Source organism: Salarias fasciatus, chromosome 13 (assembly GCF_902148845.1).
Source record: "Salarias fasciatus chromosome 13, fSalaFa1.1, whole genome shotgun sequence".
NCBI lineage: Eukaryota > Metazoa > Chordata > Actinopteri > Blenniiformes > Blenniidae > Salarias > Salarias fasciatus.
Window position 1 is genome coordinate 8,006,965 of NC_043757.1, and position 72,089 is coordinate 8,079,053.

Sequence of the window (72,089 nt, forward strand, 5' to 3'; positions counted from 1 at the left end):
TGAAAGTTTAAGGATTACATTTACTTATTTAATAATGTATAAAAAGTAGAGGAAAGTACAACTGTAAATACAGTAAATTACAATATTGTAATGTAATGTTTAAAAATGAACAGACAAATAAGACAAAAAAGCAACAAAGAGAAAGGACAACTAGCATTTTTGTTAAGAACACACATTTCAAGGCAGAAATACAAATGAGGGTCAATTGAATAAAATAATTTAAAAATGTTATATAATCAAATGCCTTTAGCCACATGCTTAACATAAGTTTCACTCACTAAATAGAGGAGTTTAAAGTTATGAGGCTCATCTTGCACATTTTTAAAAAGTTGCTTCAGTCAATTCATTTTTGTTTAAATGAATGCTTATTTTTGCTCCATTTATAAAACTAAATTGTCTTTTACAAACAAACACCCCATCACAGCCAGCAGAACGACATGCTGTATGTGGCTTGTGCCACTTAAGTGGAACTAATCGTTTGATTGTCGAAGGTGAAACTTGAAAGGATCAAAGATAACAAGTCACTCAAACAGCACAGCCTGCAGGTGAGAAGGGGAAAAAAAAAGAGGAAAAAAGACAAGAATTTGATTTGAATTTCACACTTCAGATCAGAGCGAAGCTATCTGAAGCCAAGCGGCTGCAGACGCAGCGGAGCCAGGACATGCTGACACCCTGAGCTCAACACTCACACACTTAATCAGGACTAATAGTCCAGCATGATCTGCTCGTTAGCTCTTGTTTGAAATGCAGATGTGGGGAAAACAAAGCAGGCGTGTGGTCGCTCCTTTACTTGTCCTGCTGGCTGAAGGCTGGGTTGCTATTTTGGGTAATAATTCTCAGTGATTTGTCTTTGAAAAGCTTCATTTTGATTGGTCTGTCTGGGCTTTGGACTCAGCTCTCATTGATTTTTTTTTTAAGTAGTCATGCAAGAAACTTTAACCTCTATTGGTTTTTTAGTTTGCAGTGTCCTGAAAATCAAAGGCAGGATGACCCATTCAATTGGAAATAATCCTGCAATAAAGATTATATCATCAGCCTTATCTGTACAGATAGGCTTCTATGCAGTCATTGTATGGCACTATTTAATAAAGCAGGGGGCAGAATGGTTTTTGAAACGAAGACTTTATTCAATAAATAGATTCTTCTGCTCTGCGATTATATACAATCATATGAAATAGATTTATATTACTTAAAACATTTAGACAAGTCTTTTTGTATTAAACATGACAGTCAAACAGACAAACGAGGAGAAGCTGAATCATCTCAGACAGTTCGGAGCCGGTCTGTAGTAGGGATGCGGGAGCTGGAGGAGCTGCGACCACACCGACATCTGCGGCATCTGCATCTGGCACAACATCTGGTCCATGGGGCCGTACGGCCTTCGGCTCAGAAACTGGACCGGAACCAGTCTCTGGATGGGTCTGAGAGAGATCTCGGTATCCAGGGTTTCCTGCAGAGACCGTTTCATCCTCATCCTCCTGTTCTGGAACCACGTCCGCACCTGGAAGGACGCAGCAACACGTTTACGCGCCGCTCTGAGCCGCAAAATGACCAAATTCACAGCGACTTCTCCTCTTACCTGAGTCTCTTTAAGGCCCAGCTTCTTGGCAGTTTTGACTCTCCTCACGATGTCCACGTATTTGTACTTGTGGAAGATCTTCTCCAGCTTGGCGACCTGCTCGGTGGTGAACTTTGTGCGTCCGCGGCGCACTTGGGCCCGGGACGAAGTGCTCGGAGACGCTGATTTATTCTCATCTCCAGATGAATAATCGCTTGTCTTTGAGTCTGTAAAAAGAATGTGGAAGAAAAAAAAAACCCGGCGTGATCAGAGAGTGAAGAAGCTGTGGTTTCATCTGAACCAATCTGAGCACGCGGGAGGTCTTACCTGGGGACGAGCAGCTTGGAGAAGACGGACACGAGCCCTGCTCCTGTCTGGCCTCCTGCGGCTGCTCCTCGGCGGGTTTTGGAGGCTTCGTCTGCAGGTGGCTCTTCCCCAGTGTCGGCGGCGCTGGCTGCACCATGCAGGGGACGTGAGGCCTGCGCGCCGCGCCGGAGTCTCCCTCTGGAACCCGCTGCGCGCCCACGGCGCGGCTGCTGCTGCTGCTGCTCTGGGCCAGCCACTCCACTGAAGAATAGTTCACCATGCTGCTGCTTCAACCGCGAAAAAGCCACCAAATGTCAGAGGGGGGGAAAGTGTGTGTGTGTGTGTGTGAGCGCACCTCTCCCGGGAGCGTTTTTATAGCGCGCTGCGCTCCGATTTACATATGTAGGTCCCCTTGTTAACGCCCGATCGATCCGGATGATTAGGGGATAATGGTCTCCTTTTCTCAGGTCTTTACGTGTGAGTGTTTGAAGACCCCGGCGCCGGCGAGTCTGTGAGAAAGAGCTCATACATTTGTTTGTCCCTGCTGAAACAGTTGTATCCCCTGCAGAGGTGGGGAGGAGGAGGGAAATTACCTTTCTATTACTGCTGTATGCATGAATACAGAACCAAAGCTGTGGGTCATCATCATAAACTTTATATTTCAATAAACTAATTTGCTTTATTTGAACTGGACAGTAAAGGCTTATATATGGTGTTTAAATTCACTGCAGAGGATTCAGTCAGGAGCTGCATCAGAGCAGAGTGGGTTTTGTCATCTGAATCCAGGTTGTTGCTTTAAACTTGTTTAAAAGCTTGTTCATCTGCAACTCACACAGGAAACACACTGAAAGAGTTTCTCTTGTTCATGGATCTTCATATGTGCATACAGACCTTCAGACCCCGAGTTTCTGGTTTAAGAACAAGTCAGTTCACTCAGATTCTAACAAGACCTGATTAAATCTGACTGGAGACTGTTTGAAGGTTAAAAAAAAAATCTTTATGAAACTTTGTACTGCATGATCATGGTTTCAAGTGTCACAGTTAGAAGTTTAGAGAGTTTCTGTCCATAGATTTTAAATGGATTGCACTGATGCAGTTGTCAATACATTCAGTACAAAAAGGCTTTGAAATCTAGATGTGAAAAAAATTTTTTTATTTCTCTACAATGAAAGGCTGTTTTGTAACACACTTCTATCAGCTTTAAAATAAGTTTAATATAATTAAAAGAAATGCGTATTGGTTTTGATTGTTCTCTTAAAATGCAAAACCCTTTAAGGTGGAAATAACTATTGTTCAAAACTAATTTGCAGACAGAATGAGATGAAATCACAATGAAGTAATGTGTGCAGCTATTCTTCTTTTTACTACTTTTTAATGCAGCTGGCAATTCAATTTCCTTGAGTATTTGTTCCAAAGGGGATCAATGGAGTTTTATCTAATCCAGTCTGATTTAATCCAGCTCCACTCACTCATCCACGTGCACATAATGGTTAGAAAGTATAGCAGCAGCCACGTGCCAAAAAAATGTGACAAAACAAGAAAAAAACATGTATAAAACTCTCAATGGAAATGTTGAATTGCTTTTCACTTTATTGTTTGCAGACATGCATTAAATAAAAAAAACATTTAAGCCTTTCATTCTTTTTTATTTAATTGACAAGTAGCTGTTAGCCTTCACAGCACATGAGGCATTTATGGAACATCTGTAAATTATAGCTTCTTCCATGTCTAGTGGAGACAAGAAAATCCCCCATAAAACCAATCAGATTATCTTTATTAGAATTCAACAAATGAAACCTCAGCAAAATCATGGTTTTAGTAATTTATGTTGCTATAATCAGGTCTTTGTTTGATTAAACAGTCAACACCATGATCTGAGCATGCTGCAGTAGGATTGTGACCTGGGATTTTTTTGATGAACAAATCACAAAACAGGACAAACTTTTTTTTCAAATAACATTCTATATTTGAACAGTTGTATTTGAAGTTAAAAAGTCACATTGTTTGTTTAAAGTTTCCTTGACAATGTTTCAAGTAAAAATACTTTGAGTTTCAGAAAAACTTCACATTTACCAGTACATTACAACATTTGGAAAATTACACTAAAACTGTTGAAAACGTTTTCCTGTACTGGTTGTGAATCCACACACATTTGGTCAGAGAAGAACATGCTACAAACACTAACAGTGAATTCTGTGGACAGACTGGATTACTATTCCAGGTGACTCAACTAGAAAACTATAAATTTATAGAACTGGACGACAGTCAGACCGGTTCTACTGACTCCAGCACATGCTCAGTAATATTTCTGCCTTCTGGACAGAGACGGAATGTTTTCAAAAAGTTGTATTTTCTCCCAAAACACTACAAAAGCTCTGCATTTTTACTTTGAGACTTTGTTTTATTAACGGGATTAAAAAAGGTGAAGACCTCCCACACAGGGGTTTTCCAGCACATTATAGAACATGACAGACATACAGAACAATTTCATCTGGAGTGTCCTGAACCTGTAAAATATTGTGGAAATAAACCTCTAAATGTCAAAGTTGAATTTTTTCTTTGTTGTTGTACAGAATATACACTAGGAAAATATTGATCTTCGAGCAAAACATAAAAAAACTACAATCTCAACATAAAGCCAATTTTAATGATAAATATAGTGGAATTAAAAAAAAAAAACTTTAGTCCATTATGTGGGTTTTTTCAAAACTCACCCTGACAGTATGACTTTGAGGGACTGGCTTTAGCTCAGGGCCTTATGTTTGACAACCTTGTGCTGAATGAGTTTTTCATTCATATTCAGCAAAAACAATCTCTGTTTAATTTTACTCAACTCCAAATGTACTCAGATTGCACAGAGGGGCTTTCATTTACAACCCATCTCGGTCAACACTGAGAAAAAATGGTTAAATTCTAAGTTAATTTAGTGTGATTTTACCAACGCTTATGGTGCTTGTAATAAACATTTTCTACTCAGCATTGTTACTGTGTTTAGTTGAAAATCTTTATTTCCAAGATGGAGTCTGGACTTCCTGTATTATTCTGCTGTGGTTCCCCCCCCCCCCCTCCCTCCTCCCTATGAGTGTGTGTAATTGTCTGTTTGCCCTGTGATACTGTGATCTTCCCTTGTGTTTTCAGGTGGTGTTGAAGGCTGCAGTATTTTAGAAATATTTATATAAAAATCAATCTCTGAATAGGATAAAATTTCAATTCCAAAGATTTTTTTTTTTTTTTTTTTTTTGCCATACACACATATTTCATTTGTTGACACTAAAATAAACGGAGGTAGTGTAAAACCATTAACCTGTTCAAATTTAATTCTTTATAGCTTACAGATGTGTTTAAATTTGATAAATTACCCACTGTGCCACTCAGTCAAGCTATAGTGAATAAAAGTATTGATGAAGTGATCAGGAGACTTGGCTTACTTTGCACATTTACTGGTAATTGAGTATAATTTGCGGCTGTTGTATTAAAATATAGTTGCTCTTTCTTCAGAGTTGAACAAACTCACAAATGATGGAATGGAAGTGAAACGACGCTCAAAACGCAACTTCACGAAATTTTAAAATGCAATCATTATTCTATCTGTCACCTCGACTTTTCCCTTCAATCCCTGAGTTACATTTGCGTTACTGGAAGAGGAACAATCCTGCGGAGGTTCGGTGTTAAGGGCATTCTCCCCCGGTGCGCCACGGTGCGCCCCGGTGCGCTTCCCGGCGCCGGCGCAGCGTTTGGCTCAGCGGCTTCAAACATCACAGATCAAACGTGGTACAGTAACAACACAATCACCGCTGATTGTCGCTCTTTCAAATGCAAATGACCCCAAAACAAGCCGCGGCCGAGGTGGGAAGCAATCTGCGCGCAAGCGGTGCGCTTTTTTTTTTTTTTTTTACGCACAAGACCCGCAGGTAGAGTCGAGCCTCGTCTGGAAACACTTAAAACTCTGTCTGGAAGACAGACTCACACCGCCCCACGGAGGTGACAAAATAACCCCGGGACAGGAGACGGCGCTTCACGGGAGGCGCGGACGGTCTGCTCCACATCACAGCAGGGCCAGATGAGCGTTTCTGTTCCAAATCAGATGAGGAGGCGGATGTGACTGTGGATCTGACTGAGGAGGAAGGAATCCATTCAACTCCTAAGGAAGATCTTTATCTTGGGAGCTTTGAAGATGTGCTCTGATCCAAGAGATTATACAAATAAGCACCTTTCTATTGTCAATAAAGTGCGATTTCTTGATCATTTGGCCAGAGAACCGATTCACCAAACATCTCAACTGTAAGTAAAGACTCACTCTTCCAACTTCTGAAGGGTCTGAAATTCACACCTACAAGAACTTAAAGGTTAAGAACATAACCACACACCCATGTTGTTGGACTGTGGAAACGAACCAGACGACCTGGAGAACATGCAAACTTCAAACAGGCAGTAAGCTCCTGAGAGCCAGGAGAAACAACAGATCCCTTCAGCCCCAGTCAAAGGAAGCATTTTGAATAAATAAATGTGACGTTTCTTTATTTTCCTAAAATCATCTGTCCTGAAGTTGACCTCAGGTCTTAGACATCATGAAATGTAACAATAAAGTGAATTATAAAGGAAACTGTCTTTAAGGGATTGAAATGATCTCATGAAATTTTAACAGCGTTTCTGAAATTTCAGTGTTCCCTGCTCCTCTTTAGCGCCAGTAAGACCAACTAGGAGTCGTCTTCCTAAACCCGCCCTACATCATCTACCAACCCAGATCTAATCTGAAATGCATGTAATGTGGACAGAGGATTGACATATCAGTTAAAAAGTGTTACATCTGTAGTAAACGGTTCTGACTTTGAAATGCATCACTTCACAAACAGCGACAGTCTTTAAATGTTTGGTAAATGTTCCATTTAAACTTGCTAAATTTTGGTTTTATCAGCCGCACACAGACAGCGCAAGGCCAGTTTTCTTTTCTGTTTTTAATCTAATTAACACGAATAAAGAAATAACACTGAGTAAAAATACTTCACACTTCTAAACGTATCATGTAAGCACACATCTTTTAAGGTACAATTACACTGTAAATTGCAATATAACATTATCAGTGTGTGCTAAAAATCAGAGATGGTTATTTACATGGTGAAGCACAGAAGAAGTCGTGCGAGGAGCAGTGGTTTCCGTTTGTGCTCCATCGCGGTCTGAAGTCTCCTGGGGCGATGGTGCACGGTGTGGGCTGGCCACGCTGCTGCTGGGCGGTGGACGTCCTCTGTCCTGGTGGAGTGTTGGGATTGGGGCACATTGCTTTCACAAAAACACTGATCACGATCATGTGTGGAAAATTTGGATGCTGGCCTGCTTGGAACATTTTTCGGGAGCCTCGTCCATCCAGCTGTTCAGCACCACCAAGCTTTTGAGAATAGTCAAAGCGATCAATCCGAGGCCTCCTGAGCTTCAGGGTGAACCTTGATCCCCTGAAGGCACAAAGTGTGTTACTGTAAACATGCTGTTGTGTTAAACTCATGCAAATGTGTTGTTTGTGTCTCTGTAATTAATAACCAATCACTGTATAACATGGTTGAGTGACGTTTCAGACATATCTCTAAATACTTTTAGGACATTCACTGTCGCTCTTTTATGTATGATTAGTGGATATAAATGTGATCCAAAACCCTTGAAATACCTCAGTCGGTGTAACAACAGCGGCATGTCGTCCTCTCCCTGCCATCCAGATGGTAAATTTCCTCAAAATGCATGACAGAAATCAGAGGAACAGACACGTTTATCCTTAAAAAGACACACAAATGCTGTGCTTGGATTTCATATTGTGTGTCAAGCTGCTGCAGGTCATTATAAGCCCCAGCAGTGCGGGCGGACTCATCCATCCCTCATCCCCAACAGCTGCTGAGACTGGACGCTAACCTGCCGTGCAGCCGCGCCATCACGGACACCGTCGCACAATAACACGCTCTGGCACGAGGCAGCTAACAAAATCTCATTTATTTGGCTAAATTAAGCAGATTTTCAAAGCATGTCGCTTTACATCTCCACGCCGAGTTTCATGAAGCACAGAGGAAGGGGAGAACGAGAGAGAGAGAGAGAGAGAGAGGGCAGCAGAATAGAAAAATAGAGTGAACACTGCTCTCCACACTGACACCTCATTATGTCCTATCATCTGCTCGGTAATGGTTCGCCTTGACAGTAAGCTTGTTTTTTGCCCTTCACCAAACACAATTGAAAATAAACGCAATTATCCCACGTCGGATTGGTGTAATGGAATTAATATTGGATCTTAATTTATCAGACTGGTCACACAATTCTCTGGATAGCTAAACTGCGCGCCGTCGATTAGAGCAAAATATGCGATCGATGAACGTTTAATGGAAAACAATGTAGTGAGTCAAAGCCACATGGTGGTTAGTGGGGAGCACTCCCACAGAGACACCGGTTTGATTCCAGGCCTGAGGGTCTTTCTGAGGGGAGGTTTTCTGGCTGGCGACATCTCCAACTACCTACAACCCCAAACGGCCGGATATACGCACGACACCAACTGGAAGATACAGTCACACAAGTGAATACTCGTATTCTCTTTTGATGTTCTCACTGTCGCCACATTTTGACCATGGTGGCACTAAACGAAAGCTACAGATATCAAAGCTATCAATGATCATCGTTTTATTGAGCCGTTTGGACGTTACATTGAAAGCCAGACTCCAGAAAAAGTAAAACGTTCAGACACTTAGCTATTTGCACATATTCAGTGAAGAATTTCATAATCATTGAGGTATTTTAGTAAGAATTAAACGAACTGTCATTTGATTGTAAAGTAAGATTCCTCTTTCAAGTCTCTCATCCAGAAACTCAGCTGTACTGTGTTTCACTTCAATGCTCATATCAAACAAAGCTTTATTCCAAAATGTATTTTCAAAGATTCCTGGTCCTAAAATTCATTTTGCCTTCAAAAAAAATGGTCACACGCCACACTGCCCTGCCAGGTTCAGTCCAGATATATAACTAAGTGGACGTCAGCGGCGAGACGTTCAGGCCAAGTTCATAAACTGTGTCAAGAAAAGTCAGTAAAGGCTGAGAATCGTCCCATCTGTAACATCCACTTGTCATTATGCGATAAAAACTGCATTATGAAAATTAAAGAGATGTAGAATCAGCAGGAGAAGTTTCATAATAATATAATAATACAAGGAAAACCAATATTATGTGTGCATTTTTTTCCCCCTACAAATCGTGACTTTATAAACAGGGTGAAAGTTTCCCGGCATGCCGGGCCTCCTGCCAGCTGTGACATGGCGTGTTGACCTGGTGGCGGCGGCGGCGGCGCTGAACTCTGATCCTGGACGTGCGACCGAGGCCGGTCTCACTGGAAAGTGGCCTTGACCCTCCTCAGCGTGTTCTGGATCCTCCTCGCTTGGCGCTCGCTGGACTGCTGGAAGTTGGCGTCGTTGCCAGCGGCCAAGAGGTGGATGTCGGAGGCGGCGAGCCGCGCCACGCGGCAGCGGAGGTAGGCCTGCAGCCCCCGGTCAGGGGTGTAGGGGTACGCGGCCTCTTGGAAGGCGTGGACTTGACTCACAACCTTTGCTATGCTCCTAGAGGCAATGCCCGACGAGAGAGGAGGGACAGAAAATGGAAAAAGGAGAGAAAATCGGGTAAATGGGTAGAAAATCCATGTTTTATTGCATTTTATCCCTTTTTTTCTGTGACCTGATTTGAAAGAGAGCTGGAATAACCCGGCGTCCACAATAACCAGCTGTGTCTCTGCCTTCCTCTCGAACCCAGCATCTGGCCGCAGCCAGTCACCTCTCAGCATCTGGCCTGGAACCTCTCTTCCAATCAAGCCTCATCCCACAGGCGCCATCTGGAGCAGCGCTGGCACCCCTGTCGCCGACTCAAATTCAACAGCTGCGCCATTACCATCCAACCGCCACTTGTTGTGACCTCGGCATCTGGTCGGCCATATTGGAGTGAAGGAGAAGGACACAGAAAAAGGCGTCCTCTCGGGGAGCCGGCCGACTTTGTCACAGACGAACGCACAAGATGAAGGCAGCGAGCTCGTTTTCGCTTAACGGCACTAACTGCTTGTATTTCATGCTATGCATCGGGATAATTTCACTGCCTTGCACGCATGCTTGACCATCATTACTCCTTTAACAACATGAAATCCCAGCATGCAACAAAATCATGGCTGCAATCATGAAAGAAATGAGATTCATCGCTTTTTTTTGCTGAAGTTTTTGAATCGTAAAGCGTGGGGTAATATATACTTCACAGCTCAGCAGAGATATCGTTAGCATAACGGCGTCAAGTGAAGACTTGCAGATTGCGAATGGCTGCTGTTACTTTAGCAATGATGTTGTTAAACATCACAGTTTATCCCGTGTTGATCACTTTAACTGAAAATAATTTCAAAGTCTAAACATGATAGGTTAAAATCAATCATCCACGATGTTTTCAAGAAATAATATTTAAAGGTTCAGGAATTAAGTTTACCGTTTGTCCACTGGGTGCCGGCAGCGAGCCTGGCTCTGAAAACTCAGCCTGGTTTCTTCCTTCGTCTTTAAGCATAAAATGTAGTATACTTGAGAAACAAAGCTTCAGCTTCAGTCACGTGAAAAAGTGTTTAGCCCAGCTTCATCCTGTCTCGCTTGACAACACACTTTGTTAACATGGCAGTGATTTCAGGTGAAAATGCAAAACCTTTGTTAAGTTTTGGGGGTCCGTTTACAAGACAGCGGTTAAAAAGTAACTTTTTAAAAAAACTGCTCGCAAAGTCGAAATTCTGGAAAACGCTCTGGCTCCACTTCTGAACCTTCTGGAAAACATTCACTTACATTCAGAGAGAAAATTCAGAAATGTTTGAGACCAGCAGTCTCTGGCACTTCAACCTAAATAAATAAAATTGTTTTAATATTTATAGTTTTCATTTTTACAAGGGCAAACAAGCCAAGCAGTTGAAAGCGTATTGCTCTTGGATGGATGGATTACCGCAAGAGCACTTTCAACAAATACTGTAACTTTTATTGATCTTTGCTTTTGAGAACTTGTGAGAGATTTGAGAATAGTTCATTAAATGTGTGAAACAGCAACATTTTAATTAAAATAAAAAAATTAAACTGACTGTTCACCTGCAATAAGGACTCAGCAGTCGGTTTATGTTCTTTCCACGTGCTACAACGGCAGAATTCAGGCTCCACTGGCATTTTATGACAGAAATGTCCAAAGTTTATCAATATGATGAAGTGAAATATCCCTAGAGATTCTGAATTTAATAATTTAAGCAATAGAAAGTTGTATTTCAGAATCTGACGATCAGGTCAGTGCAGCAGGTGAGTAAACAGACTGTGTCTCAGTGCAAAGCAGTTCCGCTCTTTTCTTAATGACTTTCTGTGGTTTTACACGGTTTTTCACTGATAATTTATAATCTTTGAAAGTGATGCACCCCATCACATGAAGAGGCGAGGACACTGGTCCTGCTGACATCGGCGCACCTGAGTTTGGTCCACTTGCACGCCCCGGTGGTGAGCGTGAACGCTCCGATCTCTAGCTGCTGGACGTGCATGGCCAGGATGTGCGCTGCGGGCAGAGTCGGCCTTTTCTTGGTGTTTTCTCCCCCCATCAGGCACAAGTCGTCGCTCTTCAGAAAAACCTGCGAAGGAAGCACGCACAACCCAGTTCCTACAGGCATGAAAGATTAAAAACAACTTCCAATTAATGCGGAGATACTTGACACAGTTATAAGCACGTCTGGTGTGAGGGAAAGCCACCTCTTTACATCTCAAAGTCAGCAGAGCCAGCTCTGCATCTGACGGCTTTTGCAGCTAATGGGAAAGTTGGTAAGCGGTGCATGTTGCTTGATGCGTCTGGTTCTTTTAAGGTTGACTTTCAGGAGGAGAGCCAGCTGTAGGCTCGGAGCAACATGGGCGAGCCGCTCCGAGCTGTTTTTCTATTGATTTGTTTGCCCTGCAGCTGAGTTTCACAATATGTGGCCATCCATGCCTTCAGATACAAACACCGTTCGTGTTCAGATTCCCAAACAGACACACACACACACACACACACACACACACACACACACACACACACACACACACACACCTGCACGGCTCGCAGCTCCTCGAGGATCTCACACACTTTGGAAGGCAGATGTTTCCAAGCCTGTTGGGCAAAAAGAGAGAGGCGGTTTGATTCAGCGCCGCTGAAATGAAAGCAGGAGTCAACCACTACAAACCTGCATTCAGATGAAAATATGGAAATCTCAATTTCCTCAACACTGGCCTCTTTTAATTGTGAGTATTTTTTTTTTTTTAATTAGTCCTTTTGGCGGGCCACATCCTCCTTCGCTGTGTTCACACTCACCACATCTCATCTGAATGCATTAATTTCTCATTTGCGAAACTAATTAAATGCCACCCCGGCTCCGTCACACTCCCAGAAACATTCAGCTCGGGGGGGGGGCGGCAGGAGACTGATTACGCAAACTTCCAAATTTACGTCAGGAGGAATTGATTAGACGTGGGCCTCACCGGTAATTGCCTGACAATCACGTTCTCCAGCCCTCCCAGGACCTGCATGGCAGTGGCGAAGTTCCTCAGCTCGTAGCAGTGTTTTCCGATCCACAGATACTTGGTCAGCAAAGCAACTTGTGTCTGCAAAACAAGTGGGGGAAGAAAAAAAAAAGTGCTGAGAGCAGCAAAATGCTAAACTCAACCACAGTTCTCCACTCTGGCTGCCTGCATAATGAAGCTTGAACAGTGGAAAAACAAATACGAGTTGAAGCCAAAGTCTACCGTAGACATTTTGTTTTACATTCACACTACTCATCCACTTTTTTCCCCCCCAAAAAATCTGTAGTCAGTGGTGCAGGTATGACTTTAATATAGCAGCAGCGTGGCTCGTGCATGCCTGCAGAGCATTTTGTGTTTTTCTACATTTTTGTGTGCATTAGATTTGGAGTTCACTGAGATCTGAGTGTGTCTGCACGGACCTGTAAATGTCACAGTCTCCTCTTTTAACTTGTAATGTGAATTTTGCTGCTCTTCTGCCATTACAGAGAGTCTATAGCAGAGGCCCAGGACGTTTGTGTGTACTGTCAAGTATTTTACAACTTGGGGGCCGATTCATGAAAACAGTGGTGTCAAACACATTTGAGTTTAGATCAACTTCATCTCGATCAATAAAATTGTAACATAATAATCTTTTTGGTATTTTTCCAAAACTGAATAATTAGCACAGATAATTACAAAAATCCCATCATAAAGCCAAACTGAATGATCCCGTCTGCTATAAAGCACAGTGAAAATATGAAAATCCTCCTATATTCAACAAACTTTGCAGCACTGAGCATGTTGGCTAGGAGGATAATGCTGGATCGGGTTTCTTGTTGAGTTGTGTTCAATATTCTATTAAAAAAACAAACAAAAAACTAAAAAGTTGATGTCTTCTGTTTCTGAATCTTTCATTTCATGGGCCGGATTGGAGCCACTTAAGGGGCGGTTTTGACCTGTGGGCCTTACGTTTATCACCCCTGCATGAAAAGTTATGCACGTACAAAAAGTGTTGTGTTGTGGTAAGAAGCATTTCTGGAACTGGCTCGCCACCACTTTTATTTGCAGACTTTAAGACTGTAAGATCTTTCCTGTGTCGTACTTCAAACGTCTGACTTGAAGACAGATCACCAGCAGCTTTCAACAGATTGTTCTCAGATAAACGGTCCAACACAAAAATCCAATATAAGCACTCCTTTTTCCATGTGACGCCACTGATAGGTGTTATTTAGTAGGTCAACTGTAAAAACTTCATCTCTGTGCATGAGTGTTCGTTTTAGCACATTTTGAGAATGAACAGAGTTCAGACATGAAGCTGACTGACACTTACTAGACACTAGATATCGTTCCGTTCTGGAGAAGAAACAGAGCGCACATATGGACGGACCCTGTGACTGACAGGATGAGGAATCGGCGCTCGCGCTGCGACTGCCGTCTCTCATGACTGATGTGTCCTCTCACCTTGACGGAGTCACACATGACGACTTCAGCGGAGATCCAGTTCGCCACATTGTCAGCATAAGTGAGAAGCCTCTGCAGGGAGCCCTCTGATGATAAGCCCTCATTCACCAGCACGCTGCTGCCCTCTGCTGGCGGGAGCTGTTGTGGCACATTCCTGCAAGTCCAGACAGAAATGACAGAAATGCTGGAAATGACAATAAAATCAGTTTAAAAAACAGAAAAGAAAAAAATCAAACAGTAAGAGAATGCAGGTATTTTGAGTTTTTGTTGTTCTATACTGGCATATATTTTCTTATGAGCTTTGTTACTGTTATATGTAACATTTGGCTGCAAAGGTGCATCATAAATATTACAATAATTATTAATATTTATAAGTTGTTATTCGCCCACACACAGACCTTGAGCTCGAGTGGGAAGAACTCTGGGTTAACTGTCTCCCTCAAGACTTTGTCATGTAGACCGGACTAGATGAGGGAACAAACCACTAACACTATGATTTGTAAGACATCCTGCAGATCCACAGTCACACTCCAGACAATAACAATGCAGATTATCTCATCTTGAGTGCATTTTTTGACATTTGGATCTAAACTTAATTGGAAATTACCTTCATTTTTTAGAGGTAACTCCACATGTTGTCTTCAGAAAGTGTCAGTCACTTTTTTTTTTTAACTTCAAACAACTGCAAACTCGATGAGTCTTGAATGAAACTTTAAAATTGTTCCTGGTTTTGTTTAAGAGACTTAAACGTAAATGCAAATTTTAAAGCACCATGTTTACTTTGGTTAAGTCTACAGATGTAAATGTTCTCCACAAATTCCATATTTTAGCTTTATTACAAATGGATTGATGAATTAAAAGCATAAAGCTTTTTCAACTTAAAAGCCATGAAGAAATACCAAATCTAAAAGTATTAGACAATAACTTATAAGGGCAAATTTTTTTCTTTCACTTTAAGCCATAGTTATCGTAGTTCAAACATATTCAAAAATGCTTAAAACATTTGAAATATCGCAAGAAAAAGTCTGAAAAAATTTCACTTTTCAATGATATTTTAATTTTCTGAGAAGCAACTGTGCTGTGAACTGGGATCAGAGCACTTCAGCATGGCAATGCTCCAGAAATACCTTCTATTTTCCTGCATTATGTAGCATTTCGAACTATACAAACGACACCAAAGCTCTGGATTTCAGTAGATTCTGTTGTTTTTTTCTCTCAGACTTTAAAAAAGCTCCCACAAGAGAGAAAAAAATACACTCTGCAGAATTTGTCATTTCTACGGGCTTTCTGGCCGACTCCATTGTTACAAGACAATTAAAATCCACAGTTTTGACCCATTTTCATGTATTCCAGCAGAAATCACAGTTTCAGATGTGAGTGTGGGAGAAAAAGGTTTTGCGGCAGGTGCACAGACGTTTCAGTGCTCCTCCGGGGCCACGTGTTCAATCTGATTCTGGTTAGAAAGCACATTACAATACAAGTCCCACATGTTTTCAGGCCCAGCAGGAGGACGTTTCGACCAGCCGGGTTTGCAATACGCCAGGGGAAGCCCTGAATATAAATCACATTTGAGCCTGTACTTATTTAAAGAAACCATTGCATATGTGTCACTTTTCCACTTCAGCACGTTTTTGCATTTGGATCTCCTTTAATTCAATGTCAATTTAGCTGTTCACACTAATAAATCCAGACATATGTATGATGTTTTCATCCAATGTGATACTTTCACCTCTCTTTTTCTGTGTAAGGGTTGCATGTTCTCCCTGGGCATTCCTGCAGAACAATAAGAGGGATTTGAGAGCAACAGTTGACACTCAGTGTGTCCCCTGCCTTCGCCAATAATCATCTGGGATCAGCTTTAGCACACAACGACACTGAGTCAGATAAAGGATGAAAGACGGATGGAAGCAAACAGAGTTTAAACCTTTTAAATTATTCAAAAGCATGATTAAACTTTGATTTCACTGGCCTCTTGGGACAAACACTGTGCAGTGATTTTACATCTCAAAGTGCTTATTTGCATTGATCTCCTCTTTTCAGAGTAAAACTTGCCTTCAGATCATGTTTATCATGTAAAAGAACTTTCCATGGACACTTCTAATAATTCTAATAATCTCTCCGGTGTATTTGTTCCCCACACTGTGGGACGAAGGTAAGGCTGCAGCATCACACTCACTTGTTTGCCGTCAGGACTTTGTCCCTGACTCCCTGTATCCTGGAGTTGAGGAAATGAACCGGATGACATCCCTGAAATATTTCCTAGATGAACAGAGTCTCAAATTAAAACCACAAGATGACAAACGACAGTCTTTCTCTGCATTTAAAACGAAATGTCGCCCTCTGGTGGTTGAAACAGAGAACAGTGGGTTGGATGCGGAGACGGCGGTACCTGCTGCAGGAGGGTGAGCTGCTGGGCTACATGCTGCGTGCTGTGCTCGTTCTGGCTGAAAGGGACCCGCTCTTCATTCTGCAGGCAGATGCCTGACAAGTCATTCATGAGGGAGCCGTAGCAAGGCTTCGGCAGGGCCGCGGCGATGGAGAAGGCCTTTTCTTTGGGCATGGACGGAGAGGGCTCCACCACGTGAGAGATTCTCCACTGAAACACACGTTTCAACAAGGTATTGTGAATACAATCAGGACTAACAGCAGACAGAATTTACCCCAAACCAGGGAAAACAATGTTTGCCCCACCTCCAAAGACTTGAACTAAACACTGTATTTCACGTATGATGTGTTATGAAGTCCTTTTAACTTGACTTCGTAATTGTACAGACTGTTGTCCTCTAAGTTTGAAATGAGAAAAATTTGAGTTTCCTCCAGGAAAAGGTTGGGAATCATGGATATAAGCAAAAGAAATTCAAATCCTGACTGGCTTTTATATGGCAGTTCGCTCTGTGAGAGACCTGACGTCAAAATCACTTCATGTCAGTTTGTAATATGCCGTAATATATTTAGAAACAAGTGACTGAACGTCTTTGACAAAGACTCTGAAGGACAGGTTCTAAGAGGAAGCAAGTATGTGTTTATTCCAAAAATCCAACTCATCAAGAAAAGAGACCAAACTTCAGTAGAAGAATGTGAACTCACCACGTCGTCATCTTCATCGAAGCTGAGAAGGCTTCCTCTGAACGGCCGTGCAGGAGTCCCACTGGGAGAGCTGTGGAGATGAGCCAGAAGAGCCTCTCCTTGGCCGTCCACAGGAATCACCTGAGACCAGATTCCAGCAACGGGAAAGAAAAAAAAAAAAAAAAAACCATCTAGAGCATGTTAGAGGTTCACTCAAAATGCTCTCAAATGTTTGAAGCTACAAAATCTTTATTGGGTATTCAAACCTTTGACAGTGAGGACACACATTCTCAACCATGTTGCAGTTTATCCATGATGAAAATCTCCATGTTTCCATAAAAAAACAAACTACTAATACTACAAATAATGGCTACAGTCTCAAAACAAGCCAATTTTAATGATACTTTCTGAAGCAAAGTAAAGTGAAATGTCCAAAAAGCTTCTCCTGAAGCTGCTGCATCAAGCATTTTTTTTTTTTTTTTTTTTTTTTTTATAAATTCACCTGGACAGCACGGCATTGAGGTGGTTAGCTTTCAGCTCGAGTCTCAACGTTGTGTAGTGTCTGCTACTCTTGACAAGTTGGTTTGTTTGAAAAGAAACTTGAACTTGAACAGTTTTCAAGGTAGACTGGCTTGGAGCTTTTTGTGGACAGACTTTGGCCCACAGGCCTTATGTTTGACACACCTGCTTTAGACAATGCACTAAAAAAACTGTTTAACATTGTAAAATTAACCCAATTTCTGTAATTTCTCATTTTAGAGTTGAAAAACAAAAAACATGCAATGCGCTTTCTTGCTGGATTTTTACTGAAAACGTGTTGAACAATGAAAAGTCTTATTTGCGAATCGTTTTGTCTTTTATAGTATTCAGTACATGTATAGGTACTCGGCATATACAAGTAGCTAAAGGTCAGTACTTGTACTTGTCCTTTAAAAAAGTGGTATCATGCATCCCGAATTCTTATCAAACTATCAGCTGCTCTGCCTCCCGCCTTTAGTGTGTTTTAGAATAGTGTTGTGTTGTAGTGTGGCTGCAGTTGGCAAAAATAAATAGCCATATGAATTTTATAGATGAAAATGTACTTAAAAAACACTCCTTTCAAATGATTTTATGTGCTGCTGTTTCTCAGTGTGAACTTTGTTTTTTCATTCACCATCTTTTCTTTTTTCCCCACTGTGAGTGTGAAACAATACTGAGCTAACTGCTGCTAAACATAACCAACAACACAACGATAGCCAGTAATGTGAAAAATGTGATTTAGATGTATTAAAGTCAATAATAATAATAATAATAACAAAGTAGGTATGAACTTCATGTGCCTACCTCTGTGTTCAGAAAGTTTTCCAGTGTTTCCACCAAGCTGGACTTCGGTGTGAAATCCACACGTTTACTGTCAGTTATCCAGAAGTGCAGCAGGTCCAAACTCCGACGGAATATCCTTTCGCTGTCTCCAGACATGTCCGGACCGTCCCTGAAGTGGACGACAAATGAAATCAGGGCCGGGACGTTTGGTTTAGATGCAGTAAACTGCTCCTCGGTGTCGCGGTGAGCTCTCAAACTGACTTCATTACCTCGCAGCACTGATGAACTTCTCCATTATGAACTGCAGTAACTGCTCGGGAGTGCAGAAGAAACGATACGTGTAGAGAAACTGCTGGATGTAACCCTCCAAAACAGCATTTCTGTGAGGAAACCAATCAGTAAAATGCACACGTTTACAAAATAAACAGACCTCTGAGAGAAAAATAAGAACATTATTTTATATACGAAAAGATAGGATAGATCTTTTTTTTCTGAATAGCTGTTTTCCTGGGTAATAATAGCAAATCTGTGAACAGCGGCCCTCCAAGCACCACAGTGAGAAGTAGTTTCTTTATATGTCCTACATCCAGATCGTTAGCCTACTTTGGCTGAGAACAGAACAGTTTGAGGATTTGTTTCTGGGGTCATTATGTCAGTGTGAATTTCTCCAAGATGATCTCAAGTCAAACCCTGATATGCAAGGAAACATTAAGATGTCATTTCTTGAAATCTAGATCAGTTCCAGAAAACTGTTCATTGGCTGTTTGCATGTTTACAAGTTTACACTGAAAACGGTTTCCAAGGTGGAACTTCTCAAAAATGCTCCGTCTCCATACGAATAGGGAAAATCCCAACTTTTTGAAAATGACCCGACTCAGTCTCTTGTGGAAAAAGACAACTTTCTGGAAATTATTGGGCTCCATCTCCATTATTCTTATTTTTTGTTTTTGCCCTGAGTCTGCATGTTGGCTCCCTTCTAGCGTTGTTTCAGAGTGACATTTATTAATTTTAATTTAGCGACAACCAGTCACTGATTCACAGCAGGAAAGACAAACTCACCTCAACACCAGGCACAAAACAAACAAGCTCAGGTTAACGCTGTTTGCTTTCCATGAAGCTAAACCCTGATCCATACTGCTTAGGCATCTAATGTGTTTTGCCATGCTGAGTACCTTGTTATGTATAAAACAAACCGAAGGTAACATAAAGCAACTCACTAAAACAAAACAACAAAACAATTCTGTATGTTTTCTGCTCAATAAAGAACACATCCATTTGTGTCTTTTAACTCTAAATGGCACCATAGAGTCTGAATATACGAGAAGCCTGTGGCATCAGACGGCAGCAGGACCTATATGTTAACTCTCATGTCCGTTCATATGCGAGACAGCATCGCTGCCACTTCTTTATTTACTTCTAAATAGCCCCTTACAGGCAAAACAAGAGCTCACAGCTTCTAATATTGCATCTGAGCTGTGAATTTAGGGAAAATGTTGCCTCAATCCTACTGGAATTGGTTGGTTGTGACGCCTGTGAAGCAGGCCGACGTGTCGGTTTCATCCCGGGGGCCTCAATCTGCCTTTTAGATGAAACTGAGATGTTCTCCGTGAACGGTCGATGGTAGATGGATTTGCTCGATTTTCCACTCCAACCATTCCTGTGATTACTGTTAATTAGGCTGGAAACATGCATTTGGGGGATGAGCAGCAGAGCGGAGCATGAGGGCTGCAGAAATGAAAAATGTGCCACTTCCTCTCTGCCAAAGTCAAACAGGTGAAAACACTCCTTTAGCGTTAGAGCAACCACCTGCAGTGTGTAATCAGTCTCCATCAGTAATACCTGGCGTAAAGGTAAGCCATCAGGCCCAGAGGAGACCCCGCCTGCAGAGTGGTCTTCCCTTTGCTGGTACCAAAACTTAACACAGTGGGGTCTTCAGAGGCCTGGAGGTCCAACGAGTCGGGTCCACAGGCCGCCAAAGAGGGCAACAACGAAACATCGAGACCCCACTGGTCCACACTCACAATCTGCAGGGAAAGAAAGACCCTTCTGTCAGGAGTGGACGAGGTTTACTACGAGAAAAAAATAAATTGTCAGTACCTCCAAGTATCTCTTGACTCCGTCCAGGAAGGAAACCTTGGATTTGAGCTCTTCAAGCTGCGTCTTGAGTTTGGACAGCATTGGTTTGTTGCTCTCACCACCTACGGACAACACAAAATGTGCAATGTTTTATGGATCAGGACTTTTCAAGGAGTGAGAGGATGAACCCTCCACCAGGTCAGATATTCTCAGCCCAAGCAGTCATTTTTGGACTTACTGTGTTACAGCCTTGTTCATTTATTCATTACTAATATCAAGAAGGATGGCCACTCACCCAAATTTATTTCACTTCACAATTTCTCATGGTGTATTTGATTTTTTTCTAGTTTAAGGCTCACCACTACATCATTTATCCAAGTGGTTCTTTTTCTTTTGTTCAAATTTTTGAAATTGTAAAAGAAAAGTATCTCTTTTAAACAACGTCCATTTACGGTCGAAGCAGTGAACATGATGTAGCGAGTATGTCAGGCCACTAGTGGGTGCTGTTTTTGTTTCCCTCACAACCCCCCATGAATCTCTGATGACCCCTTGAGGGGGTCGAACCCCCCTGAGTGGGAATCACCGCTTAATCTATTGTGACACAGGCGCTGAAACGGTGCTAAAAGCTTTTTTATTTTTTATTTTTCCACTTCTGCTTCCACTCTTTCAGCCCTCCACACTTTGAAAACCACGGTTAGAGATCACACAAGAAACCAAACATCACTGTTTATATGCTGGCAGTGTTTTGAACAGACTGCTCACCTTTGTTCTTCCTCTCCTGTTGAATCAGCTTCTGGTAGAAATTTCTTGTTTTCTTTAGATTCCTTGTTTCAATCATCAGCTGCTGCTGCAGTTCCTGTTCAAAGGGAATCAGGCAGAATCAAACAAAAGGGCTGAAATTGCACGACATGGCTTTCAGTGAAAGGAGCAGTCGGGTGCTTCTCGCGAGTATGGGGGCAGCGTTTCTTCTCCTCTTTTCACAGCAGAAACAGCAGCTCTTTTGAAGTGAAAAGAGCGAGAAGCTGCAGCAGCGCGGCTCTTAAGGTGTGTTATTAGCTCTTACGCAAAACCCTCTGAAGAAGCAGTGGTACCATCAAAGTGTGCAAATACAAAGACAAATCATTATTATTCTTTTGCGAGTGATAATAGCTTCCCCCAGCCCAGGGCCAAGTTCAACACATTAATATTCAGATCCAGTTTGGAGAGAATAATATGCCAATTATCTTAAAGTCCCCAACACGCTCCCTTCTTATTTACCCCAAAGCCTCGCCGTGTCCCACTTCATTACAAAAAGGAAAATAATTCCTCCACTTAATCAGAAAATCCAGGCAGGTGAAGAGTTGAGAGAAACGAGAGGTAAAACTACGGTACATCAAATAACAACAAGGAATAAACACAGGCTAGAACACTCTTCATTTAGGAAAGAGGAGGCATTATGTAAAAACTAACGAGACACACATTTCCATAACAGGTAAATTATTTGAACCTGAAACTGAATACGAAAAGTACAAAGATGCGATTTTTTTTTTTCTCTTTTTGACGAAATAAAAGCCTTTTGGGAGTTTGACGCCAGCAACACATTTTAAAAAGCTGAGAAAAAAAACAGTAAAACATCCATCCATTTCCAGGGGATTTACAACCACCAACCGTAAAAACATGCAGTCCTTCAGACTGAAGGAGGAAACCGGACATGCATTAGATCAGGGTTTCCCAACCCTGGTCCTCGGGGAACACTATCCTGCATGTTTTGGATGTTTCCCTCTTCCAACACACCTGATCCAAATGATCAGGATTGTTACTAGGCTTCTGCAGAGTTTGATAACGAGCTGGTCATGTGAATCAGGTGTGTTGGAAGAGGGAAACATCCAAAACATGCAGGATAGTGTTCCCTGAGGACCAGGGTTGGGAAACCCTGCATTAGATGAACGTCTCAGAACTAATTCAGCTCACTTGCAACATAAGAGGGTATGAGAAGACCGTTCAAGACAAGGTGAGTGTGGAAAGAAAAGCCAAACTGGGTCATATGGGTAGTTTTTAGTTTATTTTTATCGTATTTCCATGACATGTGCATCATCCCAAGTCAACATCAGCAGCCTCTTTTTATTCTTCGTATTCATGTACAAACAATGGAATAGTGTTAGAACTTGTCCAATGCCTCATCTATGAAAAGTATTGTCACAGAAAATACTATCTGAACATGAAGAGTAAGCAGTAACTGGATGGCCCTGGGTGAAAGACTGCTGCATATCATCTGTGAGCAAAGTTCAGACACGGATCCAGAAATGCAGGTCAAAACTGAATCACACTCAGAGGAAACCAGATATCTGACCTTAAATGAAGTGAAGTTTATTGAAGGTGGTCTGAAAGGGGCCTGGAGTCTGCTGACTTAATATTTCGTATGGTCAAAGGAGAGAGAAAGAACAGAGGATCCCAGTGACGTCTGCATCACTTCCTTAATGCTTAATTTACATGTTACTTTTATCAGCAAGATGATGTCGAACCACGAGTCAGAGTCTGGCTGCTAAACTTAAATCTGATGCAACACTAACTGTTCAACAACTGCAGTCTCAAATCAAGCAAGAATGGGATAACTATTTTTCTTCATTTGGTGATCTGATTAGTTGTTTGCTGCGGTTCCTCCAGAATGTGTGTGTGACACACAGTTGTAACAGGAAATGTGGTTGTTTTTGTAAAATGGAATAATATAGTATTAAACACGTCACTGCAGCTAAAGTTCTCCTATTTAAATTGATTTGCACCGTCTCATGGTTTGTGTCTGCCTCCATTTGAGGGTCCCTTATGTTCAAAGGTCAAAAAAAAAAAAAGAAAAGCTGATGACTTTCTCCAGTTTGTTTGAAAATTGTGGCTGATTTCAGATTTTCGGCTTGTTTTTTCAGAGTAAATCCAATTTCTTCCTTTTGTAATGCTGTCTTTTTTCGCTCTCTTTTAAATGCTTCACGCAACATCCTGTCTTATCTTGCAGTAGAAACAAAACTGCATTATTCTGATGGAGATCTTCCAGGAAGCTGAAATAAATAGATTTTTTTTTCCCCAAAAACATTTGTTCAGTTGCAGGAGATTAGCACTGACCTCCCAGTAAATGAGAATTCATCTGGGCCTGGAGAATAAATAATGCAGCTCCAACACATGAGCTTAAGGTCAGCGATGACTCACGGGCTGCGGCCTTCACTGGGTTACCTACTTGTGTTTTCGCCTCCAGACATGGCGATCCTGCGTGCTGCCCCAGATTCACCGCGTACTGGATCACCTCCGCGCTGAAACAGTCCTGTCCGTACAGGGCCAGGTCCCAGGAGGGGCCCAAGCTGCGGCCCGCGCCCTCCACTCGGGATCCTGGTGAGACGAGGCGGTCCGACGCCAGAGAGTCGCTGTCCTCCATGTCCTCGGAGCAGTCCGGGCTCGTCTGATCGGCCGGCCCTTCCTCTCTCTCCGGCAGAAACTCGGCTTCAGAGGGGCTTTCATCGCTGCCCCCCGCTGAATGATCTCCTCCCTCCATGACCCCCGAGTCCGAACTGTCGCCGCTCACCCCTCCAATATTGAAGAGAAACAGCAGAGAGAGAGAAAGAGAGAGTTGGCAGGGTTGGAGAAAGCAGAAAGAACTAAGAGAGGAAGCAGGAAAACGGTCAGGGTGGGAGGTGTTACAGAAGACTATGAAAGAGGGACTGAATCACATGAAGAGCAAAGGACAAACTGGATTTGTGAAGAAAACACACCAAGAGACACCCGAGGGTCATACGGGGGGGGGGGGGGGGGGGTCTGTTGCTCACCCTGCACACGGCTGCACAATGCACACACTGTTTATCCGAGCAGATTAAAGCTCAAAATCTACTACTATCTGATTATCTGCATCGGGTTGTAAGAGGAAACCATGGCTAATACATGTTAATGCAACAACAAATGCTGATCTAAGTGTGTGTGTGTGTGTGTCTGTGTGTGTGTGTGTCACAGGCTTGGAACGAGTTTCAGTAAAAAAGAGAGAGTCTTTCAGAGTTTGGCTGGCGTGCCTTGGACTCTTTTTAAAGTGCTGCAAACTTAAGAAGAGCGTCCAACAGCCAGTGGCGGCCCTCATGACTTCAGCCGGCGGCCAAACACAGAAAACAACACAGAAAGACGGCGGTGAGCAGGACAGGAAGCAAATAGCCTCCGTCCAACTACATGACTCGGTCCAGGTAGTCTGCTCAAGAATAAAAAAAGGAAATACTGTCTTGCTTGCTGTGCACAGTGGTGTATCGGTGACGCATGGCACTCAGCTACAGATCTGACTTGTATTTGGCTTGATTTATTTTATTTCATAATTCAGAGTGGAAATATTATACATTTCTAGATAAAGTGTATAATATTTTCAGAAGTACAATGGCAGAAATAATGATGTGTGGGGATCTCGGATCTGCTTCTGATTTACTTTTATGACTATTGAATCAGAATTCCCCTCCCAACCTTTCACACTGATTATAGCTAATTCACAAGAGAAAATCTCACTCAATAAATTTATTTAAAACTCCATGTGAAGTTGAACGGGCCAGTTTAGAGCAGGAGCAGCAAACTCATGTCAGTTCAGGGGCCACATACAGCCCAGCGGAGTGGACTTACTTAAAGCCGACCCTTGAGGCTAAAGTTGGTTTTCACAGCAGCATCACTGACAGCTCAGCTCCAGTCTCACCGCTGTCTTTTATCTGCTACTCTCAAGTAAACTGTTAGAAAATCTGTGTTTTCTTTGACATTTTTGCAATTTGCTTGGTGGTTTGGTGGGCCGGATGGGAGCCCGTTGTGGGCTGGTTCTGGCCCACGGGCCTTATGGTTGACATGCTTTTTATTGACTTCATTTTAAATTTCTCAGCCATTGATTCTCCTGTTTTAACTAACTTTTGTTTTCTGATGTGTTATTTTTCTATGATTATAACATAATTGTATGTGCTTCTTTCTCTTTGTGAAGCACTTTGATCTCTGTATGAATGGCTCTACAAACTTGCCTTGCTTTACCTGCTTTAGACAGTCATCATAACAACACCTCCAGTTGAGATTTTGGCTTATGGACATTTACTTGTGGAATTTGCATGTTCTCCCTGTGCAGGCGTAACTTTTCCCCAACAGTCTGAAAACATGCATTTGAAGTTAATTGGTGAATAGAAATATCTAAATGTGAGTGTGTGCTGAGATCGGCTGCAGCCATTCACAACCCAGAGCAGTAGCCTATTGTAGATGGATGATCTGTAAGGAACTCACCACTCAGAGATTTGATTGAAATGAATGCTTGACTTCCTGTAGTTTCACAGAACAATATTTAGCTGTCAACAGATCCCAGTTCAAAGCTTCTACTTTAAGTTAAAGGATGGCTGTGTCCAGAGCTTAGAGAGACTTTGTACAGTCTACAAAGCAAACACCTCTGATTGACACGTAGACCATGCTTATATATAAATATAAATGTATACATATCTGCCTCTGTTATTATGTAGGAACAGAAAAGTCATATGCATGAAGACCTATCGGAACACTGCCATCGAGTGGTCAGAGGGCAAATAACACATTAATGTTTCAAATCAGGATTAACTCACCTAAAATTAGCTTTTAAATGGTATATAACATACATGTAAATATATTTTTTAACCAATACATGACAAACATGCCTTAAATATCACTGAAAGCTTTCTTGTATTAATCATAGTTTGATATTATGAAAAGCAATATATGCAGCTGTAATTATGGATATTAGTGAGGATAAGTGTGGGAAATCATGCACATCGCTTTTAAAGAAATAATATTTTACTTTGCAAAATATAAAGAAAAATAAAATGTATTGAAATGGACCATTTAATATGAAGCATCGAGAAATGCAGTAAAATAACACTGTTCTTAAAAAGGCTGAATATTTAAGCATTAGAAGACTTAAAGTTATGGACTGCTGTAACGTAAAATTGAACGATTTGTGTGTAAAATAACTTTGACTCACATCTGGGCAGTTTTTGCCACATCTATTCATGACAGGATAAATGTCTGAAGTTATCAAGTCTTTCAGATGTTGCACATTAAGCTGACTCAATGTGGCTTTAATTACTTTCTGAACTTTCTTTCTGCAGCGTATCCAAAACCCAACCCTTCCCAGCTATGTCCTCAGGTCCAGCTCAGCCACAGCACAGCCAGAAGTGTCCAAGCCAGTCCGCTTCCTACCTTGAATGCTCCCGAGCTGAATCTGCTCCGATCTTAGTTCCTCATCTTCAGCCGCAGTTTCTGGATCTCCACGCCGGGACTGGACTCCGGCTCTTTCCCAGGGATACGCAGTGACGGGACTGGACGTGTGGATGTTCCCATTCAGATCGAGGCAGCTGTGCACACAGATCTCTCTCTTCCTGCTGCACACGGCAGCTATGGAGGGTGGGGAATGGGCTGCCCTTTGCACAGCCTTTGATGGAGGCTGCTCATTAGAGCCGCTGCATTGGGAGCATTAGGAGACAGAGGACACACGGCGTGTTCAAAGGTGGGAACAATTAGCACTTTCCACAGAGTTAATTGTCGTTAATATGCATTTAAGCAAATTGGAAAAATCACATGTGGAGTAAATAAAATGGTCATGTAATGATCCAACTTAGTCCTTTTTTTTTGTTTTATTTTTTTTTGCAAAGCACAGGTTTGAGCTTTTTCAACACCTACACCAGCTCATCACTCACACCATGCGCTGCTTTTCAGTGGACGGTGCCGGTGCAGGGAATAAATCTCGGGAGGCTGAGCCCCTTTGAACGAGCCCACAGCCGGAGGAGAGGTTTGCCTATCCCCGGGTAAAGCTGTGATATCTGCCTACCGCAGCAGATTAAAGGCTCTCTCAATAACTCGCCGAGAGCGGGCGAGCATGGCAACGCCTGCATGAAAAGATGTCTGAGAGAACTCACGGGCTGGTCTCTCTGCTCATCCACAGCTTTCACACAAATGTGTGCATGTGTTCATTCACATAATTTGAAAAGCGTCCCTTTGCCTCCCCTCCCTCCCTCCCTCGCCCTTCTCAACACCCTCCAGTCCCTCCGGGCTAATTGTCAGCATATCGGGAACAATGCAGAAGGGCCTTTACATGTGTCTCCAGTGTTGCCAGACATTCTGCTCTGCACGAACATACTTCAAAGCCGTTTCCATAGGGACTGTTTAAGCCGCCGGCTGAAGTTTTCACGTGTGAAGTGCATATTGTACCAATGCTCATTTGAATGCTGGGTAAAGGGCGTGCACATGCTTATTTAAGAGCGCAGAGGATGAAAGGTCACGCTCGGTTAGATCTAGGTTCCCCGTTCGTCACTCGTGAGAATAAATTAAGAAAAATCCGGATGCAAGCAGTCAGATCAGATCTGATCACCTCACTGTTTAACACAGACACGCTTTAGCTAGTCAAATTATGCTAATGTGATTAATTGGACTGACAAAGAGGATTAAAAACTTAAGCTCTGAGAGCAAAAAAAAAAAAAAAATCATGATACAATATGAAAGGCGGATCTGATTATTCCGATGTTAAAGCTGAAAGTGTGCAACGTGCCAGATGTTGTAGTACAGCAAGCGATAAAGGAAGTTGTATGTCAGCCAATCTCGGTCTCAATCCAGAATACATGTTTGACTGTGCTGCTACGCTGCGAGCCGAGTTTCTGAAGCTCATTTACAAAAATAAGGCACCAAAGAGCCGTTTCTGATGCCCCAGCTTGATGGAATATCCAATATGAGGGCGGAGTTGCTCGAGCAAGTCGTTTCTCAGTTGGAAGGTTTGCAGGTTCAATCCTCCGCCTGTCCACATGTGCTTGAGCAAGACACCAAACTCTCCAAGTCCAGGGGACAAATTGAGCTCATTTCTCATCTACCTATCAGAGAAAATTTAAAAATCCAAGAAAAATTACTAACATGAAAAATCATAAGTACTTGGAAGCAAATAGGACATCATCCAATTTGAAGGAAATCTGACTGTGTGTCAAATATGAGCTGTGGCTTTTCATACTGTGCGGCAGCTTCTGATCCATTATAATTGTGGTTCTCTTTATGAAATGTACAACATTTGCATGAATGTGAGTGCAACAACATGTTTTCAGGCACATTGCTATCTTCAGTCGGGATGCACTACAGACAGACTGAAAACTAGCTGGCCACATTATTAATACGGACCCAGTCAGGTGCACATATATCACTTTCCTCTGGGCTGCGGCACACGTGTTGGTTTTCTCTGTAAATTAATCGTTTTGACCTCCAGAACTTCCAATGTGTAAAGTGCTCTAAAATAACTTAGACCGTGGTTTTATATCACTGTCCATAAATCCAATTAAGCTGAATACGATTATCCAATAATGAATTCAGCGATTATTTGTCTTGTGGTCTTGGAATGACATAAACATGTGTCATTACCGTAAGTGTATTAATTAATGCAGCAAATCACCAACTGATTAGTTTTTGCAATCTCCAGCATGTTTACCCTGATAGAAAAAAGGGTAGGTGATTTATGTCGGACCTCGTGAGGATGCATATGTTGGAACACTGAACACAAACTGTTCTCTATCCTCAGAGCAGCAAGGCTCCGCCACCAGCTACACTGACTGGTGTTCACTTAGAGAAATCCAGATTTTACAGGAGATATCCGTCTTTTCTGGGCTTTCTGACTTTGAATATTTGAAAAATAAAAACAAAGTTAAAAAAGAAATACTCACAGACTAGATGGGCTGTAGTTTACCAGCCAATGCAGTATTCCCAGCAAGTCGTCGTCCCAGTACAGGTCACTGAAGCGCTCCTTCACAACGCTGGCAAACGCCCGGAACTGGAGGTCCTTCAAAGAGAAGATGTACTCCCCTCGGAAGAGAGAACAAGTTGGTTTTGAAATGAGGCTGTCGAGTAAGCTTAGGACTGCTTCAATAACTGGACTGAAAGGAGGACTCGTCTCTCACACACACATTTTGTTTCTTTTTATACACTGTAGAACAAGGTATTAGGAACACTGATCAGAACAAAACAGATGCAGTTCAGCAGGTTTTTGGGAAGAAATCATGATAAATAAATGGAAGGAATGCATTATGCCTCATTTCTGAATGAGAAAAATCTGAAATTTTTTATTGTTTCCAATCAGTGTGAGTGGAGTGGAACATGTGAACGCTCAACTAGATAACTAAATTAAAAGCACTTCATTAATTCACTTAAATTGAAGTCACAATTTTTTTTTTTATATATAGTTTTGACATGCAAAGAAACCAAGACGGAATCAAGTATGTCAGATTTAGTCTTGTGGAAGAAAAAATAGGAAAAAAGTAAACTTTTGAAAAGAGCTCAAATGATCGCAAAGACAGCAGGAGGGTTAATTTAACAGACAAACACATTTTATTGCTTTCAAGTGTATTTTCAGGCTGAGTTAATGTTTGTACTGATAACTCAAGCTTTAAAATCAGTGTGACATACGGCAATAAAATGTTATCTAAAGACACATACCCATGGCAACATCCTCATGGCCGTTGTCCAAAAAGCCGTGGAGTGAAAACTCTCCCCTGAGCAGGTTGATGACCTCCTGCAGGTTGGGGTGGACTTTGGGGGAGGCGGGCTCTGGAAAGGACCGCCTCTCCTCCTGGGTTGTCCAGCTTGTTTCTCCATCGTATGCTCTGGGTGGAGCATGCTCGTGGGTGTCCCCGGAGAGGATCGAGTTTCCTCCGAATAAAGATGGAGGGAGGTCATATTCTAAGGTCGCGGGCCTCGCCGGCACATTTTGACAGTCAACAAACGGCTCCTCAGCACTCTCATTAGTCGCCATCAGCTCCTGCAAAGGCGGTGGGATGAGTGAGAGATTAATGTCCAACCCGAGGAGAGACTCTGGAGCCCGGACCTGCACTGGCACTAAAGAGAGATGTCCTGTTGTGGGATCTTGCCGAAAGAGGTAATTGTTGTAAACTCCGCAGCCGTTGAGGTTGGGCGATAACGGCAGAGGAAGACTAACTTCAAGATGAGAAATATCAGGGAGGGTGGAAGAAGAGTCCGCCGGCACGCCGTTGCCAGAGGATGTGGATGATGAAGCTTTGGCCGTCTGGGTTGTCGTCAGTTGTGAATGTAAACTCTGCTCAGAATGGGAAGGACACGGATATTTCGAAGGCGCAGAGACATCAAAACCATCTTCCATGTTCTGCTCGTTTGTATTCGCAAATTCGTCCAAAGTCCTGTCAAAGCAAAGAATCCCTCAGTTTTCTGTGTGGGAAGTAGATTCACAGATTTCTCCTCTATTTTATATAAAATTATTCAAAATGACTTTCACTGAGACTTTCAATGAAAACAATTTGAAAATCTAGTTCGAAGGTGGAGAGCTTTGGAAACACCACATCAGAGTAACCATCTCATTTACACTACTTTAAAATACAGCATCAACGCACCTTTCAGTGTCTGCTGCTACATGGGATCCCTCCTCCTCGAACTCTCCCTCATTCGTCAGGATGATGGGGGTGAAGTGAGTGGCACTGGAAGTGAAGGCCTCTGGGAAATGGCGTTCCTGGCTGACTGGGTAGCTGTGGGGAAGAGGGCCAGGCACAGGAGCCAGGCGGCTCTCAGTGGCCGTGGGCACAAAGCCTACACACAGTCACGACAACGCCAGATACAATATCAGTGATATTGTCTCATGCAATGGACACGGTTGAGAGACAGAAAACACGGATAAAGTCACTATGGAACAATGCATGTTATCAACAATCGTATGTCACAGTTAAATCCATCATTTACATGTAAACTGACTTATACTTTTGAGAACAAATCACACAGATCATTGACATTTATACATTTCAAATGGAAACACATTGCATGAGGGTCGTCCATACTGAAGCAAAGCTGTCCTACCACTGTGGTTCTGTGGAGATTCTTCACAGCAGTGCTGATGAGCTGCAGTCAGTTCCTGTGGTTCTCCGGCGTTCGGGGCCGGCTAAAAGAAAGCAAAACTGATTTAGGACAATGGAGAAAAATCCCTTTTCTCAATGGGACAGAACAGAACAGGCACCCGGGAGAAGATGTAGAAGCAAACTGGCTTTGATTTAAACAACAGGGGTGTATCTGGGACGGAAAGACGGCCAGGTTTACCGGGTGAACCCTGCTGATGAGGCTGCTCCAGACGGCCTCGGCGCTGGTCCCCTGACGGAACAAGTAGTCACGACAGCTCTGCAGAACACACACGAGCAGGAGTGTAAGAACAGAGAGGCACTCCATCTGCTGACGCCGATACTCTCAGATCATTTCTGCCCTGAAATAACTGAAGTGTTTGATTAGCAATAAAACACACAGTGCTTCAAAAGAAAACATCCATTCAGGAAGTGACTAGATAATAATCATTGTGAAAGAGTCCTCTGTTGACAGGATGACAAAAGAGGTTTGACAAATTGGATTCTTGATATTTAAATCACAACAGTGCCTCTTTAAAAGAATGTTTTTTTTTTTCCTTTTCTCACGTTGTGAAGTCCACACATTGACATGTAAAATTAAAGAGAGGCTTAATTCATATCAAGGTTTTGTGATCCGAAGTGCTCCTGACACAAAAGACGAAACAAATAATTAGAAAAGCTGTATTGAATAAAACTACAGTCTAAGGTTAAACAAAACTCTATGTTAAAAACTCCAAATAAAAAGCATGGAAATGAAAAGTGGCTGAGAGAGACTAAGGTGCATCGAAAACGAGCAGGAAGTGCTATCTTAGCATCTATCTCAATAAACTGTAATCGTACTCTCTGAGCCATGACGATGGACGGTCTCTCGATGGGCGTTCGTTTAGCCATCTCCAGCAGCAGTCTCTTCAGTTTGCGAGGCATCGCCAGCTTTTGATTGGGCGATAAACTGAACTTGGCTGCGGCCCAGAGAATAGCAGCAACTCCATACACACAAACCTAGAAGAAGACAGAATGGATCAGATAGGAGATGATCCCGCAGCAAGAAACACAGCACAAAGACTCAATTATGCTCTAAGGATGCAGTAAAACTGATATGCATGTTCAACTGGATTAATGCTTTAATGTATCAGGGCACTGGAAAGAGCCTTTGGCATGACTCCACCACTTTAAAAGCAAATACCAAGTAGAAAAGTATTTTTTTTCCAGAGAAACAAAAGTGATGTTTGATACTGTTAAAGTAAAGCCAGAAACATTGACACTGATCCATCTAGACGGCAGTAGTGCTACTACTGCGCACCACGGCCGAAGTAAATATTCGTTCTGCACATGCGCAAGCCGATGGACAATCACAACAACGTTTGCCTCCACAATGTCGTGACTCCCGGTCCATATTCTCCTGAGACTTGGCAGATTTATAGCTGTGAGTCACCAATAATAGCAATTCAGTTCTGTCGTCTTCCCATACCAATGTGTGTGTACTCACCATTGTTATCTATAGCAGGAGTGGGCACTCCAGATCCTTCAAGGCTGCATTTCTGCAGTTTCGATGTTCCCTCACTTCAGCACACCTGATAGCAACGACTGGCTTTCTGTAGCGCTTCATCACGATACCTTCAATAAATTCAGGGGTGTTGGAGCAGGGTAACATTGAAAACATACAGGACCGAAGGCCGCCAGGACCAGGACTGCCCGCCCATCATTCATAGTGTATTGTTCTCTGTGTGCGTGTGATTTCATTACAAAAACAAAACAGTGCCCACTAGTGGCTCAACATGAAAACTAAATTTTCTGAATCATCAATTCAAAAACGTGTTTTCACTTTTGCTGATATCCACATAAGTATCTCACTCAAAGAATAAGTGAGCCTTCAGGTGATAATAAAGACGAATGGAAGCGGCACAGACAAACCTTTTCCGTAACAATTCCATGTTCTTGATATTCAGGCGCAAGATAAAACTCATCTAAGATTCCTACAAAGAAGACATAAGAAGGTTCATCAGTGGAGATTTTAAATGACTAAAACAGAACTGCAGAAGAGAAAAAGTCTCACCTACCAACGTTTTTTGGTTTCAAGAAGAGCACCTCTCCTTCACAGCCCACGTACACTGTGTCCAGGCACAAATAAGCTGACGGAAAAGAAAAAAAAAAAGCAGCACAGAAAAGCTATAAACAAAACAGCTTTCACATGTTTTCAATCGCTTTTCGTTTCCTCTTTATGAGTCATCCACTCCTGTGAGAGCTGGAGCTCAAACAAACACAAAGCTGCAGGGACTGGACTCTCTTATCTGGAGAATGAAGCGTAGGGAAATCACCTGGGAAGTCGATGTAGGTCTGCAGTGAGGACAGGCAGGCGGAGCACAGGGCCCACAGCTCGTTCACCGTCAGCCTCCGCTCACAGCGAGTCAGCAACTCTCTGAGTGAGATCCACTGAACACAAAACAGCCAGTTTAGACGCCACATCAGCGACTGACGGCACAGATTCCCCCGATCACCCTCACTATCATCAATATGAGGTAACAGACTCCAGGTAATCTTTTTTTAATGCTCCTCGAACTGAGGAACCAGGACTCCATCAGTCTGAGTCTTTTGAAGCTCAGACTATAACCGTAGTACACAGAAATCAGATTACTTTGGAGTAACTTTTAGCAGGCTTGCCATGTTTGGACCTGAAAATATTTACTCAGTTGTTACTATGACGATCAACTTAAAAAAAAAAAAAAAAAGATTTCAGTCAGTTGACGTGGAATGGCCCATTTTTCTAAATGAAGCATTTTCATCTCTCTGCAGTCCTGCACAGAGCCTTTTATTCCCCGACTCCAGGGCATTTTTTTTTAACCACAATACCACTCCTTATTTTGTCTCAACGCTTCACTGCATCAACAGCGTACATGAAAAACACACAACATGAAGCCCAAAAGTATAATAAAAATGGTTTCTTATATAAACTCCACAAAATCTGTGCTCATCTCTCCATCCACCATTAATCTAATTACTCAATGTTTCATAACTGAGGTTTTATGGATTTCCTGAAATCCTTTTCAAAGAAGTCATTCCGTGACAATTCATTTCTGTTTCACATCCATGTCTGCAACTGCACTAAGCAACATGTTCGACATTATGGAGCATTTAGACTTGAATTCAAATGATGTTTTTCAGACTGCAATGCATCAAAAGAGGAAGAAAAAGTGCAATACATATACAAAAAGCCCTCACTTCATTGGGATACTCACACCCCAAAACACAACGAAAGTTTTGCATTGTCACTTGAAATCACTGTCTTGTAAACGGGCCCTGGTTGCACTGACGATCCAAATCCAATGAGACCAACTGACATTGTTGCATCATTAGTTGGCCCCAAACAGCATGATTAATTAATACAGTTAGTCAGACACTGTGCCAGCTGCTTGAATAGTTACATCATTTGTCAATTGAAAATCATCTGACTGACCTAATCAATGGTGTAATTACTGGCTGCAGGCCATGTGATTGATATGCTTTATAACTGATTGGCTGAAGGCTGCGTGCGTCATCGCTGCCCCCGACTTAACTCGGTGCTCGACTTTCTGTGTTTGTATAAAATTAAAGTAAATTGTTTCAACTCCAACCTATACTGGAGCTGCTGTAGTTTCATTTCCCGAGGCAGTTAAGTGGTCTCCTCACCATCCAACTGAGCAAACATCATTCCCTACTGAAGAGCGCTGAATACGTCTAAAGGCTCTGAAAGAGAAGTGACCCTTGAGATAAGGCTGTCACACTATTACGCAGCTCTACACATCTTGCTCCCACTCATCTAATTTAAACAGCAGTTCTATAGGAGATCCATACTTCCTGAGGATTTCTGCTCTCTGAACATGGCAGCACGTTTTTCTTTTATCAGTTTAACAATCAAGACATTCAAGGTAGTTTTCTGCAGTTTTTCTGACCTCATCCTGAGATTCTTCATTCAGGCACAGCATGCTTTTGGTCATGTGGTTGTTAGGAGTGTAGAGGATGTGGTTCGAGGAGCCCTGGTCCCCAGCGGGGTCCCGGTCCATTTCCAGCTCGTGACTGGAAGGAGGTGAGACGTCGTAGTGGCCCTCAGGCTGACTTTCCGGGGTTTCTCTCTCTTCGATGCATAAAATCTCTGCAGAGTCCTCATTTCTCTGGAACACCTTCCCACAATCCTCTCTGATGGAGAGTGGGTAAGACTCGCACGACTTTCCCCGGTTGAGTCTCTGAAGCTTGTTACTCCACACAGTCTTGCAGCAGCTCAAATGCTCATCGGTGCCAATTTCCGTGAGGTCTGAAACAGGGATGCTGATATCTCCGTGTGGGGGAGGGGAGAGGCTGGGGGGGTTGTTGGAGTCCGGGACGGAGCAGGAGCGATTGAGGGCCCCCCTCACCCTGTTCAACCTCTGCAGTGCTCTCCTCCTCACCGGGGAGCTGTTGTGGGAGCGGCAGTCCAGCTCGTCGGTGAAGATCATGCGGCGATCCCCTTCACAGCTCTCCATGTCTTCGGCCCAAAGAGAGGAATCCCAGCCCCCGCACAGCTGCGGAGCCAGCACAGTATCATTTGTTTCAGATGTTCTCAAGGCAGAAATAAGCTTAATTACCTCTTTGGAAAAACAGTAATCACAGTGGAGATAGCTGAGCCAACTGAACTGGAAAGAAAGGTCTTTCAAGTAGCATTGGAAAGCATAAATAATCCCCTTATCCCCAGAATACATGCAGCTTAGATCTCTAGCCAGTGTCATTGAGGTATGTGGTAGGATTTTAGTTGAAGTCAAATGACTGCATCTCTTCCAGCATCCTCAGATATTGTTTGGTCTAGACTATATTTATTATAAGAAACAATGCGGACGAAACATTTCCATTAATACAAGTTGGCGTTATCTCAACTTAAAGCGGCTAATATGTTTGTATATCGTCAAACTAAAAACTGAATGTTTGACAACTCATGCAAAAACCAGCTTTGTTTCAAAAGTGGCATAATGAGTAAAAAACTTTAGTTTATGCTAATAATGCACAGTCGATGCAAAAATAAAAACCCAACACTATGTACAGTAATGGAAAATGGATCAGATTGAATTCATCCTTCAATCAATACAGTGTGCAATGATATAAATATGATAACTTCCATGGGGAATTGCTCTGATCTGTTCTTTGTGGTTCAGGGTGTGGCTTACTGGCAGCCGACAGTAGTTGCGGCATTGTCACATTGAGAAAGTTATTGCATCCAGATGTGAAGAGTATCTTCATGATCTCATACTAATTAATTTCAGGCTTCGAGGCACCAGCTGGAGTTATTTAAACTGGGGTTTTATAGGGCAATGGGTTACAAAACTTTAAAAGAGAGAGGATCTGTCACAAAAGGCTGAGCTGATTTGCTCCTTTTCGTATGAAAACCCATCCAAACACTGCAAATTACACTATAAGTCAGCAAAACTACTAATGGTTATTAATGCAATATAAATGTGCTCGTCTGTCGGACGTCCTGTTTGCACAGCAGCTTACGCATGTATGCAACATCAGATTTGCAACTAATTTTAAAGGTGCAAACCTTCAGTGTAGCAGGCCCAACTTGTTTTATAGTTTCAACGGTTTGAAACAAACCAGAAAATCTTAAGGCAGTCCGGTTTGGGACACTCACGAGCATCAGTTAAAGGTGTAATACAACATTTTGATTTCCGGGTGGATCACCTAAATAATTGGTGGGTCTGTTTGTCAATCATTCTGACGAGCTGCTTTCGTAAGGCGGTTCTCCGTGCTTGCGCCCAATCAGCTTCTCCCTTTTGCGCATGCGCATTCAGAGTGTTTATGTAGCCGGTGAGCTTCTGAGCTAGTACTTACCGATGGCGAGTCTGACATAATGAAGCTGTAGCTGTTTCGGAAAAAAAAGCTTTATTTATGAGCGAGGCGGATCGCAGAAACTGTACAGAGCCGTGCACGCCGGAGAAGAGGAGATCGCGCTCGTACACTTCCGCGTTTTCTGGGAGAAGCAGGAGAGCTGGGCGGATGGTCTGGCGCATGCGCGTTGTTCAAAAAGTGAGTAACAGACGTGGGGCTTCGTCTTTTCGAGAAAATGTTGTATTCCACCTTTAATGTAACAAGGAGATTTTGCTGGGGAGTTTTCGTTCAGTCAACATTTTTCTCTTGAACATCAAAGATTTTGTAGTGAAAGGCAAAACAATCAAGTTGGTGTAGCACTATCCTTCCTTTTCATTGTTCAAAAGTGAGAATATTATCACCCAGCAAATGCACGTCCCAAAAATAGAAATAACTAACAAATATAAAAGTGAAATCCGCTCATTATCGAATTCAAACCTACTTTAAATAATGCAAATTATTTCTATATTGACTGATCATACTTACTCTCAACAAACAACCCCTTCAGGATTCATGGCGGATGTTTAATGCACTCATACAGAGAGATAACAGGAGTCTATTCCACTGATATGACTGATTTCTGCTTATAATTGTAGTATTTTATTTATTTCTTTATTTTAAAGTCACCTGTATGTCTTTTAGTCATTAGGTTGTGGAGCCGATGAGGGAACACTTTCAGTCTGTAGTGTGTTCTGCTTGTTAAGAGTGTTTGAACGGAGGGTTGGTCCTGTACCTGCTGCCTTGACAGACCGTTTGTTTTGACAGAGCCATCAGGCAGGTCTTTGGTGTTATCGTCGGAACTCAGTCTTTTAAGAAGGCATCTGGGTTTGGCGTGCTGCCACCTCGCCTCCCAGGAGCCTTCCTGTCCATCTGTGGATGCACAAAGACGGCAATTAATGGCAGGAGAAGGGATGGCGGAGTGCAACAGTGATCTGTTGAAACGGGCGCGATAAACTTGATAACCTTGAAAGTTTGAAACCGACTCGATGGAGAGCACCCGCCGGCCAACAGAGGACAGTTTCCGGCACACGGCTGCAGAGGAGGAGCGAGACAGCCGAGCTTCAGCCTCAGACAGGATGTCCTGCGGAAGCGGTGAACACACAGGTTTGAATCCATATCCAGGCAAGAAATATGCAACATAGGTTCAATCTGATTTTACATGAAGAAATCTGTCAAGAAAAGAGAAGCATTTCCATCAAACTGAATCACTACTTAAAATGTGTGATTTTACTGTGTCGTTAAACATTGTGTACTACTCTGCACCGTGGATGTTGACTGAACTTCTCACATTACCACAAAAAAATGGGAAATTGCTTGATTGCTCGTCATCTCTCAGCTCAACCTTCAATAGAGGGAATTTAATTTCTGCAGCAATATTTACACACAAGGTAATTCAGGAGGAAATAAAGAAAACACATTAGAAGGCGAGTAAACATCTTAGGGCACGTTTACTTGGCAATGATTTCAAGTAAAAACTTTCCCTGTGTTTTGGGTGTCTCTTCTCATGACAGCGATGCTCAGAGCCACTGAAAACACAACCTTTAGAAATCGGCTCCCGAGTTGGAACTCTTTCAAAACATTTGGCCAGAAATAGAAAAAAATGTTTTCATGTTGGTCCATTAGTTTTTGCTGTTATTGCACTGAAAACACACATAAATGCCTGCAGAAAACATACTATAAACATTTAACTTCTTTATATTTTACATATTTACAAATAGCTAAGTTTGGATTCAATTAATGTTAAAAATTCCCTAAGTTTAAGCATTGACGTGTAAAGTGCAATCAGCGGGGGGGAAAAATGACAAAGCGTCAGTCTAAAGAGAAAGAGGAATTGGTAAAAAAAAAAAAAAAAAAAAAAAAAAAAAAGAAAACGAATGTATCAAGAGAATTACAGAGAATATGGCTTCAAAGAAATATTGGACAAAATTAGAGCTGGATGCATCTTTTGCAGTGAAAAACTTGTGAATGAAAGTTTGAAACTAAAAGCTGAAGAAGCATCTGTCCACCAAACACAGAGTTTATCCTCAACTCATCATTACAGACTGGAACAAGGAATCTGCATTTCACATATGATGTGCTATGATGTCCTCACAACTAGTGGTTTAAGAATCTATTTCTATGCATTTGGATTTATATTTCTCCCCAAATATGCATTGCTGGCCTTCATAATTAAACAAAACTAAATATGACTTTGCTGAACTGTTGCTATTGCAACAACACACCATCAGCAGGGTAAAACTAACCTGTCTCACAACAGTCTAAAACTTTTAAAAAATTATTGTTTTTAACTGATTTTCTTTGCTAATCTCTTTAATTGATTGATATACACTTGGATAAACCACACATGTGAATGCATCTTTGTGTTTAATGCATATTTGAATTTTAATATCAAGAGAGAGCCCATTGCAACAAATTAAATGATGTGAGTGGACTAATCTGATGATCATGTGGAATCAAGCTCATTTTTCCCACTTTACAAGAGAAATTGTGGTGCATTTTCTGAAGAAATTGAGCATCCAGAAAAAACAAGTTGAAAGTAAAAAATAGTGCTGTGTTGTCAGCAGATTTCACTTCAGTTTTGTGTTGTTGCAACAACTGTGAAAGTGGACTCCTGAGTGCACATGAAACTACAAGACAGATTCAAAGGATCCTCTTTCAATCTGCAGTAACATATCTACTCCACTTGAGGCTGCTCAAGAGCACTGAGTGACCTGACTAAAAGCACTGCCAATTAATTCATCCAATAGAGAAGAAAATGTGCATCAGTCATGGCTGTATCCATAATTACTGTAAACACAATTACTTCTCCTTGAGTATCTGGGATTTTAGTCATTACTGTACATTAATGATGATGGAGTGGAATACCAGGACGTATTTTATTGCCTATTGTTTAAGAAGCTTATCAGTAATGAAGTCACGCTGTGGCTGTCGGTCGATCATCATCCATCTCCTCCGAGTCATGAAGACTCTGAGATCATCTTTCTCCCCCTCATATGTTTGTCTAAGTATGTGCTACTAACATCTATGTTGCAGATCTCCAAACAATTAACTATTGTGTTAATTATCCAACTGTGGGTCATTTTTATTGATAAATGTTTAAAAATGCAAACATCAATCGCCACTAATTAAAATTACTTCGGAGGGATGGCATCGCTGTGTGATTGTACAAGTGAGAGCTCTGATTAGTCCACTCCTCTACCGGCCCGACCCTCTATAAATCTCTGCAGCGGCACTGAAGAGTCAGCAAGGCGTCTGTACCTGCAGGAGCGGCCTGTCCTCAGGCTTCTCCTCCTGCATCTGCTCCAGCAGCCTCTGGATTTCCTCCCCGAGGTTCGCCTCCAGCTCCGGCTCGATGACAAAGCTCAGCGCAGCAGAAAGTGTGGAGCCCAGAGAGTAAACGTGGCCCTGCAGCCCAGGATGGAGACAGAGAGAAAGCAACTGTGATCAGGAGGCAACTGCAGCTGCGTAGAGACCAGGAGAAAAAAGAAAAAAGAAAAAAAAAGAAAAACAGGATCTACTCAGTGTTTGGCCCAGTAAGTACTGTGTGTTGTGCATATTTATGACACAGATATTGTTTTGCTTTGCTCTACTCACAGTGGACATTATGGTCAGCTCTGAGGTGGGAGCAGACTTAAAACCCGGTGCTTGAGAGCTCAGATCTCATTCATAACGATCACTCCTGACCACTGGACCCATACTTATGTGGTAAACACATGTGCAGAGGCAGCTCCCAGCTTGGGTCAACCAAAATAGAAGAGTAAACACTCCACTAAAGGCTCAACTTCATGGCATTACTTCAGTGGAACATAACAGCATCCATGAGAAAAACATGAGAGGAGTGAAAAAGAGCAGCGACATCACAGAGGGTGTTTAGTTTCAAATTCAGTTACACAGCTCGGTTGTAAATGTGTCCATGTATTTGTAGTAACAGTGGCACCGCATGGCAGTGTGTGGGTTTGATTTTTAGTTTTACACAGTGGAGGCTTGATTTTTCTGAGCCCAGTCACGTAAAAGACATTTTTTTTTGTTCCCATTTCAAAACTGTCCCCGAAGCACCGCAGAACCACACGCACAGAGAAGTTTAGAAATATGAATGAATTGGCTAAATCACTCAAAATACTAAACAAGAGCATAAATAATGTATTTAAGCATTTGTTAACTCCTTAACAATAGTCCTTAAAGGCTTCATTCCAAGGAACAATTACACCAAGTCTGCACAGAATTCAAAGCAGTTAAAGAATCAGTCGTGTTGATTTCACCTGGCATGCTATTCTGAGCTGCTGCCGTGGCTCGTTCTGGCTATGATCGCACCGTTTACCCATCACGTGAATGATGAAAGTGCTTGAAAGACGTCACTCGAGAAAAACAGGAGCTGTCATAATTACTGAGGCCAACAAGTCATAGTAATTATGACAGCAGTAAAAAGCAGGGACATCTGGACTTCTTTGTTTTCGATCCTGCTACCACAACATGGAAAGAGATGGATGGATGGATGGATGGATGGATGGATGGATGGATGGATGGATGGATGGATGGAACACTGGGAATCAGAATCCGATCTTAAAAGATTAGACAAATTGGTATGGAGAATGACTAAAGCCTGGACCAGGGGTGTCAAACATAAGGTCCGTGCCATTAAAGATATCCACTTCATTGCTATTAAATTAGCCTACTTTCATACTATCAGTGTGAGTTTGTACAAAAATGCAAAATGCTACAGATAAAGGAGAATATTTCTGGACAGTTTCTTGTATTTTTGACCAGAAAGTTTAATTAAAATGAGCTTTATATAGATTTAGATTGTAGTCATTTTCCGTAGTAAATGTTTAGATGTGCTCAAAATATAGATGTTTTCATCACATACACTCTATGCCTTAGCAAGGAAATGCTTTAAAGTTTAAATTTAAAGGTTATTATGGAACTATTTTAATGGTCCAGCCCACTCAAGATGAAATCAAGTTGTATGAGGACCCTGAACTAAAATGTGTTTGACACTCCTGATCTAGACTTTCATCAAGGAAACTACTGGTCTGGCAACTGAAGAGCCATCTTAATAAGACGAATAAAATCACCAAGACAGGAGTCAAATATATCTGGCATATTAGATCCCAAAATCCCGCAAGGGAACTCCAGCAAGGTCCAGCTGCAACCTATGAGTAGGAGATGTGGATCAGATCAACTATATTTGAGAACTGAACCCATTGTTCCTCTTTTAGTGCCCATACTTTCAAGAGGGACTATAAACCTTTTCGGTCCTCAAAGCTTTTTTCCTGCCAAGAAGTACATACAGTACTTGTCCTTGTCTGGTTGAACACAAAGGGAAACAGAGAAACAGAGAAGTACACAGTGAGACTGGCTAAAAACATAGTCAAGACCATTTCTTTTTGACTGATTCAGACAGTTTCCACCAAACGCTTTAGACCTTAAAGAAAAAAAAAACTGTGGGTATCTCTGTGGGTATGTAAGCGTCCAGGTGGACAGCCTGATTTGAATTTAGTGAAGACGCATAAAAGCAGAGGGTGGATGAGGCCATATTCCCTCACAGTGATGAATGAGTCCCCAGAGGGGCATAAAGTCTATTCCCTGCTCATAGTGATTAAAGCTCGATCACCAGCAGGCTGAATAAAGCCCATCAAATAAATGTATTTTAAAATGTGACTGGAGCCGGCCTGCCAACTCTCACACGACAGTAAAACACACATTATTTACTCACGATCTCACGCTGCACACCGTCGGCTGAAACTGAGAGCCCATTGTTTACTCATATTCAGAGATATTTTTGTCAATAGTTGGCCAAATAAGTTTAGTGCAATGCTATGATGTGTTTTTATGAAATCACTAGATAATTTAATTTTATAGTGAGATCTTCTTAAACTGCATAAGGGAAATGTACAGCCTCTCAGCATCACTTATTTTCTAATCCATCAAATCTTCTGTAAGTGTCTGTATGCTCTGGTTATTTGGCCTTACATTTTCCTAGTACTGATATTAATGCAAGCACAACTTTTTCACATGTAGCATCATTTTTCTTTCAGAAAAGCTTCGCGTTCACACAGCAACGTTTTCAAAATGATGTCTGTTTACATGTAAAACAGCAGAAACACTGAAAATTTAGTCAACGTTAACAATAGCAATGGCGAGTACAAGGACAGTTATCGTCCATTAACTCGAGCATTTGCAGAAGCACGACAATGTTGCACATGTGAAGTATCAGCATTTCTGCCATCTACAGAGAGTACATTTCTACTGACATATCTTTAAAGCGTTTAGGAAAAGTTGCACTTTCAGTGGCTCCAAACGCCATTGTCATGTAAATACACCCCAAAACCACAACGTAAGTTTTGTGTCTTCAATTGAAAATGCTGTCAAGCAAACAGGGCCTCAGAGAGCCTTTTGCTTTCAGATAAACAGTTGTCCAATAGAAATTTCTCGAAACTTGATGTCATGAAGCACTCCAACGAAAGCTACTTGAAGTTGAAGTACGTAAAGAAGAAAAAAAATCTGAATCAAAATATGGTTGCAATGGGAGGTTTGTCAATTACTGGACAAAAAAAACCCAAAAATGGTTTAAATAAAATCTGCTTCACAGTGAAGATCTGATATCAGACATCTGGTGTAGATGCTGGTTTTATTGTGCAAGAAAACAGAACAAGCACAAAACCCTCCTTTCCCTCAGCAACAACAGCAAGGTGCCCCTGACTGCTGTACTGTATGTGTGTGGTGAAATTCCCTAGGGTGTGTGTGTGTGTGTGTGTGTGTGTGTGTGTGTGTTTGTGTGTGTGTGTGTGTGTGTGTGTGTGTGTGTGTGTGTGTGTGTGTGTGTGTGTGTGTGTGTGTATGAAATGTGTAACTGTGGCCAGCTGCTTCAGCGAGGAAGCAGCGTCTCTCACCTCAAACGTGCTTCCCGTGCTGTCGAACTCTGGAGGCACGAAGGAGCCCTCTGGATCGTCTGCAGGTCAAAGACACACCGATTAGCTGCGCCATTAAGCACGTTTGACAAGCATCATCATTCCATCAAAGGGGAACAAATGGCACGTTCACGACTTCATTTGAGCGCTCTGATGTGCAGCCATGTCAGTTCCGTACTGTAATGGACTTGCTAAGCACCCGTCGCGATGGCATGCAAATCAGAAGCGGGGACGTATGCGGCATGCGAACGCCGCAAATGGCCTGCGAGCGGGCGCAGCCACTTCCCCTCATTTGCATAATTCATGTGTCAGAGATAATCCCCGACAAACAAGACGGGAGATATTAGGAGATCAGAAGAGGAGCGGCGCTGAGTCCTCCTCTTTTCTCCTGCACAAGTAGGCCAGCGAGTGTTGGGACGGACCGCCCACAGGACACAGAGACATGAAAACATCACTGCAGACACTGCGAGCGCTCCATCTGCTGCACGGACACGGGGCGAGAGCAAGGCCAGACAGGAGCAAGCAAAGCAGGCTCGGAGGGGAGCTAAGTGGGTCATGACAGTTCTGGGTTTGTCTACAAGAGTTATGAAGTCACATTGCACATGTAGGAAAGCCCAGAGCCCTTCTTCTACCCATTTCTTTCCTTTCGCTTCATCACTTCAGTAAAGTTTTTCCTTAATCCCGTCTTTATCTTCATCTCTTAAAACCTTGTTGTTCTGTTGTTTTCAGCTTTATGTCAGCTCTATTCAATCTGCCAATTTATTTTCCAAGTTGTTTTCCTTCGATCCATTCATCCCACATCCTTCCTCATTAAGTTCCTTGTATCTTCCTTCTTTCCTTCCTTGTCTCCGTGCTTCATTCTCTTCTACATCGTTCCTTTCACTGCACATCTTTCCTTTCTTGCTACTTCTTTTCCTCCTTCTTCCTTCCTTTTGTCTGATATCCTTCCTTCCTTTCAGTCCTCCTAATTGCTCAATTTCTTCCATCGCTTTTTAAATTTCTCTTTTTTCTCATTCTCAAATATTTCATTTACTTTAATCTCCTCTCAACACTCCTGCAGTCCTCAGTTCTGACTTACCATCCTCTTTCTCCTATTTCCACACTTAAGTCTTCTCATCCAATTCTTCAATTTGTCCTCCCTTTTCTACGCTCTCTGATCCCAGTCTCAATCCATTTCCCAATCTTTTTCTCCGGCTAAATAATTTTCTATCTTCTCAACCTTGTTTTTTTTTTATATACTTTTGTTTCTACTGTCTACATGTCATCGCATCATTCGTCCTTGTTTTTAGGTCTCTTCTCCGTGAGAGGGAGGGAGAGGAATAAAGAGAGGCACGCTGAGTGACGCAGTTGCCTGCGGGATGATGGTGAGAACTGGGTGAGTCATGTATGCCTACAGCACTTTAGCACAACAGGTAGAAAGAGATGAGCAATATCACAGATTCAGCTCCAAAAAAGGGCCACATCACATTTCCCACAGAGCGCAGCCGGTGCCTCTTCATCTGCGACCAACAGCTTGCAATGCCCGACCACACGGGAAAGCCAGGCTGGTTTTTTTTTCCCCTCACACATCGCTGAATTAATAAAACAGGAAAAAAAAAAAAAAAAAAGAGAAAGAAACTACCAGGACATTTTGTCACTGTGATGACTGGCGGAGCGCTGACACGACACCCACGGTCACAGGCAAACATACAACCTTCGTGCCTTCACTGCAGTAATTAATCAGCTGAAATGAACGGTATTGATGAGTCGCTGTGGCAACCGCTATTCACACCGAGATCCATCACCGTGGGCCTCAAGGTCACTCTGCCATGTGGCACCACGAAGGAGGGGGAGCGCCGGCTCGTGAGCGAGCACGAGTGGGACTGACCGTTAAAGAGCACATCAACGGGGCTGTGATAGCATGATCTGTGCAAATGGATGGATAGAGGCAATTATGAATCCCCATTTAATTGTGTGTAATTGGACTTGTGCTTGTGTGCATAATCAAACCTGTGTGGGCACTTAGATATGCATATGCGAGTGTGTGCAGTTTGATTTCTGTGAGTCTAATGCAATCTGTGCATGTGGAATGCTTTGTGTGTGCATGCTAAGATTTGTGTGTGACGACACGGGTCTGAGAGTACAGTCTCGTGGAATTATCTTTTCAGCATGATCAATTAGCAGAAAAACCATACAATTCTCTCTTGCAGTTTACAAACACGGTAACGTCAATGCATTGGATAATGTATATTACATGTTCTGCATGACAAAAACAAGCTTTGCTCTTAACCATTTGGCATTTGTCGAGCTGAAAAAAACAAGTATTTTCTCAGTAAGACACCTGTACAGGGGTGATTTCTGTTTGTGTTCCACCCAGGAGGGGCCTGTATACAATAGAGCAATTTCAGGTGAAAACCTTTGTTGTGTTTTGGGTGTTTAAATAACAACGGTGCTCAGAACGACTGAAAACGTAACCTTCTGAGATCTCAGTCGCCATGCCGACGGCAGAAACACTGTCCACGTGCACCACGGAAGGAGTAAATAGTTCTTCTGCACATGCGTGAGTAGCTGGACCATAAAAACAAAGTCTGGCTCCAGAGTGTCACGACTTCTAGTACATATTCCTCTGAGATTTGGCAGCTTTAGAGTTGAGAGTCACCCGGAATAGCATCCAGCTTTGCCGTCTGTCCATGCAAGTGTCTGTGCACTTGTTAATGTTCATAGCGGATTGTTCTTGCATGCATGTGTGTGTGTGGCTTCGTTAGAAAAACAATGAACAGCGCCACACTGGCATGTGTTTCACATAAACAGACATCGTTTTCAGAATGTTGGTCAGTAAGTAAACGTGAAACTTTCCTTATAGCACTCTGAAAACACATTTTCGCTTGAAATGTTGTGTAAACAGGGCTTGAGAAATGCTGCTACTGTATTTACCTCCACAAGCTTCAGCTGAAGACTTCACCGCCATCAATTGAAAGCAATCAATAGAAAACTGCTAAAGCCGAGCATGGAGTGGCGCGATTAATCGTACGGATGCACTAATGTTCTGCAAGTGCAGCCAACAGAAGAGGGGTAATAAGGGCCACTGGATGAAACATGGCTGATCTCAATCCAATGAAGCCTGACGGAGTAATCAAAACCTCGCTTCAGATTGTCTCAATTACTGAGTGAAGATCTGCTGAGGAGAAAGACAAAGAAGAAGATGCAACAATTTAATGGATGCCACTTCGGATGTGTGCGTGTGTGTGTGCATGTTCGAGTGAGCAGCTTAGGATTGACTGCTTATTGGCCCGCCAAGCTGTTACCACAACAACGATCCCCCTGGCAACTCCAGCTCTGTCCGTCTAATCAATGCTTATCAATTTCCAAGGTTCGGGAGCGGGGCACAGAACAAAGCGTGCGCTCTAAGCGTGTCTAACCGTCAGTGACGAGACATTAAAAAGAAAACTGAGCAGATGAGGTGCGGGATAGTGAGCGTGGATGGGGCGTTTGTAGTTTGGGCTTCAACGGAGCCACAAAGAGGAAAATGATGTTGTCTGCGTAAATCAAGGCAGACCGGAGACATCGGCAATCCAGCCACAGAGTGAAGAACTGTTGTCATTCCCGAGAGTCAGAGTCAGAGAAAAAAAGCCGCAGTTCAGGAGCCTGTTCACTTTAGACTGTGTGCAGTTCTGCTCTAATCTCACTAAAATGGTTGTTTAATCCGTGGCTGGGTAACACTCCGCTCCTGTATCCTGGTGCGGAATAAATCCAAGAAACACACGAGCTAAAATCTGAGTGGAGTTGTACTTAGAATTAATTTAGAAATCAAAGAAAAACACACACAGTGTGAAGGTACCGTAGCAAAAATAAGACACAGACCTGCAGAGACGTCACGAAAACATCGATTTTCTCATTATCTATATGTCTATATCACAGATGAACTCAAACACTCGAAACATGCTTGAAAATATCTTAACTGTGAAAACTGGTAGGAAAGGAAAATTATCATACGATTATCATACTACAAACATTTTTGAAATACTTTTGATTTTGTTGACTTATAAAGTAAGATTGTAAAGAATGAAAGAAGAAGTTGAAATGTTTTGCTTCATGTGCGATCAATATAAAATACATGAAAGATTTCCTATTTGAACTAAATTATGGGCAAAAATTAAAAAAATTTTGAGATAAGCTGAACATCGTAAGGCTTGTGTAAAAGCAAAATACTGAAATAACTAATTTACCGAGGATTATTCCTCTTCATTTCGATGGTTCTCTGGGCCAATGGCTTCAGAGTTGTTTTACATTTTAAATTTTGTGATAAAAGTTGAATGAAATGCTGTTCTTGCTACTTATTTACTCAAATTCAAGTCCATTTTACTTAAAGTTTAGTCAGGTAACCAGAATACGAGCAGTCTTCTTAAACTCATCTTAAAACTAAGAGGTAAAATCTAAATGTGCAAATGCATTAAAAACACTGCGAAGCCCGTCAGTAACTGTGTGTTTGTGTCTCTCATGTTGGTGCTGTGGACTCACCACTCAGCTGCTCCATGAAGCACACGTTCCCGTGGGCATTGAACGCCAGAGTGTCTGGTGTGATGCACAGGGTGTGGAAAAGGTGGGAGGGTCTGATGCTCTGCAGGGCCAGGGCACACTCCACACACACCGCCCACACCTCCTCCTCGGACAGACAGCTGTCCCGCAAAGACAGGATGTCTGCCAGAGACACATTTTCCTGCAACAAAAAGCTCCTGTAAGTACAGTATATTGAAGTAAACACCATATGGGCCATCATTAAAAAGTCTTTTGTTGCACTGTGGAAAGTAAACATCTGGTTTAATACACTCTTAGTTCTGTGCTAATAACTCAAACTAAGCACAGTGATGACCAGGCCTGATTTCCAAAGCACATCAAACTTGCGAAGAAAAAAAATTAAAGTAAAGGATTTGGGGTCATAAGTGATAGCGCTCACATATTCCAATTTTCCCACGAGTACCTAAATGCATCGTTTAACAGCTGCATCCCAGTCAGTCTGCTCATGCAGAACGGATTTATTAAAATGTAAATATGGCCAGCGTCGCAGCTCCAACCTCATCACTTCCTGCTGCTCAGAGGGAGAGCGACGAAGACGACGACCAGGACCCCCACAGAGGATGGATGGTACAGGTGGATGCTGGAGTGGAGGTGGAGCTCGTGTGTGTGTGTGTGTGTGTGTGTGTGTGTGTGTGTGTGTGTGTGTGTGTGTGTGTGTGTGTGTGTATGAGTCACTGCACAACAATGCAGCTCTCACTGTGAGGTGGGTGACTGCTGTCAAAAGCCTTCACTTTGCAGTCACTCTTTTCAAACATTGTCACGTAACGATCAGGCTCTTATGACATTTTATGCTGAATACCGTGGATTTCCAACAATATTGCAAGGTCAGTACAGCTAAATGTATAGATATTTTTTTGATACTGGCTCTGAAAATCACTTCGTAGCACATTATGCAAATTCATAATAAAAAATGCAAACATTTCAGTTTTCTTTCGTTTCTTTATGAATTTCAAAAAAAAATCACCATTGTCTTAACAGAAAAGCTGCTGGAAGCAACACAGCTTGATTGTGGTCATTTGTCATTACAGTGGGAAGGTGTGTGTTTCAATAGGACGGACTGTAATGTTGCACAGAGAGCAAACTAAATTTCCTCCACTTTAATCCAAATTAGAGAGATTCTTCTGGTCTTTCATGATTATTTTTGTCAGCACACGTTCTAATACATGCTGCCTGCGTGATGATGTCTGCAGGGAAAAATTTTAGGAATTTGTTAAAATCTCCATACCACCTGTTCAGTTTTGTTAAATCAGAATTAAAATAGTGTTGTTGATTTTTTTTGGAGGGGAGGGATCGCAAGATGTAAATGCTGCACAGATCTTGTAGACATCTTCACATTTGGTTTTGCTGAACATTCTGAGGCCCAGTTTTCAAGTGAAAACGTGAAACCCCTGTTGCATTTTGGGTAACTGTTTTCATGACAACAGTGCTTGAAGTCACTGAAAACTTAAAGGTGCTGTAGGCAGGATTTTGCTAGTCAATGCTGATTTTTCTGTGTTTTCTTTGGATTAAATGTTAGAATATCCATTGATAATCCTTTAGGAGTGTAGCATAATTGCACTACTGCGAGGGCACAGCATTTCCATCTGTCTCTGTTCTGAGCTGAAAAGGAATCTCGACAGCTCCAGGTATCTTTGACCAATCAGAAGAGCCCCTGAGGCTCTAACCGTGATTGGTCGAGGGGCGTTCGTCACACATTCTTGTGGGAGGGGTTTAACTTGCGTAAGGGCGTGATGTCAGAGAAAACAGGACAGGATTGGCTGTGCTGGGTTTCAAATCGCCATCTTGCTTAGGTAACCCAAAGCAAGATGGCGGAGATGCCGAATCCTGCCTACAGCACCTTTAACTTATTTAAAACAGCTAACAAGATGGGACCTTTGGAGTCGACATCAGCTATAGGCGACTCTGTGAGGGAAACAAAAGATTCATTCTCACTACCTGGGGGCAAAAGTCTGACGAAGGAAATCCACTAAACAGATTCACCAGAATTATGGCTACTAATTAAAGGGAATAACTACTGCCAGTTTAACAGTATTAAATCGAGATTCCTGCATTTTTAACATTAAAACGGTTCAATACTGCAGCTGCTGTTGCTCCGGTGAAATTCATTAGAGTTTGTGGGACTTGGTCCCCAAAGAACAAGAAAGTGGGCTGCAACTTGCCCAAGTCTGGTTTTAGCCGTTTATTTTAATAAATAGCCAAACTAAAAAATCACCCTTTATTAGCTGGTTGCACTTAGCAACAAGTGAAAATAAATCGTTCTTCCTGCAATTAGGAACAGCAGATGTTGCTTTTGTCCCTGAAAGTCCTCGAAGGAAAAAAAAAAGAAGAAAAGATTATTAACTACCCATCTGCCCTGAAGGCGTCCTTGATCTTCTGAATGAATGTGAGCTAGAAAGCAAAGATTTGGCTTTGATTTGGAGCATGAAACACACACAGAAAAAGTTTGTCTTTCATTTACAAATATATTTGAGACAACAAGCATGTGAATAAGAACTAACAGCTGCACGCATACAGCTTCATTATTTACTTTAACATGTTGACACCTTTTAGATCCTCATCAATTAGGGATCACAGTTCTTTCAAATAAGCTGCAGTAATGTGTGACATGATCTTATTGCACGTCTCTAATTATTCTTGCAGAAAAAATGTGTGTGGGTTGTCATTCCATTCCCACAAAATGTTATCTCATAACAGTTAGTTTCTTGGTGTTGTTTGTGAGAATATGCAGTGTGCGCCAGACAAAAAGTGCATATGCATCTCATTTCTTTGGTTTTAAAAGTCAAGGTGCATATTAAGATGGAGTCACGCAGCAGCGCGTCACGTGTCTGAATGGCCCAGCGGCTGATTCCTTGCAGGTGTTTAAACATACTTAAAACTAGTGACAGAAAGAAGGCGTAGTTAAAATTCAAACGTACAGTACTGCTGCTTTTGGATCTTAATCTTTTCCATGTGTGGGGGTTGGAAGTTGGCATACTTAAACAGATGATGGAATAAGTTTGGGATCTGATCCATTTTCTAGAGGTGTAAAAAGTGTTTTTTATTTAAAGACACAGGGAGAAAAGGCACAGCTGAATGATTTTAGACTTCTCTCTGCATGCCTTCCTTTTTGACTGCCGTGCAACTGACACCAGGCGAGCTCTTACTGTGATCCAGTTGCATGTGGTTTGTGTTATACTGAGCATTGTTCGTCTTAAATACATGTTTTATTTATATATTTGTCTGGGTTATTGTGCAATGTGTGGGTTTTCTTATGACAGAAGAAAAACCAAACTCAAACCAGACCCTTAGTGTGACGGGCGGCTGGAGGATTTATCTCAAAAGCTGAATCTGAACTCTTAACAGTTTCAGAATCCAGGTCAAAGGGCAAAAGGAGCCAATCCAAGCTGAGTATGGGAGGAGGAAGTGCACACACTGCACAGGTGGACATCACAGGAAATAGTCAGATAGACAAGATTTACAGCTGTATAGGTCTCATATACACAACTACCTTCCAAATGAAAACACCTCATTATTGCGTTTCCATTTCAGAAAAGTTTTGCATTTACAGGGTGACATTTTGAAAACAGTGTCAAGTCACCAATTGATCAAACAGTACTTTACACACACACACACACACACACACACACACACACACACACACAGCTTTGTCTCAGAATCAGTAGTTATCAGAGATAAATAGGTGCTGCTCCATTCTAGGCTTACTTTAGCTGTATTGTTGTTCAGTATAGTGTCAGTTTGGCTTGCTCTTCAAATAAGTAGTAAACATGTCTCCTCTATGAACCGTCCATCAGGCGGGCCTCGAATCTTCACTGTAATACGTTTAAGGTGTGCGACACCACAGCCAGGCAGCCCACTGCAAGGCAAGGACACACACCTACACATTCACACATACGATGACTTGTTAGTCACTGTGGGGAGAACAAGAACAAGAAGCCCAGTCACTGGTGTCTCAGAGGAATCGGATGGAGCCAGTGTTTCAAGGAATCATGTGCGACTGTCTGTTACACATAAGATTTTAATGTGAGAATTAATATCCAGATACCACCACAACAACTGCATATTCATTCACCCGGGTCCAGCACTAGTAGTAACTTTTTACTTCTGCACTCTCTGGTTGCTTAGCCCTTGTGAAAGAAAAGAGTTTTAAAATAAATATCCCTCAAGCACAGATCCACAAGGAAAGCAGATTGTCACGTTTCAATCTACGGTATAAAATTCACCAATGTCTAAATGAAACTAGAAGCAGATCATCAAGCAGAACACGGCCAGTCTACTTTTAGCACCTCGTTGTTTTTGTTACACTATTCAGAGTCATACTTTCCAACATGCGGTTTTACTGTATTGCGTCAATCCGAGAGAAAATATAAAAGATTAAATGATTTTACATTTTGTGATTATGGTGTAGTTCATCAAGCCTGTCTATGTTTTTTTTTTGTTTTTTTTTACATCAGGAAATTGTATTTGGATCAAAAAAATCAATAAGGGTGGCACAACAATGGAAAATTCAATTGTCCTTTTGCTGATTTAACCAGGGTTACAGTAACTTCTGGTTTGGACTACAACAACAAAATGTAATCTGGATCCTCATATCAGTATATCTGAAGAGTCTGGGAAAGGCATCAATAGTCTCTACATTCAGGCCTTTACGACACAAGCTCAGTACCAACTGGGAAAATCACAACAGGAGAGATGGACTTGAAGGGAGGAAATTGCCACTGTATCAACAGTTTCACTGAGGAACTACAAGTTGACAACTTTGCTTTCATCACACAGTGTGAACTGATGTAAACTGCAACAGCAGGTCTCTTATTTCCTCTAACACACTGGCAAACTACACTCTGGACTGTCTGTGAGTTTCAACAAAACAGAAAAGTGACATCTTTACAACCACCAATGTTTTACAGACTAGTTGTCATGAAGAAACCAGTTTTAAATTATTTAGCTCTTGTGTTTTGGATTACACAAACATGGATTATGTTATTAAAAATGGATTATATAATACACTGTAATTTGTAATCACTGGTTAATATAGGCAAGGTAGTTCCAGGTTCCATCTTTTCAGAGCTGACCACTTTTAACTTCTTTCAAATATGTGTGAACATGCAATATCATCTGCTGGCTCAATACCTTCAAACAACCTTCAACTATTAATCAGGTATGTGTCTCGTTCTGGACTCCAGGATATTAGAAAAACATGCAAAATACAATGACGTAAAGCACTGTAATCAAAACATGGCTTCTGATTATGAAACAAACACTTTAACTAGACACAATTGTGCAACAGGTATGATATTATGTTAAAATAATCAAGTCAACTCCTGTTGACCACTAACAATGGTAGATAAGACTCTACGGGTCATCCTGAGCTCACTTCCAACATACAAAATATGATCTATAGCCTCAACACGTCGATCACGTCTTTTCAGTCCCAACTTGAAACCTTCAAGGATTTGAAAATGATGACGTTTTACATCAGAAGTTCTTGTCCCAATTTATTGTGACTAATGTGCCAGTTCCTTCATTACTTTATAGAATTAGTTTCAGGAAGAATGTATGGCATTATCTTCATTTTACATCTACAGAATGCTGGGAGGAAACGCCAAGGAGCAAACTTCAGACAAAAACGCTCAATTTTAACCTATTCAGAGAAACTCTGGCTTAATTTGCATATTTGAAGCAAAAATGCATAATTTTTGCATTTTCATTTCAAAGTAGTTTTGCGTTTTCACAGCAATGTCTCTAAAAATGGCGTCTGTTACACAGAAACAGCAGAAACGCTGAAAATGTGTTTGGGTTCTGCAGTATTAACCACTATGAAATACAACATCATTTAGGTCATTTTTATGTTTTTCAACTGTTTTTAATGCAGATTTAAAACTTTATGACTAAAAATGTCACAAATGCAAAAACACAAGTCTTTAAATATTTTTTTTTCAACACAATAGTGTTCAAATTCTCCATTTCCAAATATTTCCATGAGTGCTTCAAAAAAACGTCAAAACACTTCGTACCACCATTGAAAAAGTGTCACATTGCAAAGACAATTCAAAACACTGGGCTGCAACAACAAAAACAAATATTTGAATGCTTTCATCAAACACAGTGCCTTGACTAAAACAGTGGAAAATCTTGATTTTTTTTTTTCTTCGTTTCTCCACAGAAGCAAGGACATTTGGTTCAATGAGTACAAGACATCCGACACACACACACACACACACACACACACGCAGCATACATGCGTCTGTGAATCATTATGACCAAATGGGCCTTTTTCTTCAGTCGGGCACAGTGATCTCAGAGATTCCACGCAGCATCAGGCATAATGCTCCAGTCTGATTATTACAGGATCTCCTTTCTGCCTCGCAACTGAACACAAAAGCTGGCCTCAGCGCAGACAGAAGGATGGGAGCAGGGAGTGTGTCGGGGGGGATCACAAAGCCGTGATTGTCAGGCACTATAACCAGTACTTTAACTACTACGAGCTCCACAGTGTTTTTTTCTTTCACGACATTATTTATGTCACACTAAAGTGTCTTTTTATTTATAACTAACTGTGGAAGTGTTAATGTCCGATACCCTCACTGACAATCATTACATTGTGGCCTATTCCACCCCATGTGTCCGTCCCTTTAGATTTAGGACTCTTTCTCCAAGGGATGCGGCAAATTTTGAACAAAGCATATCGATGTGATCAAGTGACGTACAGCACAATTACAGGGCAGAAAGTGCCACTTCAAGCAGCAGCAGCAGCCCCATAAATAGGCAGTTTCCCCTGAGAACAGTGCAGGAGAAAGCCAGTTTCTCTCACCCCCTCTTGAGTTAAATATGCTGTCCTATATAAGTTTGCCTCTGAGCTCCAAGGGTCTGATAAAGGCGGCGGTGTGTTGCATGTCTTTGCAGTGGTGCCAGAAGTCTTGAGTTTGTCCTTAAAAGGTTCACTTTAGCAATAACGTTTGAGGATTTTTTTGCAATATTTCTGAAAATGGCCACTGGGTGCCCACATAAATGATTAAAAACAGGCTTTACTTGCAGCAATCTTTTATCCTGTTTATGTTGAAAATTCAACATTGCAGCAGTGGTCTCCGCAGAAGGCATTCGCCTCATCTGAGACAGAACCTAAAATCTCATTTCTCTGAACGAAGTCATTATAATGCAGCCTCGTCTAAAACTTATGAAGATGTTTGATCAATGATGGTCCCAGTTGACCTAAATTAGCCCCCTTTCAGGTAGAATTCGGAGAGAACTGCATATCCTGCATTTTAGGTGATCCTATTCATCTTTTATAGCCACTTTATCCAAGCCTCATCTCATCCCAGGTGAAGAGCAGGGAGAACCAGGCCGTCAGCTGTTTGGAAAAAGTATTAATTTCAATGAAAACTGTAGATCCTAAACCAAACAATCAGGAGCACTATAGTAAAGCCCTCAACTTGTATTTCCTCCATTCCTGCACAGCAACGCACAAAACACAATCACAACATATAACAACATGCACCAAACTTCATTCCTGCACACAAGTTGTGGGCTTCCTGGCAAAGCCTTTCTTAATTGCATCAACTCCGTAAACAAGATGGTATTGATCTCTTCATGAAAGAAAGATAAACCACACTGGATCAAAAACAGGGCTGTGTGGTGCTGTGGCCTGTACTCTTGCCTCCCAGTGAGAATGAGGTGGGTTAAAATCCAAGCCAGGCTTTTCTGTGAGGAGTTTCTAGCACCATTCAAAACTATAGGCATGAAAGGGAGGGTGTGGTTTTCTGTGTCTTCCTGATTGCTCTGTGATGGATTTAAGATCTGTCCAGTGTATCCTGGTCTGGTACATAGTTAGGCTGGAACTGGAGAAGATGGATGGACAGTGAGAAAAGGTACATAGGAGTGTATAAATACTGTTTGAAAAATTATTGTAAAACATGGCAATGACCCCTGGTGTGTTGAAGTGGATACTTTGGTCTGTCTTTGAAAAGTTCACCAACTTTTTTCATGTCAATCAAAGCCAATTGCTGAATAAAAAATGATGATCCAGTAGCAATTCATGTCATTGTCATCAATTGTCAAAGTGCAGGGCAGATACTTTCCCATTAACCCAGAAAATGATACATTGGCAACAATGTAATGAATGAGACACTAAAAACAAAGGTCTGGTTGTTTAAAAAGAATCAGATTTAGGTGCCAGAAAGTCTGTTAAATGGAGCAACATTTATGCCTGAACTCTATATAAATGTATAAGAAACTATAGACACTAAAAGACAACAGGCACCTGAAAGGTTTTGACACATCGTATAAAATCCTGACGTCCAGATGTCAGGGGTTCCAGCGAAAGCGGCCGACTGACCTCGTCCTCCAGCAGAGGAGGCAGATGTTCCAGGTCTGAGTATCCGTCCCTCTCCTCCGCTCTCCCCCAGCGAGTCGACCCCGCGTCTCTCCCCGAACTCTCCATTGCGCCAACTTTGCTTCCCTCAAGTAGTGAAGCGATTCCGGGTCCTGACAACTGCGGATAAACTCGACACGGACGGCATGCCTGAGCTCTCTGGGTCGCCTCAGCCTCCCGGTTCCGCTGCTGGAGGTTTTCCTGGGGCTTGCTGCTGCTGCTGCAGTCGCTCTGTCGGTCGGCGATGCGGGACGCAGCAGTTCCGGTGTGGAGCGCGCGCGCGACGGACGTGCTGGTTCGACGCTACAACACCTCCACACAGGCAGGCGGTGGTGAGCTGCAGCTCCTCTCCCTCCTCCTCCTCCTCCTCCTCCTCCTGGCACGGCTCTGCCGCCTGCTCGCCACAGTTGGCTCCACGCCTCCGTTCACGGTGCGGTTCGTTGGAGTGAGTCACTCTCTTCGCTGAGTCCAGATTCTCTCCGGTTCTTCCTGACTCCGACACTCTCCCTGTCATTAATGCGTGGAGAGGGATTCATTACCCCACTGGTCCTGACATGTCACCCCCGCGAGATCTCCGACTGACCTCGTCCACGCCAGTCAGAAGCAATCTCTCTACAGCAGGGGTGTCCAACGTGAGCCCCGTGGCCCAAAAACAGAAAGAAAAAAAAAAAAATCCAAGAAAACATTGATTTCTTTTTTTTTTTTAAGTGAATCTCTGAAAAGTTGACACAACACAATGCCAACACTTGGACAATACATGGGTGATTTTATCAAATCACACATAATGCAACAGCTGCAGGAAAAGGTCTTTTGATGGTTCTCTAAATTGGCTTCATGTCATTTTCTGTAATAAATGGACATGGTCACATGGTGTTTTTTTTTAATTAGGAATTAATTAAATATTCAGAATATTAGACTACATCATGAACTAAAGGGGCATTAAAACTGTCATGTAAAAGGAGCCAACGAACTAAAACAAAAAAAATACTTCAAAGTTTCACTCCGTATGGTGTGACATGTTCACCCTTTGTCACTGTGAGTCATGCAAACCTTCACCAACATCCGAATATTACTCCTTATGATGACCCCATCGTTTAAGGGGTTACTATATTAATTTAAAATAAGTGCTTCTCTGACTAGTAAGTAGGTTTCTTTTTTTTCTCTCTTTTTTTTTTTTTTTTGTTTTTGGACTTTAATGTTGGAGTACAACTGAGCCGATGGAGCATCAAGTTTGTTTACAGAAAGAAAGAACCATATTGATCCAAAGTGTGTAACGTGACATGACAAAGATACAGCCATAGAGAGCCCTGATCATTCAAGGCAGCTTTTAAATGGAAGTACAAACATCTATTGACATACATCTAGTGTGTTTTATTATTCTTTTACAAATGTAGAAATACTAAATCAAATTTGATTGATGTCTTATCTCATATTATCACACAGCAACGTTTGGATAGATTAATGAAGTGTTTCCTGTTTGTAATTTATTCTGTCAAGTGTTCATTTATTTCATTCATCATAGATATATATTCAGTTTCATAATGAATAAATGAACATGCATCTTAAAGTTACATTAAGAGGGGATCAAAAGTCTCTGACATATTGTAACATATTTTTTTAAAGTAACACAGTAGTTACTTTGTGTAGTAATTAGTTACTTTCAAAATGTAACTTTGTTACTAACTCAGTTACATTTTTGAAGAAGTAACTAGTAGCTATTAAAAAATAACTTGCCCAACACTGATTAGAAATCATTTTGTTCACATTGGGGTGGAGATGATGCCAGTTATCCCCCTCTTTTTCTCAGCCCAGAGTTGGCAGGTATATGCTTTACTGGTCTGGCCCACAAAAGATGAAATTGAAATTAAACTAAACTGTGTTTGACAGCCCTGATCGACAGGTTAGACCAGGGATCTGAAAACTCTAATGTTACGGTTTGCTGACAAAATCAGTCAGTTTCATGATTTTACACCAAATAAATTACATTGAAGCCAGAAAAGGTGTTAGTTTTCTGAAATGAAAAAAAAAAAAATCCCTAAAAAAGCTTTAAAAACAAAAACTTAGCTATCTTTCCTCAAGTTTCATATGCTACAATTTAATTTCAATATAAATTGGGCTTTTGCAGTCGTTTTTTTTTTTTTTTTTGTCTAGTTTTTTCTTTTTGGATTCTCCCGCTTTTAGCCATTTTACGGATTTTTGGCTAATTTCTCTTCTTTATGCTTTAACTGTTTGTAACATTTGTGTGTTTTCTGACTGCTAGAGCAGTTTTAGCGATATTAAAGATTTTTTCCTCCTCCTTTTTTCTCTTATTTTTCTTTTCTTTTTATTTTTCTTCTTTCCCTCTTTCCATTTGTTTCCCTTTTTCCTGAAAAACCCAAAACAAAACAAAAGCTTAACTAGTGACTTTAATCTTTTACTTTAATCCTTTTTTCTATATTTTTATATTTTTTGGAGTCATAGCTATTTTATCCTACTTTTGTTGTAGCCTTTTCTTTCCTGGCCATTTTAGCTGTTTTATTACTTTATTTTAAATGTTTATAGCCTGGAGATTAGATCATCTCTGAAAATCCGTGTGGCATACAAATAAAATAATGAGAACAAAATGTTTATTCACATGTAAGCTCCTCCAGGAGGGCTGAAGACTCTTCCTCAGCTTGAAATGCAGTCAGAGCCCGCCGAAGGTTCACAGGGTACAACCGAGACCGAGGGGATGACCCAGCAAAGAAAACTTACTTTTTTAAATTGACATAAACTCTCTTCCTAATTTATTCACCGGGGGCCACCGTGTGTTAGAAAGTAACACTGAGACAACATGGTAGGGCGGCACTTCCCCGCCATATTCAACATGCTGGTACAGAGCCGGCGAACATTCAAACTCAACTTTAACATCTGAAGTATGAGACTAAAATGGATTCCTCTGAAACATTCATTACAGAAACAGAATAATTCAATATTAACATGGACTAATGGCAATAAAGTGAGTATTAATTATGCATCCGGACGAATGAAAAATGAACTTGCATATCTTTGAACAGAATCATTGTGCTGTACAGTCCATCACAGCTGGTCTGTTGATGTGAATTTTAAAAAAGAATCTCACAGAAAAAGGCAGAAAGCTGAAATCCGTCAACGTCCACAATATATCATCCACACTTTCACAACAATTATTGAAGCAATACATGCATAGAAAACATTCCTCTGCTGAATTCCATGGGCCTATAGAGGCAAAAGTATTTGTTCACCTGTCTTCACATCCATGTGAGCTTGAGCAACGTCTCATTCTTTAACAATAGGATTTAATGTGATACTTCATTCTTTGTAGCCATAACAGGTTCAACTAAGGCTTTCCAGAAGGTTCAGGAGTGTGTTTATGGGAATTTTGGACCATTTGTGAGATCAGACATTGATGGAGGACGAGGAGGCCCGTCTCACAGTCTCTGCTCTAATTCATCTCTTCTGTCGGGTTGAGGTCAGGGCTTTGTTTGTTGGATTGTTCATGTCTTTGTGGACCTTGATTTGTACACTGGTGCAGCCATGTTGAAACATGATTGTTCATGGAGTGTGATTGTTCCCTCCAGAAAACAGGTCTGAAAACAGAGGCGATGTGCTTCACACCACTAGATCTAATGGTTTGCATTGAGCTCGGTGATTTGAGGTTTGGATGCAGCTGCATGACCATGGAAGCTCTCTCCAAAGCTCTCGTTTCCATTCTTTCATTAATGTTTTTAGAAATAGTTTGCACGATGAGGTGCTGCCATGGAAGTGACCGAACACCTGAATTCAGTGGTTTGGAGAGCTGAGCAAATACTTTTGGCAAAGTAGCGTAGGCATCTGTGTATATTTAGTACCAAACTCAGTTCTAACACTGAGCACTGAAAACATGTCATGTCCCTCTTGTGAATGAGCTCTGGGGCTCACCTGTGGTCTGTGGCCCACACTTTGGAAATTACTGACCTGGAGGTTTAAGAAGCAAACTTGTGTTTAGAAAGTTTGCAGCTTTGAGTGCCATCGTCGATAGGTTACCACCTGCAGCTCACTGAGCGCTGAGCAAGGTCTCCGACCCTCAGTTCCCTCTGCACTGCAGCAGCCCACGGCTCCGAGGACGTGCAGCGACGGCAGGATTTCACTGCCTGCAGATTTGTCAATTATAGTACAGAGTCATTTGTTGCATTTTAAGCAGCAAAAAAGCAGTTTTTTCAAAGTATATCTGATAGTTTGTTTCAGCAATGGTGTAAATTCACTGCAAACATTAATAATCATGTTGCTGCTGCGGTATATTTCTGACAGAGGGTCTGTCTGTCAGTATTTAGCTTTGTTATGTTTTGACAAATCAGATATTAGAAAATGGTCCCTCAGCCTATTTTACAGGAAATTCAAAGGCTCCAAAAGGCAAAAAAAAAAAAAAAAAAAGATTGGGAATCACGAGGATTTGTTCATTAATAAACTTGAGAAAATACGTTTTAATCTTTTTCCTTTTAGAAAACTATCTCTCTGTAAGAGACCACACTACTGCAATTTGTCTGATTGCATCTTCTGGCTTTTCAGTTCCTGCTTTCAAAGTGACAGTAGCGGTGTAAATCCTTCGAGCGTTGCTTCCCAGCTTTAGTTCGACGTCCCAAAAATGAACAATGACTACTCACAGCCCATCCTCCACAGCAAAAGGGATTGTCGTGTATTATAGGATTGGGGTTTAAAGAAGTTTTGTAGCAACAAAGGCTGATTTAAAAACGTGTGAAGAAAGACATACAACAGGGTAATATGATTTGCTGTCACAGAAGCACAGCTGCCACCGGCCAAATCGTGACCTGAGGCAAGCATTTTTTTATGAGCTACTCCATCTCCACTGCCGCTCACAAACTATGTACAGAATCATCATCATCCACTGTTTACTCTTTCACTGTAATAATCCTTAGAAAGCTTGCTTTTTAACCCTTCAGGAACCATGCTCCTTTCGTAGCTTTTAGCACAAACAAGGGTTGTTACAATAACAGATTACAAAGTCTTTGGGGAAAAACTAATTGTTGTATGAGTTAGTCAGGCAGGTGTAGTGATTAGGATGAGCTTTTTGGAGACAAGTGCAAATTCTGGCTTATTTAGAGATATTTCTTAACTAAAATAATGAATTACAATGTTATTTTGGTCATTTCTACATTGCTCTAAAAACTGGCTTTGAAGTTGCGGAATATTCTTTAACAACACCTTAATGCTGAGATTCTCCTTTTCTGTGTTTTTCGGCGAGTGCACTGTTAAGGGTTATGTAACAATAAAATAGACAGAGGGTGCTTTCAGCTGTTAACAATGTGTCAATTACACACTTTTTGAGGAGAACAGAGCATGTTTCTTTTAGAAAACTACAGAAAAACCACAGAAAATGTATGAAATCTGAACGCTGGATAACATGAGAAGTTGGTATTTTTTACCTTTTTCATCAGCAAATAAAGGAAAGATTCGGATATTGTGGAGGATGTGAAGGAATACATAGTTGTGACAACCTTCATACTGTGCAGAGGGGAGGTCTTTGGCAATACAGAACCCTCTTTCAAACTCCTCTGCCCCGTCCTGCGGCTGCATTTTCAAATGGCATCATCCTCTTCCACACTTTGATCTGTCTTAATTGTGCACTCAGTTCAAATATCATCTCCTGCTGTGTCCTCCTCCTCATGATGGAAATCTTGTTTGGGTGCCAGCTGAGTTCCAGGGCGCTGGTGGATGAGATTGCTGTTGTGCCGGCTGTGCCCCGTGGCTGCCTAGCTGTGATCGAGAGGTCCTTTCTGCACTTATTAGATTTGTTGACTGTTTGCTGCTCTTGCGTGTTGAGATAATAGAGGGAAATGCTTTTACTTTAGCAGCCAGGCAATTACGGTGATCATACATATTCTGGCATCTGCCAGCAATGACTTATTACTGGGGAGTCGTCTGTTTGATCCTTGTTGGCACAGTGAGAGAAGGTGTTTCATCCTCAGAAGGAACAGCTCCTAATGTGGAAATATAGTGCAGAGCTGCACGCTCCACAAAGCAGCTGAATCATTTACACCCAAGCAGAACTCAGCAGAGACAGTCTTGACAGTGTAATCTGAAGTCATCACAAAGTATTACTTTCCAGTTTTTATCCATTTCTCTGTTTTGCACACACCAGGATAGGAATATGAATCCATGTTTTGGAGAGTGCTTTCTTTCTTTTGTGGGCATGTAACTGAACCCGGGCCACATACACACTAAAAACATTACTTCATTTCAATATGAGTTTTGGATGATCTGACCATGATGATGGGAAAAAAAAATGTTCTTTTTCTTTTTTTTTACTGAGCGTAGTCTCAGCTGACAATAAATTCGGTATGATCTCCTTGGTGGCGGCGGTTAAGTGCTAATGCCAAGCAGATGGCTGATGATGGTTTGCTGACATGTCAAAGTGGGAGCAGTGCAGGAGCCTGAAAGGCAGAATGAGAGAAATTATAGCTCAAACAAAGAAATCAAGCACTGATTGGCTTGAACAGATGGATCAGTGGGCAATATGTAGCATCAGACTTGTTACTGAAAGCCGAGTGAGGCTGGAAGAAAGTTTCAAATGAACAACTGTTGGGAATGTTTGTTTCAGTGAAACAGAAATGAAATCTGGACTGTAAGTGTTAATGGGGGCTGCTCATTCCTTTACACCGTTAATCAAAGTTATAGAAGAGTTTGTTCACTTGGAGCTTTATCAAGTACGTTAAAGACTTCAACACCATGTCGGTCCGAGGAATTGGCACATATTTGTGCAATTTGAGGACAAGCATTGTTGTGCATCAAAGTCCACAGTCTCTTGCTTTCCCATATTGGACGACTGTTTGGCCACATGAGCCAACATTTAGAACAAAGTGTTGACATTTCATATTTCCGAGTAAACATGCTCATTGTTAATGAGGAATGCTCAATGAGAGAGATTTGTGGGGCCGTTTTCTCTGAGAAGATTGGATTAGGGAAAAGCAGAATTGATGATCAAAGTGTGAGAGAAGAAGAGAAGTGTGGCACTTTTTAAGCCACCAAGCAATGAAGACAGAATTTGAAGGAACAAATCTGCTTTACCGAACTTAACTTAAGCTTTATGACAAAAAAAATAAAGATATTTGCCCTTTAAAGGTACTTTGAGGAGCTTATCTATACAGAGAAGGAGTGTATTATGTGATGAATGAATAGAAACGTCAGTTATGTTGCTCAAAAACAGTTAATAATAAAATCTGCATACCGGTTTGTTCACTGTTATACACCAAAGTGTTGCTGTTTGAAAGCTGTCATGTTTCTAACAGTCATCCATCTATCCTGTTTACCTATTTTATCCAAGTCATGACAGAACGCCTTGGGTGTATTCAAACCAACATGGGAGAGGAGATACATTTAGTTTTTTGACCACTGTTCCATGAAAGTACTGCGATAAACAAGCAGGGTTAGTTACTGAGGGAAATAGCTATCTTCAATCAGATACTACCTACCGGTAAGTTAGATACTGCATAATGTCAAAGAGTTTTAGACCAACAGAGGCAGCGGTGCTGGAGCCACATCTTAGATTCCCCTTTGATTTGATATCTGGCCCAAAGCCGGCACAGACGATACGCACAAGTCAACCATGCCCGCCTCGACAATCTCAAAGTGCACATTTCAAAGAAAAGATATCCGCTATCTTGTGTGTTGCACAAACACAAACTCACATTGATACAAAGGATATCGATTTTTTTTCTTTTAATATCCGATTTGGTATCATTGCAAAACAGTAATTGTGTGCATGTTTGCTGATGTTATAAACGTATTATTCTGTTTTACTCACATAAATAAATGACAGTGACTGATATATTCAGAGATTCACAAATCAAATGAGATAGCTGTGTCCCATATTTGGGTTCCTGGAGGTGTGCATCCTTGGCTGGCTGACCTGCGCAGCCTGGACAGTATTGTTGCAGAACTAGAGCATGACAGAGCAGGAAGGTCAAGCCTGCGCGGTCGTCAGACCTCTTGGGATTGCTCAACGCCGGCAGATGTGCCACGGAGGTGTCAAAAGTTCCTGGAGTCGTCAGTTCCACTGTGAAGCTTTGAAAGTGTAGCTCGGGGGTTGCACCTCAGTGGGGAGGCTCCTGTGAGAATATCTGACTTTGCAAAGCAGCTCCAGATACTTTGCGGTATTGAGGAATGTGGGCAGACTGCTGGAGCGACGGCTTTGAGCGAGCGAGAGCAACATGTGGAACCAGACGAAACCCCACTTAGACTGATTCTCAGCAATATGATAATGTTGAATCCCAAAAGTCTCACATCAGATACCTGGGGCAACCAAAGGAGTGGGCAAAGTCCACAGATATATCAGCTAATCGGGAACCTGAAGGGTCTGTTACTCTTAAATAGGGGTGTAAAACACATTTAGTTCACATTTTACTTGGTGGCCTTGTGGGCCACTGAGGCTTCAGCAGCTGTACACAGCAGGAGAGTAATCCTGATTCATTACGCCTGCTTCGTGGATCATCAGCCGAGGATGGCGCGTGCTTTGTGGTGGAGGAAGTGCTTTGGCCTCAGCTTTTCAACATGGTTTAATTAATGCAGCCATCAGTCCACATTTAGGATCATTTTAAAATAAGTCAGACAGAAATGTTGAAAAGTCAGCCGAAGGCAGCGTTTTCTTGCTTAATTGGCTATTAAAGTCCACTGATGAAAGTTTTCCTCTTTAGTCGGCAAATACAGAGCCATTTAGAGACGTGCTTCCAAAAATAGAAGACTTTGCTCCAAGTTCAAGACTCAGTGGTTGCTATATGTTCACAAGAGGTTCGTCGCAGGATACATTGCATTTGCACCGAGCACGGGGGCCGCTGTGGCTCACTGAACCCCAAACTGCTCCCAATGGGTGAATTGAATGCTTTGCATGGCAGCCGCCAGCATCGGTGTGTGGGTGTGAGTGTCAGTAGGTGAATGTGTTTAACAACGTGTGAAGTGCTGAAGCAGTGGGGAAGTGCGATGTAAGTATAATCCATTTACAGCCATTTAGTCGGGACTGTTGTGATTCTCTCATGCGTTCCCAAAGAAATACATGTACATTATCATGATGAAGCCAAAGGGTTCATTCTAAAGAATAAAATTACTAAAACACATATTTTTCAATATGAATTGCTGTTTTATTGGATTCACTGAGAATCACACTGCTTTAGGAACAGCATAACGGTAACATAAAGCTGAGAGCAAAGCTGAGACGTCAGTGATGCAACAGGAAAGAGTCAGCCTTGGCATGAAAGATCAGCTCTTTCATCAGATCTGATAAATGAAGCAATGAACTCAAGTAACTTCTGAACAAGAATCAAAGGCAAAGTGGGAGTGGGAAGAGGCATTTCACTGTATTCACCAAGAGGTTTCTGTATAAACAGCATTGAAACTGCATTTTTGTACTTCAGCAAAATTAGGAAATGTAATAAATGTGATATTGACGTCTTCATACATCTGACTTCATACAATATGCTGGTTTGGTTGAGAATTTTGGCAACAAGTACTTTTCTGTCATGCATTAATTAAAAAAAAAAGTTAAGCAAACTATATTTTCACATCTATCAAGTCAAGTTGGCTCACATGGGGCTACTGGTGTATTTTTTTAGATTGCTAAATTGTTAAAATGTCACAAAATGAGTAAATGAAACAAACAACTGACGACATTACAGTTGTGAGTCCATCAAGATGTTTGTTGCCAGGCCTCTGCAGAGTTCATAGGAAGCCAGGCCTTGCAGGAGGCTAAGAAAATCGCATTCAAGTTGTTTGTTAAATGATGGTGTCAAACTGACTGTCGGTCAAGGGATTTAATTGGAGTAATCAACAGAAGCCTTCCTGCCTAGTTGATCGCCTCAACTGGGAAGCCTAAATGAGGATTTTAATTGTTGAAAACCCCAAAACACCAAACAGATTAAGACTGATGGATCCAGGTAGAATGTAAGTATACAGGATAATGTCAGAGTCGATCTGTGGCTCAAATTTGTGCGATACAGCAGCCCATCATCCAAGTAAATCTACTACAGAATGACTGCAAACAGAAAAATCCACTTCTTGGAGCAGCTTAGTGAGAGCTCAGACCTAATCTAATAGATATACTGTGGAATGACCTCGAGTGAGCCAGCAGCCTGAAAGTACAGCTGAGTCGAAGCACCTTTTTTTTTTCTTTAAAGAAAGACGTGTCCAAAACGTTGTTCTGAACATTGTGTAGATTTCATCGGAAACATGTAATAGAGAGGATGTGGCTCCTGTGCATTCAAGGAGCAATGACACTACTATGGATGTACATTGATGTATTATGAGATTATGTGCATGGAATGTAAGATTTATGAAATGACCAAATCTAATTTTATCATTTGAATTGACAATAAGGCAACTGTAAGGGACAGAAAAGCATCTTCATACAACTGTAGCTACCAAATCTGAGATACTTTTGGATAGACTTCAGGCCGTGTGTCTTTTGATTGTGAAGATATGCATCCCTTTGCTTTGTCACATCTCTTTACAAATTGCAGGGCGGGAGTGTCAAACACATTTTAGTTTAGGGGCCACACATACAGTCCAGCTCCATCTTGAGTGGGCCAAACAGGTATAAGAGTGTCATATTAACCTTGAAATTTAAACTTTTAACGTTTTCTTTGTCGTAGTGCAGAAATTATATATATATATATATATATATATATATATATATATATATGTGTGTGTGTGTGTGTGTGTGTGTATGTGTGTGTATATATATATATATATATATATATATATATATATATATATATATATATATATATATATATATATATATATATTTTTTTTTTTTTTTTTTTTTTTTTTACACAAGACCAAACACTACCAAAAATGAGTACAATCTCAATAGAAGGCCAATTCTGATGGTGCAAAATACAGTGAAATATCCATAAAAATAGCTTCTTTCATAGGTCTTAAAGTCTGTATGTTTTTCGCAACCCTCACCCTGACAGCATGGCTGTGATCAATGAGGATGCTCACTTTCATGCTGATAACTCAGCTTGCCTATCACTACATCATTGTGTCCACAACTCAAGGAATTTCTTAAAAAAAAACAAAACAAAACACACACAATGTTTTCTTGGTTTGACGGGCCAGATTGGAGCTGCTTGTGGCCTTGTTTTGGCCCATGGGCCTTATATTTGGCACCCCTGTTCTACATACTTTCATATAAAACTACTGGTCACTAAAAAAAAAGGCTTGAATGAATATATCTGTTCTCTATACAAAAGATGAAACAGGTTACAGATGTTCCAGTAAGATGTCCCTGAGCAGATCTACAGCGGACACATACAGTATTTGAAACACGTCGCACATTAGAGAATTTAGATGTAGCAAGCTGTGTTTTGAAGTTAGTTGCCTCAAGGTTTGCTCTGCTCTCACCACCTTTGCTTTCATCTTCTTTGCTTTAAAGTGTGTGTTGAGGGTTCATGCAAAGACGAATCTGACAAAAAAAAAAAAAGAAGAAAAAGAAGAGCGACGTTGGTTTTCCCAGGACCTTGTTAAAGAGTTGGGGAGGCGAAAGCGCCCTGTTTGGTCCCGTTTGCCTGTCCGAGGCATTACTGCTCACTTCTTCCAAATTCACTGAGCTCCTTGAGTGAGAACTATCTGGGGAATTACATAATAAAGCTATGTAAATAGATGGAAGATGTCTTGATAGCCGTAATTACCATGAAGGACTAAAGTTATTCCCTCATGAAGGACTCGGTTTATTTATATTTATCGCTTGAGTTGTTCACCGAAACAATATGAATGTCTTTGAGCATACATGAACCTTTTTTTTTTTTTAATATATAGAAAGTCCTCTGACTGCTCAGGGACTCCCCCTTTCCGAATGCAAATGAAGCCAGCGCTGCAGCAGCAAATCACAGCCGCTCGTGTCACTTTTATTCTGCCTCTCAACGATCTCACTGATCACTTGGCTTAAAACTGCGATCGACATAATCTGCCACTTCAAGGGCATCTTGACTGTCACTGCTAATGGAACGTGAAGCTTTTTTTCCTTTTCTAAGCGTTTGTTGTGCAGTGTAAGAGACACAGAGTGAGCCAAAACAAGAGGAACACAGTGAAAAGCTGCCAACTCTCAGGAGATAAACATTAGGTGAACAGATTAGAGGAACTCTCTGAGCGGGAACTGCGATAATGTTGGATGTTAGGGTCTGAACCTGTAATTAAACCCATCGTTTGCTATAATACAGCAACCGCCAGCAATGCAGAGGCACAAGTTCACCTATAGGTAGCATGGAAACTCACAGAACCACTCACTAAAATGTCTTCCTCATCCACTCATCCTCTTACACCTAAATATATCATGTTGGAGTTAAAGGCTTTTCTCAGCCAAGCCAAACATGTTCATGATATTTAGTACGGTAATAAGATCATGGTGCCCAGTATTAAAATGTCCTGGAACTGCTTTTAACTTTCTTGATTCTAAAATGTCCCCTCATATTTTGATTGTTACAAAAGCAAGCAAGAATTGAATTTTCTACTGTGGTGGCATTTAAGAGCCAGTGACAAGTGTCGAGTGGAGGCATATTTACTCCCTATAGCCCCATATGGGATCACCAGCGAACACTCATTTGAGCCGACACATTCAAAGCAAGAGTCGAATAATTAGTAGATCAGCCACAATATTTTTGTGATATATAGCAGTAGATGTCAAAGGAAATTAAAGTTGCATCTCCAGTAAAGTGGATTACTCTGTGCATTACAGTTCTGACGAGGAGCTGCAATAACTACTCTGCACACTTATCTGTATGTAAGCAGTGTTGTGGGCATGTGGATTTGCATTGTGTTGAAGTGCATCCCAGTGTGTGTGTGTGTGTGTGTGTGTGTGTGTGTGTGTGTGTGTGTGTGTGTGTGAGGAAGCACTCAGGCATAAAAGTCGAGGAGGGAGAAAAAAAGAATGCATATTCATTAGGCCTCGCAGACAAAACAGCGCGCTGGCACAATCTCAGCGGCGAGCTCAGGTTAAACTGCAGCAGCAACAGTGAGACTGGCTGTGGTGCAGGAGGACAAACATCTACGAACCTGGCCTGTGGACTCACATGGCGACAGCATGCGTCACAAGGGGAGAGATATTTCTGCCTCCATTTGCATTCGGTTTACAGGCTGCTGCTCAGCCAGGCCTTTTCAGTTCCTACCTCCAACTGAACACTTAATTGCTTCAGCCGGCTCATCTCCCACTTCATGAAAATCTGTTAAACAGGTCCGTCTGAGTGGAAGCAGGGCAGTATTTAGAAAGCTTTGGATCAATGCCGCACTGCCTCCGCTCCATTACTGTGTGCCTTGCCAGAGGATGCAGGAGGATGGTGCAATTATGCCTCCATACATGTGGAATCCTGACATTAACCCCGATTCTCTATGTCTCCCACAGTTAGTGTATTATCAGCATCTCTTTTTGCATACTGTCAAACACAAAGAATTATCCAGCTCATGCATTAACCCGCCTCTTGACCTTGGTCTCAATCCCTCTCAGTGCTGTGAATATAAGCTATGGGAGTACATCCATTTGCAACCCATCGACTTACCAATGTTCACCACTAGATGGCATTCCTGTATAGAGTGCAGACAGGAGCAGTGCTGAGGAGGTGGTGTCAGCACTTGGCAGTCAGATGTCTGTTTGTGTTGCTGACACTTGAAGACTCTCCCAACTTACATCACACATTAACATCACTGCTCGTCTTTGTCCCGCCGGTTGAACGGGAGTGGCTGTTTTCGCCGCTCTCAACACTAATCTTCTCTGGGATTTTTGATTTCTGTCACACTAAGAGCAACAAACCCCCTCGAGGAGCTTTTCTGAACACTTCCCCATCTCTGAACAGCTCATTTGCACATTTGGACATATGCATAAAGTCTTTCAAAGTCAAGTGTCCATTTGCAGGCTGACATTCCCAGAACTCAGAGATAATACAAAACTGATGACAGACTGATTTGCCAGAGAATACAGTCTTTGCTATGAATTCCCAGTGTAATTAAAGGGACTTGCGCAAAATGTTATCCAAGCTGAATGCATATGGCTTCTTCTTACAGTTAAAAATTAGACTGAAATCATTTAGAATGATTTAGAATTAGATTTCTTTGTCCAGACTCTAAAGGGGATATCAGGTCATGCAGTAAGAGGAGGGAGCCAAGGGAATACAGCAGACGAGCAGGGTCCCTGAGTGGAGCCCTGAAACTAACAAACGTAATTAAAATATTTTTTATACTCAAGCTGCTCTTGAAGAGAGAGCAGAACGCAGCATATGCTTGATTAACATTAGCTGATCTGTCTGGGATACGTCTACGTCACTATGGCTTGTTCAATGTCACAAGAGTGAGGAAGAGGGTTTGGTGAGAAGAATGGGGATCAGGCTGCGTTGTGGTCAAAATCACCTAACCCTGAGTCAAGATCAAGATCAGAGCATCCCAAAACCAAGACAAGACCAAGACTTTAAGGGGTCGAGACTGAGTCAAGATCAAGAAATCTCCAGTCGAGGTGAGCGTAACCACTACACCTCCTGAGAGCCCTTAAACTCTTCCCACTAGTATTTTTTCTTGTCCTTAAAACAGGCCTTAAACATCATTGGAACATTTTTTGATCAGTTAGCATGTTGAGTCTCATGCATCCATACATGCTTCTGAATACGATCATGCATACAGGGAGGGGATATCAGCAGTGGGCTCCGTGGAGCAAACGTTTCCATTGTGGAGCTGCTGTATATCACACAGCTCCAGAGGCAAGCCTGCTGGGTGGGGCGTAGTGGAGTCAGCGGCTCCTGTTATGTATCACTGCTACGTTGGTGATGGTGTCGAGAGCCATACATAACTATTCTATTGCGCTGACTTGTAGGCGACCCTGAGGGGAGCTGAAGCTGCAGGCGAGCGATGGAAGAGTGGGTGGAGACGGAAAATAATGAATCACCAAGTGACTGGAGGAAAGGTATGAGGAGCTCCAGGATATTCACTAAAGGCTGCATGTAATCACATTAATAGAAACGTAGTATAATTACTATGAATGATAAACATCATTGTTGGTCTGATGGTAGTCTGCTTGATACAAAAAAAGGGGGAACATTGTAGTACATTGCTTTTCCACGGGTGTTTTGGACAATCAACATGCTTGGTTAACTTGGAGTGACTATATTGTATAATAAATAAAAACTCCAAATGAGAATTTTATTATTTTTAATAACTACCTCTCTCCAGTCTCTCCTGAGACAACAAATGTCTTTAATAAACAAT

The 72,089-nt window shown here is 41.7% G+C and overlaps 1 protein-coding gene across 1 annotated transcript; it reads right to left on the reverse strand.

Annotated features, from left to right (window-relative positions):
- Positions 1-8,973: 8,973 nt before the first annotated feature.
- Positions 8,974-57,080, reverse strand: kndc1 (kinase non-catalytic C-lobe domain containing 1). The gene is made up of 31 exons (XM_030106741.1): positions 56,823-57,080; positions 48,437-48,635; positions 43,922-43,980; positions 40,290-40,436; positions 37,995-38,112; positions 37,765-37,901; positions 35,090-35,695; positions 33,479-33,593; positions 33,221-33,292; positions 33,075-33,136; positions 32,004-32,162; positions 31,366-31,443; positions 31,129-31,210; positions 30,672-30,864; positions 29,746-30,461; positions 28,977-29,115; positions 26,482-26,741; positions 23,501-23,844; positions 21,061-21,154; positions 20,320-20,420; positions 20,062-20,246; positions 18,492-18,602; positions 18,244-18,391; positions 16,942-17,061; positions 16,244-16,450; positions 16,031-16,113; positions 13,855-14,008; positions 12,373-12,495; positions 11,945-12,004; positions 11,338-11,495; positions 8,974-9,438 (listed from the first exon to the last, which is right to left on the reverse strand). Exons 1-31 carry the CDS (start codon positions 56,925-56,927, stop codon positions 9,210-9,212), a joined length of 5,364 nt encoding a protein of 1,787 aa, XP_029962601.1. The 5' UTR covers positions 56,928-57,080; the 3' UTR covers positions 8,974-9,209.
- Positions 57,081-72,089: the final 15,009 nt, after the last annotated feature.

Coding starts and splice junctions, on each gene's coding strand:
- kndc1 (XM_030106741.1), bottom strand. CDS start 56,927: ATGGAGAGTTCGGGGAGAGACGCGGGGTCGACTCGCTGGGGGAGAGCG. Junction 30,462..30,671: donor GTAGCAGCAGACACTGAAAG/GTGCGTTGATGC, acceptor TTGCTTTGACAG/GACTTTGGACGAATTTGCGA. Junction 21,155..23,500: donor GTCTGGAGGCGAAAACACAA/GTAGGTAACCCA, acceptor CCCTTTGAACAG/GAACTGCAGCAGCAGCTGAT.